General features: G+C 33.2%; 5 protein-coding genes across 15 annotated transcripts; 3 read left to right on the top strand and 2 right to left on the bottom strand.

Moving 5' to 3' along the window:
• Window positions 1-180: 180 nt before the first annotated feature.
• LOC112285064 (uncharacterized) lies at window positions 181-7,385 on the bottom strand. The gene is made up of 14 exons (XM_024525567.3): window positions 6,242-7,385; window positions 5,329-5,438; window positions 4,985-5,156; window positions 4,762-4,865; window positions 4,541-4,613; window positions 4,162-4,300; window positions 3,842-4,002; window positions 3,583-3,707; window positions 3,283-3,474; window positions 2,148-3,134; window positions 1,782-2,045; window positions 1,451-1,579; window positions 1,018-1,311; window positions 181-904 (listed from the first exon to the last, which is right to left on the bottom strand). The coding sequence occupies exons 1-14, from the start codon at window positions 7,239-7,241 to the stop codon at window positions 617-619; spliced, it is 4,038 nt and encodes a 1,345-aa protein (XP_024381335.1). The 5' UTR covers window positions 7,242-7,385; the 3' UTR covers window positions 181-616.
• Window positions 7,386-23,094: 15,709 nt separating this feature from the next.
• LOC112284875 (sodium/hydrogen exchanger 1) lies at window positions 23,095-30,156 on the top strand. 6 transcript variants are annotated; one of them, XM_024525207.3, is made up of 16 exons: window positions 23,108-23,441; window positions 23,882-23,958; window positions 24,080-24,372; window positions 25,273-25,391; window positions 25,600-25,697; window positions 26,017-26,076; window positions 26,191-26,237; window positions 26,433-26,627; window positions 27,223-27,269; window positions 27,426-27,492; window positions 27,671-27,771; window positions 28,001-28,102; window positions 28,246-28,384; window positions 28,589-28,651; window positions 28,860-28,943; window positions 29,302-30,156. In XM_024525207.3, the coding sequence occupies exons 3-16, from the start codon at window positions 24,181-24,183 to the stop codon at window positions 29,644-29,646; spliced, it is 1,659 nt and encodes a 552-aa protein (XP_024380975.2). In that variant the 5' UTR covers window positions 23,108-23,441; window positions 23,882-23,958; window positions 24,080-24,180; the 3' UTR covers window positions 29,647-30,156. The 6 variants fall into 6 exon arrangements, with proteins under 6 accessions (XP_024380974.2, XP_024380978.2, XP_024380975.2 ...); XM_024525208.3 differs by having other exon boundaries at window positions 23,108-23,514; XM_024525206.3 differs by lacking the exon at window positions 23,882-23,958 and having other exon boundaries at window positions 23,095-23,441.
• Window positions 30,157-43,654: 13,498 nt separating this feature from the next.
• LOC112284650 (condensin complex subunit 2) lies at window positions 43,655-48,602 on the top strand. The gene is given in 14 exon segments (XM_090252239.1): window positions 43,655-43,904; window positions 44,145-44,278; window positions 44,364-44,519; window positions 44,744-45,005; window positions 45,046-45,152; window positions 45,353-45,416; window positions 45,586-45,792; window positions 46,620-46,703; window positions 46,770-46,780; window positions 46,892-47,182; window positions 47,184-47,340; window positions 47,437-47,603; window positions 47,743-47,853; window positions 48,097-48,602. Coding segments are annotated over 14 exon segments (2,193 nt in total). The 3' UTR covers window positions 48,289-48,602.
• A 9,406-nt stretch (window positions 48,603-58,008) lies between these two features.
• On the bottom strand, window positions 58,009-60,253 carry LOC112284378 (uncharacterized). The gene is made up of 3 exons (XM_024524126.3): window positions 59,993-60,253; window positions 59,069-59,478; window positions 58,009-58,805 (listed from the first exon to the last, which is right to left on the bottom strand). Exons 1-3 carry the CDS (start codon window positions 60,251-60,253, stop codon window positions 58,109-58,111), a joined length of 1,368 nt encoding a protein of 455 aa, XP_024379894.1. The 3' UTR covers window positions 58,009-58,108.
• Window positions 60,254-67,713: 7,460 nt separating this feature from the next.
• Window positions 67,714-71,863, top strand: LOC149988519 (exocyst complex component SEC3A-like). 6 transcript variants are annotated; one of them, XR_016504061.1, is made up of 8 exons: window positions 67,714-68,083; window positions 68,795-68,910; window positions 69,156-69,228; window positions 69,899-69,956; window positions 70,325-70,453; window positions 70,693-70,967; window positions 71,132-71,308; window positions 71,598-71,863. XR_016504061.1 is itself a non-coding variant. In XM_090251693.1 (6 exons), the coding sequence occupies exons 2-5, from the start codon at window positions 68,894-68,896 to the stop codon at window positions 69,934-69,936; spliced, it is 177 nt and encodes a 58-aa protein (XP_090107819.1). In that variant the 5' UTR covers window positions 67,714-68,083; window positions 68,795-68,893; the 3' UTR covers window positions 69,937-69,956; window positions 70,325-70,684. The 6 variants fall into 6 exon arrangements, 5 of the variants coding, with proteins under 5 accessions (XP_090107819.1, XP_090107817.1, XP_090107818.1 ...); XM_090251693.1 differs by lacking the exons at window positions 70,693-70,967; window positions 71,132-71,308; window positions 71,598-71,863 and adding an exon at window positions 69,627-69,675 and having other exon boundaries at window positions 70,325-70,684; XM_090251691.1 differs by lacking the exons at window positions 70,693-70,967; window positions 71,132-71,308; window positions 71,598-71,863 and having other exon boundaries at window positions 70,325-70,684.
• The last annotated feature ends 226 nt before the right edge of the window (window positions 71,864-72,089 follow it).

Here is a 72,089-nt window from a genome sequence, read left to right as displayed (position 1 = left end):
GACGCTGCAGTAGCGGCAATTGATGTGGCGAGGGAGGAAGGATAAACGAGTATTGAATGCGAGGCGGCGGGACGTCGTAAGCACACACCAGTATTCATTAAGCTCTGGGTGATGCGTGCCTGCCTACTTAGGACAAGTTGTCTGCGCACGTTCCCCTTCGCCGTGAAGTCACAAGCGAAATCCCACTGAAACTGTTTAGATGTCTTTACTAATGCCAATGCATACAAAGAGTGACGAGCACAATCTCGGGGTGAGTACATAGCAAGTCACGACCACATGCCGCTGCTCTTTCTTGTCCTAAAAATTCGATCCAATTCCTTCTCTACAGAAGGCAGACAGCCCTTGTAAATAATTTACAGTTTAATCACCCGATCCACAACCCCATTAAATCTACCGGAACTTTTTGGTTTGTTGCAGCTCTATGAACGGAGCAGCTGCGGACAATCGTATCGTAGCCCCCTGCCCGACGTCTTGCCGTCAGTGTTGTTGCTGTGTTTAGACAAGATTGTAATTTACACCTGAGCACTCGAATCCAATTGATTTTCTGAGCAGTCAAGCCAATCAACCAGCAAGGCCACTAGCTCCGTGCAGAAGAAGCACGCGGACGGTACCGGTGTTATGAGATGGAATTTCTCCATCTTTGAACTGATGCTATCGAGGTCACTGAATGTGACCTCCTGCGCTGATCGGCAGTGGTAACTCTGGGAGTGAAAGAGTGATCGTGTGCGCCGTCGCCAGATTCGGGATTGGTGGGCGCGATGGAAGCGTCGTCCTTGTGATTGTACTCGAAATCTTGTTTTGAAGAGTGAAATAAGCTGGGACGCTTCAAAGTGCTGCTCATCTTCTTCCACCCTGACGTCCATGCTGAAGAGGAGTTCGGTTTCGGTTTTGCTTTCTTTTCAACCTACACACGTTCCAGCAACAGTCAGTAAAGCTCACAGAAGGCATTAGTGCATGACTAGTAAGACAAATGATCGATGTACTCTGCTGATTTGGAGACAGATATATAGTGCACACCTGTTGGGTCATGTAATCATGTTCAAGATCGGCGTATTTGGCCTTCATTCTCTCCATATCTTGTTTAAGGTACTTGATGTCCTGCCGTGCGGCTAGCCAGCTCTCGTGAAGAGAGAGCCCGTCAGTGGCGTCTGAGTCATCTGGTCTAGAAACAATACTTTGGCTTCCGACCTGAGAATCCTGGACAGAAGCATGCGCGCTGCCGTTCTCCACCTGGTGGTTGTCGCGCAATGCCTTCTTGGAAGAGTGCCCTGTGATTGCATTACGAAGCTTAACTTGCTCACTAAACAATACCTGCGAGGCCACATCAAGAAAAAAACCAAAGGGGAGAGAGAGGGAGTCACTTAGCTTTATCTGAACAGTGTTGAAAGGGAGACAATGCAGCAATTTGCAAACAATTTTGACTAGAGCGCAATGCTTAAGGTTTATATACCTGAACGACAACGCGAAGAGGAAGACGCTCGTTCTGTGCAGCGTGCAGACACGCTTCCAGGGAGAGTCGCTGACAATCCATTACACGACACAGTTTCTTGCGCTCGTGCTCTGTCATGGTAGGATGTGCCTGTGCAGCCATGGAATAGGTAGTGATTAATAGACAGCGCACCTGTCTTCTTTTAGACCGTAACTCTAAGCAAGCACCATCTGTTCACAGACGATGCTGTGACGTTAAGGTCACTGTGGTCAGCAAGGTTGGTAACGAAGAAACGGTTTTCCATTAGAGCAGTAGAGATAGTGCAATAGAAATAGGTCGAAATAGGACATGCCTTAAGGTATGTATCGACAGCTCTGTACAATCCATCATCCGTTGCCCGCGAAAACTGAGGCACTGCCTCCGCAAAGTTTTGGAATCTCGCCAGCGGAAGATTCGAGTCCCTGGCGACTTCGGCGAGGTATGCGTCCATGAGCTTAGCGACTTTGCTTTTGCTCATAGTCGGGGTTGTCGGTGGTTTACTGACGCCGTTCTCGAAAACGTGGAGTTGCTTGTCATTCTTCACACTCATTGTAGGACTAGCCATACCAGTTTGATCCTGAAGTACAAGAACATGATAGGATGAAGACGACAACTTGATGGGAAGCCTTTAACCACATGCGTGCAGGTTAGGATTCAAGATGCGAGGAAGACAACTAACCTTGAGCAAGAAGTGCTCGAGAATGCGTTGAATAACATCGAGATCATACATCGTCTGACTTGCAGGATGCGAAGAAGGGATGAGAAGATCGCTAAGTGATGCATGCTCCAGCTGCAAACCCACTCGCCTCTCCAGCTCTTCCCGGCAAGAAGCGCTAGCACCAAACACGCATGCCGCCCGCAGCAGCCTCAACAAGAAGCTACAGGAAACACCGTCCTGCTGTGGCGGCAACATGGCTGCCACACCTTCCACCAACTCTCTATTTTCGTCTTGATTCAGGCTCTGGACATGATTCGGTGCGTCACGAAGAACGATCTCTTTACCGGTCAAGTAAGATCCTGGAATTTCCCTGTTCGGCTCTTGGTGATGCTTCCGAATCTTCTTTTCAACTCCAGGAATCCACCGTGTGCCGTATTGAGCTATGGCCGAGCCCACCAGCGTGTACGCCATGCCTTTGGCTGTCACGGCGGTCATGACCTTCTTGAATGCATCAAAATTCAGCTGGATCACGTCCTCTACCCACCAATCATGAGGAATGTGCTGCGTCGTCGTCGGCACATTCGAAGTACTAGTGAACGACCACTTGATTCCATGCTGATCAGTGTAAGCCTTCCATGCTACACTCTCACTAGTCCTTCTCACAATTTGCGTTTCCTCGGCCCATGGAAGTAGTCTCTGACATGACTGCAATACTGTAATGGAGTCCTTCCACGATGGTAAAATGACGAAGCTCAGATAGTGCTCCGTCTTGGAGACGAGATTTCTATCTTCTAAACTGTCCGTCATCTCCAGGTACTCGGCTGCGCACCGAAGCGTGGCCACATTTTGTGGGGTCAACTCCAACGGCATGCCGTAGCAGAATTTCACACAGAGCTCAAAGGCTTCCGCACCACCTGGCATTTGAGGGAGCTTGATGTGGTCTTTGTTTGTGTCTCTTGACTCGAAGACCAAGCGATTGAGTCGTCCGCTACGAGAAAGAAGGGGAAACTGCCGGAGAGGCAAACAAATAATACAAATTTTAAAGCCCTGGAGCGAAGTAGCTAGATTCAAGCAGTTCAGTAGCATTCTTTCTCAAAGACGACGATATTCATTCAAGGAATCTATATGAGAATAGCTATATCACAATCACAATCACCTTGTGGAGATGAAATCGGGAGTCGGACACCTCCACCAACAGATTGCTCTGAAGCTCTGTGGAAGCAAGCCTGCACACGCAGATCATCGACGCTGGAGCCGCCTGAAGCACCGTAATCAGCTGTTTTCTCGAATCGCGAGACGCACGATCACCTCCTCTTCTCCTAGTGTCCTCAGGACTAGCTGATGCATTCTGCATACAGCACCCACTGAGTCAGCTCTCTTTAAAGATGTAGTAGTGTCCACTGATATACTCGTCTAAATCAGCAACTTCTTCAATAAGGACTGAAGTTCAACTTACCGCAAAAAGTAGTGATGTCAGATTGAACTTCGGATGAACCAGAAGGTCGATAATCCTCGGAAGTGGGTGCAGAGTGCCCCCGCCATTCTGGCTCAGGATTGTGGTAATATCCAAAGGGTCTACTCCTGGATCAAACTCAACCAAGATGTTAATGCATGTAATCAAATCTTAGTGTAAAGCACGCCGACTCTAAAACACTTTAAGATGCACTGCATAAACTGGCGGTCCTGATTCCTCAACCAACATGCATGGAAATTACCTGCAGATTCCAGAAAGTTGGCACGCATATGGGGTTTATTTGGATCAGGGGCTACACGAGTCCGCCAGGCTTGAACTGATCCTTCCTTATTGAGTGTAACGACCATGTTGAGCATTGCGAGCCAGCAGACTGAAACGATCGGACTTGTGCCAGTGGAGATGCTGTCGAATGCCAAGATAACTTAGAGAGTACACGATCCTCAAGCTTCCAAGCATTTCTAAGAGCCAAACATTACTAATTGTGTTCAAAGACAGAATTACAACCCACTAGAACAGAACGGCTCGCAGATTAGGAGGTTTACAACCTCAGGGCTTTCTTACATGCCAATCAGACTTGGTCGACTTGGGACTGAAACATCCCACGCCAAAAGAGTTCCACTTCGGTCACCGACAAACATCCACTCTAAAGTTGGATGGAAGGCAAACGCTCCAGCTCCTAATAACTTCACAGCAGGATCGACTGCATCACCAGCAAAGGAACTCAAGACGATGTCAAAGAACCGCGCATGAATGATAACACAATCCGTATCGAAATATGCCACAACGTGACCACCCAAAGAAAACAAAAGCACAAAACGACTTACGCATGCCCGGATAGAAAAACTTCAAATAAACTACACACAGCAGACGTTTAGGTCTGTTTCAGAGGACAAGCAAATGAGGTAGTTGAAAGACGTGCAGCAGAGTTGTCTAAACTCACTTTGCAAGGTATACAAGACAGCGAAGTTCTGAATGTGGTAAGCTCGTACTATCCCGTCCGAGTATGCCACGTACTGAAATGCAAACAGCCAAAGGATTAGTAGTGCAGAATAATCGCGAGCAACGCGTACTAGGAACATATAAGCACGCCGTTGAGAAGCCTCTGGTTGATTTACAAATTGAACTTGAAAAGTGCCAGGTCGGCAAGAAAAAGAACAGTACCAATACTGGATGCCGAGGGTGGCATGCCAGTTGGGCTATAGGCCTCTTTAAGTCCATCTTTACTTTACTAGCAGACTTCGCGTTCTCAACGTCTGTGCCAACAACTGTTTCAAACAACATAAACGAAGAAATGAGATCGTAGCAAAAAATCCCAACTGCCATTTACATTTCTACAGACACAATGACTGAAAACATGACAGTTGTAGAGCACGGATAACCCTACCATTGACACTCAGTCGGCGATGAGCAACAAAAAAAATCCAAGATTTGAGAGGTGTAAGTGCTATGTGAACTTCAATACTGCCTCCGTTTGCGTTATCAGACTTCCTATCTGCTGGAGAATAGAGTATATGTGTTTGCTCTGTGTCCAGATCCCACGACCTGATAGTCCAATCCTACACCGGGACAAAGCAATTTCGCCAAAGCGTCTTTCAGAAGACAATTCAAGCATTGGATTTGGTAATAAGTTAAATACCGTATAAACTAGATTCTGAAGAAAGCATTACAACAGCCAGTAGCAAGCCTTGAGGAGGGCATGTAAACTTTCCATGAACGCTTTTATCTCACCTCAAGCACAGCAACAATGACATGACCTCCAGCGGGACTGTAAGCCATGCGCACCACCGTTGCTCCAATGTCCATGCTCAAAAGCTTACTCCCTGTCAATGCATCGAACTCTGCATAGCACGAAACATCGTTTTCCAACTTATATTAGCATCTCCAAGGAATAGAAACGACTAATATTCTATTAAAGAAAATGATATGTGTGTGCAAAGAGAATAGATTAATACCGGCTAACCATCTGCACGACAGAAAAACTAAAACTTTTGTAAGTGAAAAACTATCATCTAAAACTTCAAAGAGAGATTTACACTAGGCCTCGCTTCCACGATTCAAACGACGCATGGCTTTCCTGGAGAGCCAAGGAGAGAGAGTGAAGCTCACGGCCCATGCGCATCTCAGCGTGATGCAGCAGACTCACATTCATACGCACACGCGCAGAATGATTTTTAACTACACGAATCGACGGGGATAGCTAACATATGGACCAGTCTGAACGCCGTACTTTCCTAAGTCCCATAATAAATCTAAGGATGAGCGGAGCCACAGCACACTGCAAATCTCCGGTATCAGAAGGTAACTAGAGTAAGTGACATTCTCTGATTGCAATATCATGGGGCTCTCGTCTCACTCGTAAAATTAGTATCCATTCTTTCATCTATCAGATGGTGCTGTTAGCGTACTCGGTTATACCAGAGAATTTGTAAGAACGTGAAGTTCAAGAGTACTAAAAATACGCGTTACGGGCTGAACGTAGTTTCAATACCAGCTGAACAAATGCAACGTGAAAAACTCACATCTCTGTTAAGAGAGCACACAAACTCCAGATCCCCTCCCCTCCCTCAAGTTCATGATGTGACCAGCCGCCTTAGTAAAGTTGCGCCTGGTGTAAAGAGCTTAAAAGAAAAATAAACCTTACCGACGATATTTCTACCCACAGCCACGGCAATCAACGGCAGGGTTGGATGGAACGTCGCGCAATGAGGGTGAGCAGCTGGGGAACCGGACCGCAAAGCCGACTGCAGGTCCAGGTGCTGTGTCGCCGTCCACTTCATCTGCACACCCCCACCGAGACTCAACATCATCGGCGAATTCAGGCTGGGGTGATGCACTCCGTTTTCCCAGGGCCTGTTCGCGGCAGTCGGCATCGAGTCGTCGAGCTCAGGTTTCTCTCCTGCTGAATCCACATCTTTCGAGTTCCGACTGGATTGATGGTGTCCAGAAGGCACATGGCGCCCCTCAAGTCCACCCGCCGCTGAATCGCCAGTTTCTCTAGAGTTGCGACTCTGCGGCTGATGATCAGAAGCAGCATGCCGACCCTCAAATTTACCCCCACCTGAACCGTTAGATTCTCTAGAGTTGCGACTAGGCGGCTGATGATCCGAAGAAGTGTGACGACCCTCAAACTTACTCCCGCCTGAATCCACGGACTCTCTAGAATTCCGGCTAGGCTGCTGATATTCAGAGGCAGTATGCCGACCCTCAAATTTCCCCCCTGTAGAGTTTACGTCTTTTGAGTTCCGACTATGCTGTTGATGGTCCGAAGCGATGTGGCGGCCCTCAAATTTCACGCCTGCTTCTGCATCCCTTGAGCGAGTCAACTGCGGATGTTCCAACGTAGGGTGGCGACACCCATTCACCCCTGTATCCGCATCCCTCGAACGATTCAGCTGCTGATGTTCCAAGGTAATGTGACGGGCTACGCTCCGGATTCTCGGGGTAGGGGTGCTACTCACATTTCCCGAGACTCGCTCTACTTCCCCTCGCTCCGGACTGCGAGCTTTAAGCGAACGCGTCTTCTTCACCGACGACGCTCGGGTGCCGCCGTTGCTAACACTACCGTCCCTGTCCCTGCTGGGCACCACCCGATCTCCATGGCCAACACTCTTCGACAACAGCGACATAGGCTTCGCGACCATGATCCTAGATCATCAGCATCCCCGCAAACTCGATTTCCTCAACCTAATTCATAAACCCTGCCACAAATATCTACCTTCGCTACTTGTCCCCCACCTCCTCTGTGATCTTCCGTCGACTCTACTCAGGTATCCTTCCAAGTCTGATGATCATATAGCCACCCTTCCCGCTGATCCCCCAAAACCCTGAACCCTTCCCGCACGTTCGCAGTTACAACCCCCTTTCAGAGTGCTCCCCAACCATATTCCACTTCAAAACCGCTTCGAATCATATAACAAGCTGCGTTCCAAAAAATCATCTGTGAATGCAATCCCCTATAAACGAGGAATAAACCAAATCCTGACGTCCAGCTCTGCAAGGACCTAACATCTTCTTGATCTTCTTCTTCTTCTCCTTCCCCGTCTCCGATCCGTGTCACCGCTAAACCTGCGCTCCGAAAGACTTCACAAAGAAACCATCATCAACCTGAACATCCCACAACCTCCACGACCCACATGACCGATCTCTCCCCCTGCGGCGCTCGCTCAAGTGCAAGTCGCAAAGCTCCAACCTTTCACAGGGTCCCTGATCCACTTGATCCGATGCAACCTGATCCACCTGATCACATCACGCGCTCTTTGTCTCTTTCGGTGCCCGCGATTGAACCTCTCACGGCGTTCGATCCGACGCATCTAAACAGACTAACCACCAGTCCAGCCCCCCCAGCTCCCGGCCCTCGCATTGCCTCGCTCTCCGTCGCTCGCAACGGCGTTCCGGATGCGACGGAGGGAAAGCGATGGGCCTCGGGTGGGATTCCAGGAAGACAGCACAAATGTATTCGTCTTGCAATTGTCGGGACACTGTTTTTAGGCCGCCAACTGCTTTGCGCTCCTGGCGTCCGCGCAGACCCCGACTTGCCCGGCCGCTTCTCGACTGAGATTTTCTATTACTGCAGTCTCCGATTCAGCAGCCCCTCTCCCGAATTTTAAACGGGTAAAGAATTGTACAAAAATTCAGGGCAATTCGTTGCAGCACCACTGTGCTGGGAGCAGAATCCGCAATCCCCACGCCATCGTTGTCGCTCCATTTCCCTCCATCGCCACAACTCAACCCATCCCAACCCCCGCGTGGGCTCGTTCGCCCGCCCGCCCGCTTGACCACGCTCTTGTTGTTGTTCAGACCACTTCAATTCTCCTCCGAGATTAAAAAGCCGCGGAAAAAACCAAAACGCTAACGCCGCTTCTCCGGAAAGCAAAAGCTTCCAACCTTTTTCATTTTACTTCCTTCATATCCCCATTATCATTATTATTATTGTTGTTGTTGATGTAGTTGTTGTTGTTTTTATTATCACAATTCTTCTCCCCTTGCTTGGCTGCCTCTTGCTTCGGCAGCTCAGGGCTAATCTGACTTGGCCCCTTTTCATTGCCGCTCAACTTCAGAATCCATCAACAATGTTATTTGTTTACTTAATTATTTATTTGTTCTTTAATGAGTCTTTTGAAAAACCACACACCTACCAATTCAAAGCTGTGTGCATTGATTGTCGCTCCATCCAAAGTTGGACCTTTTTAAACAACTTTTGAACCATCGATTTAGTAGCCCACCAAATTTTTGTTTCCACCATCAAAAGGAGAATTGCTCTTTATTAATAAGAGTTATTAAAAAATTGGTATTTAGAAGTGGGAGGATGGTCCTTGTTCCTAGTGGTTTGTTTCGACATTCACAATAGGAAACACATTATGGATTGGAATTGAGGCCTGGGAAAATGGTCCATGTTCTCAGATGAAGCATAATAAAGTGGGTGAGTTTCAATACACAATGTTTCTTTGAAAAGTTAAGGGTTTTGCCACCAATTGTAAGACTGTCAATTTGAAAGTTTTGTTGTGTTTTGAATAAAGTTGTGAGAAGTACTATTTAAGTAAATAACATCATATTTTTTTTATATATATATTTCTTAATGTGAGTGATGTCAAACACCATTGACTATCTTTCAATAAACCAAAATTACTTGATAGTACAAATGAACATGTACACTAATAATAGGAACGAAATATAGACTTTTCTGAGTTTTTAATCAGTAGAAGTGTTTCAAAATAAATTCGGTAAATTTGGCACAAATTGGGGTAAGTATTGGTAGTTTAGCTCTAACACTTATGTGATCAATCCTTCTTTTATCATTTTTTATTTTATTACAATTTCTTCCAATCCAAGGTTCTAACTCTACGTGCATTTGTTTCAAATTTGATTTCAAATGGTAATTAGTGTGCAATAACATGTACTTAATAAATTTATAATTTTTTTTAAAGCTTAAGCTAATAATGGAGTTCATAGATATTAGCACAAATACACTATATTACATAATTTGTTTTAAATTGATTAAGAATTATATACATAAACACTCTAACATCTCATTTTTTTATATATTTCTTAATTTGAGTGAACTACTAAAAATATTGGCATATTACAAAGTAGTTTTATAGATGCAGATTTGATTTTATACATATTTGTAATTGATTGATAGGTTGGAAACTTGGCCAACAACTTGGCCACATGTTGCACATGTTAACAACTTGTCTTGCAAATAAAATACATTTCTTGCAAGTTAGACAAGTCTCAAAGGTCCAAAAGAACATGTTATGGACATACTTAATTACTTAGATAAGAAATGTTAGATAGAAGATAAATGTTAGTAGAGTTGATAATATCTTGTAGTAAAAAAATTTAGAAGTTTTATAGATGCAAATATTAATTTTGTATATATTTGTAGTTGATTAAAAGATTAAGAACTTGGACAATAATTTAGTCACATATTGACCATGTGGTGTACATGTAAGAAACTTATTTTGCAAGTGAGACATGTGTTTGAGATCTCAATATAGAATATTGCTATATAGCTCCTAGTTAGATAATATATATGGATACAAGAATGAAGCATTCTTCATTCTTGCCAATGCCTTTTTTGTTTTTAGTCTTGTTTCAAAAGTTTCTAGTTTTCTTGTCTTTAGCAATAGCCATTCTAGCTTATTAATATACCATCTTTAAGTAACAATTTATTCTTTTTTAGTGATCCAAGAGTGTATTAAAAAGATTATTTTTTGTGATTCATGTCCTTGAGAGTTTGATAAAAGTGTTAATTCATTATTCTTATTTTGTTCTACAAGTGAGTGGATCACTCTATTTTCTTTATTGTACTTTAAAAATTACAAACTATTGATCTTTAAATTTATATTTTTGATTTTATAACCTTGATTCTTTCATTAATGAGAATATACTATCTTTTTTTTTGTAGAAATGTTTAGTTAATATTTGAAGTTATAGATTATCTTCCTCTAATTTGATTTATAAATTTGTGAAATTCATTTTTTATAGAAATGATAAGAAAAATTATAGATGCTAAACTTATAGCAAAGACATGAATCTTACAAAATAAAAATATTAATACAGACTTGTGTCTCTTGAAAAGATTAGAGAATCATTGAAAGTTAATATAATATTAAACTAAAATGGCTATTGCCAAAGACGAGAAGATTAGAAAGTCTTGAAATAAGACTAAGGACTAGAAAGGCATTAACAAGAATAAAGAAGACTTCACTCTTACTTCTATATATGTTATTAAAGTAGGAGCTACATGACAACATGTTGAAAGACGCAATCAGATCAACTTTACAATTGAATCTAAGAAGTCTTACTATTAGTGTGAGAAAAGCCAAAATAAGTATTATAACTTTTTTGATAAAAAAGATCAAAACTTTTTGGATTTTTTACAATAAATAAAGCACTATCTAAGTTTGAATCCTTCTCAATACCTTAATGGATTTATTCAAGTTAGATTTATATGTATATTTCTATCTAAAACTATTCTTTTTGATTTTTATCTTTAATAAAAAAGAATTTATAATTTTTTTATAATTTAAATTTATTCATAGAAGTATTTACAACTACATTTTAAAAAAATAATCAAGAAATAGTAACAAAGATTATACTCCTATTTATTAAATAAGAATCATATTTAGCCACTATATATGTTGATAATTTCCAAAACCTTTCTTGGAACATGGATTAGAATAACAAAGTCTTTATCAATCAATTTTAACATAGATTGAAAGATAATACCAAATATTTATTTTTAATAATATCAAAAGTAAATTTATTAGAATAATTTATTACTTAAGTCATTGCATGCAATAATTGACTTTTTGATAGATGCTAAGAACAAAGATTTGGTTTAAGAAATACAAGTCAAGTCATGGTAACAACTCTTAAGTTTTAAAAAACTCATTTATTAAGGTTAAAAACTACGCTAATTAATATGGTATATTTTAATTTTTTTCTTGAGCAAAAGAAGATTCAATATTGTTAAAAAAGATTATACTTATATTGTAGAGAACCTAAGTATATTACTCAATATTCTCTAAAAGCACAATACAATTACAAAATAAGAATCATAATTACTAAAGAGAAAAATATATCAAAAAATAAGTTTGTTTGGCTATAATAGGGATCGTATAGCTTAAATCTTATGCAATAACTAATAAAGGTCTAATTCTATCCTTAAATCCATTACTTTGCTTAATAAAAGATATTTATTTAGAGTTAAATGATATAAAAGTCTTATAAAATTGATTTTTTTTTTTTTTTTTTTTAAATTAAGATTTTATCAAAAAAAGAAGAAATCACTTTATTTAAAAAATCTAAGCTTATGCAAATAAAAGTCATAGATAGTCTATCATTATTTTTTTAGAGATGTTACTTATAAAATTATTTCTTTAGATTTATCAATTAATGGACATAATATCTTAGTAATAATAAATATTACTAAATTTCCATCTAATTTAGTTATTTTAGATTTATTATAGCTAGACAAGTAGAATTTTTAAATAAAATAGATCTCTTGTAACTTTAATTTAGTTCATAGCATAATCTACAATTCTATTATGCAAGTAAAAAGTCATAAGTTCAAATTTTTATTAATAGGTATTAAAACCTTTATGCATGTTGTAAAAAAAAAGCAATTTTTTTCTATTTTATGCCATATTTATTTCTTATAGTGAAAAGACTTCAAGTAATATTCTAAGTTAATATCAAGTTTATCAAGATGTTTTTGAAAAAATATATATATAAATATTCTTCAAAAGTATTGTCTTTATAATTATTCAATTAATTTTTAAGGAAGAACTCAACTGCCATTTGATCCAATCTATAACTTATCAAGGTATGAATTATTTGAAGTCAAAGAATAAATTAGTAAGAACCTACCTAAAAACTTTATATGCCATTCAAAATCTCTAGCAAAAGCTTTTATCTTATTTGTAAAGATAAAAGATGGATTACTATAGTTGTGTGTAGATTATCAAGAAATCAACAAGATCACTATCAAAAATAAGTATCTTCTATCTTTAATTTTAGAACTTCTTGATCAGTTGAATCAAACTAAGATTTATAAAAAAATGAATCTATAAGGACCATATAATCTAGTATATATCATAGAAAGAGATAAAATAGAAGACTACATTTCAAAGCAGGTATGGACATTTCAAATACAATGGCATGCCTTTTGAAGTCACAAATATACTAGCTTCTTTTTATTATTTTATGAATCGTGTTTTTTGAGAATTTTTAGATTATTTTAATTTCTTTATTTAGAAAATATTTAAATCTACTCTAAAAACATAAAATAACATGAAATTCATAATTTTTATATACTACAAAAAGTTAAAGTTATAATACTATATATAAAGATAAAAAAAAGTCTACATTTTGTATAACTCAAGTTGATTTCTTTAGATACATGATTTCAAAAAACGGTCTTTTGGTGGATCTAAAAAAATTCAAATTATCATGGAATAAAATATTTTAAAAATAAATAAAAATGTCTAATATTTTAGAATTTTTTTTTTAATTATTATTGAATCTTTATTAAGAACTTCTTTAAAGTTGTAGCTTTACTTGTATGTTTGACTTGTAAAGACAAATTTGAGTAGAATAAAGAAATTAAAGGAATATTTGAAGCTTTAAAGATAACTTTTACTTCTACATCAAACTTTTATTGTGTTAACTTTTCCAATGCAATTTGTATAAGAAGAAACATACTGGACTTTACTTTATATGTAATATTTTCACAAATGGGAGTAGATGGTAAATTTCATCTAATAGCTTTTTATTTAATAAAATTTTTAATAGCCAAAGTTAACTATACTATCTATTATAAAGAGTTTATTGCTATTGTGGATACATTTTAAGAATTATGCCATTATTTCGAAGATACTTCTGATCTAATCACTATGTATATAAATTACTAAAATCTTAAGTATTTCAAATCAATATATGCTTCAATTTATTTCTTAGCTTATTGGAGTAAGTTCTTATCAAGATTTGTATTTAAGATCATTTATTGAGTACGAAAACATCAAGATTTGTTAAATGCACTTTCTGCGCGTTCTTATCTTGCATCAAAAGAAAGAAATAGAATGTTTCATCAAAAATTAAAAATCCCTTTGAAGGTTAAGAAATTTTATTTACAAGAAATAAAATTAATTGACTATTGATTCAATTTTTTTTTAAGTAAGTTCAATCAAGTCAATTTAAAAATCTATTTATTCTGGATATTAAAAATAAACTATCTAAATTTTATAATATTATAAAATTAAAATTCAAGAATAAACTATTCTATTCAAAGAATGCTTATATATTCCAAAAAGTGAAGCATAATTATGTGATTTTCAAGCTCATCACAACTTCTTAACTGCAAAATATTTTGGATATAATAAGACCTTAAAACTCAAATCAAAAACAAATTGATAGCTTTAAATATAAAAGGCAATCAAAAAATTTGTAAAATTATATAATATTTTTTCAAAATATAAAAAAAAAATCTTCCTTATTACTCTTATGGACTTTTATATCAATTACTTATATCCAAAAACTATAGTCTTATGTTTCTATAGATTTTATTACAGATCTTTAAATTACAAGTTCTTATGACTTAATATTTATGATAGTAGATTATTTCACCAAAATGATAAATTTTGTACTATTTATATAATCTATTACAAAATAAAAAATATCTAAAATTTTCATTGACAATATTTTTTCCTATTAAAGATAACCAAGAAATATTATATTAGATATAAGAATTTAATTTGTATTAATATTTTGAAAAATTATTTTTAAGATATTGAAAGTAGATTTAAAAATATTTTTCATTTTTGATTTTTAAATTTATAGACAAATAAAAAAAATGAATCAAGTTTTTGAAGAGCATTTAAGATGTATCATCAATTACTATGAAGATGATTGGACAACTCTTTTAACATTGACAAAGTTTTTTTATAACAAAATTTTATATTTTTATACTTAAGAAATACCTTTTAATGATAATTATGATTATTATTTAGAACTTGATACTTTAAAATTCTAAAAAATTAATAATTTGGTGGTAGAAGATTTGGCAAATTGTTTATTAGATTTATATGCACCAATTTCTTAAGGACATGAATCACATGGAATAAAATCCTTAATATACTCTTAAATCATTAAAAAAAAAGTTTTTTACTCATAAATAATAATATATTAGAATTAAAATATTTATCAACGTCAAGAAGATTAGACACTTTTAAAACAAGACTATGAATAAAAGAAATATTGACAAGAGTGAAGAAAGCTTCACTCTTGTCTCCATATATACTATCTAATTAAGAGCTATGTAGTAAAGTTTTATAGGACCTCCAATACGTGTCTAACTTGCAAAGTAATTTTCTTCTATGTGTACCATATAACCAACTTATATCATAAGTTATCAATGTGTGCAACATGTGGCCAACTTATTTGCCCAATTTTGAATCTATCAATCAACTACAAACACATATAAAGTCAAATATGTATCTATAAATCTTTTCTTTAAGATATTATCAAATCTACTTTTATTTATATTTTTATAATATTTCTTATTTAAGTTATTATATATATCCATGACATAAGTAAGATAAAATTAAAGGTATTTTAAGAACAACAAAAGATCAATATAGATGTCTATTATAGGAAAAAAAAAAAAAAAAAAAAAAAAAAAAAAAACTTCAATTCTACATTGACATCATTGTATAATAATTTTGTGGTAATACCAAGATTAGTCAATTTTATGACAAGTTTGATTATTATAAACTTTAATCACATCTTATTTATCAACATACCAATTTAGTTGTACATCATTTATATCTATAAAATTATATGAAGATCCATCTTAGGTCTCTCCTTGAGTCATACAAAATAGTCGATATTTGAGAAAAAAAAATAAATCCATCTCTTCTTATAGAAATTGATAATCATCAAGACTTTAAGATTGAAGAAGTCTTATATTCAAGGTGTTACCAAAATTGGTTGTAATATCTTGTATATAAATATGGATATGATATTAATAAATATATATAATAGCTAATAAAAAAAACTTTCAAATATAGCAAAGATAATTGATGTTTTTTATCAATAGCATCCATTAAAATCAAAATTAAGAATCAAGATGTAATTATTGCTCTTTGTAGAATACATTCCTAAAATGAGGAGTAATTCAAAAATATATATAATTAACTAAATAAAAATGTTAGGTAGAAGATAAATGGAAGTAGATTTGATAATGTCTTGTGGAAAAGCTTCTTTAAATCTTCATAAATGCAAATTTAACTTTACACATATTTGTAGTTGATTGATAGGTTAGAAACTTGGCCAACAAGTTAGTTATATGTGGCACATATTGATAACTTATGATACAAGTTGGCCAAGTAGCACATATGTTAGAAAGTTTTTTTATAAGTTAGACATGAATCTCACAAGTTGGACACATGTTGAAGGTTGTATAGAATGTTGTTATGTAGCTTCTAATTAAATAATGGAAACAAGAGTGAAGCCTTCTTCACTCTTGTGAATATTTTTCTTTTTTTTAGGCTTATTTCAAGAATAATTAACTTTCTAATCTTTAATAGAAATCATTCTAATTTTAATAATATACTATTTTTGAATGAATATCTAGTTGTTTTGACTAATACAAGGGTGAATTGAAACTTCTATGGTTTTGAATTCATGTGCTTGACAACCATTTAAATAACTAAGTTAAATATATTTTTGAATAAATTAAATTTATGATCTTATTTTAATTTTTATTATCTTAATGATAAAAAATATTAATTATATTCAAAGAATTAAATATGAAATTTTTTATAAAACTTATAAAAAGATTTTATACATAATGTTTTAACATAAAATAAATTTTTACTTAAACAAATTAAATAGCTAAATTTATAAAATTTTAGAATAAAATATATTTACTATATTATTTTTGGATTTATTAATTTTTAAAATAAAAATCATGGCTGTATTTAGAAAAATAAATAATATAAAGGAAATATTAAATTTTCATATTATAAAAAATCGAAATTGTTTTTTACTAATAAAAACACTTTATTGTCTCAATCAATTGGCTAATAATTTTTTTTAAATCTCTTTGTCTTTTAACTAAGCTTTTTATTATTATTATTATTATATATATATATATATATATATATATATACTTTTTTAGAATAAATATAATTATTATTATCTACACTTATATAGATTTATATATTCTACTACAAATATTATTTTGTAATATCACATATAATCTTAAATTATTTGTACTTATATTCACTTAATATAAAATTGATTATTTAATAAATTTATAAAATATTTTCATGTCAATATTATAAAATATAATTATTAATTTTCTTTAAATTTTATATAATATATATATATATATATATATATATATATATATATATATATAAATTATTTGAAATATATATTTGATGTGCTCCTAAATTGTATTATTTATAATTTTTTAAAATAAGAAATATTTTTTATTCTAAAAATTCAAAATAAATAATCCTATAATATCCACTTCAAAACAATTTTGGTTTTAAAGACCAAGAAATCTACCATCGTACCAATAAACAACTTAACATAGTATATATGTTCATATTTTTGTTTTGAATTATTTTACTGGATTTGGTAGATTATTTCGAAAATAAATAAATCCAATTATCTACCACAAATGATATAGAAAACTCCAATAAGAACTAGGATATAGAAGTCTACATAAGCTTACAACTTGAATTCTGTAAAATTAAAAAATGAGAAATATAATCTATTTAGTAGCATTTATGCATGTTAACATTTTAATTTGATGTTATTCTTCATGAATACTTAAGAAACCTAGAATCTGATTTTCCTTGTAAAAATATATCAAACTTAGCTTTTTCTATAGAAGAAAAAATCAAATACAGTAGAACCTTTTTAATGAAATTTTAAAAATCAGAAAGTTATAAGAATCTCCAATTTATGCACCAACACATGAATATAACTTTGTATCCTATAACAGTCGCACATGATTACTATGTCTTAGTAAAGAATGTCTAATGGTATTAATCTAATCACATTATGTTATGGACACTATCAAATTTTAAAAGTAGTCAATTTGCCATTGCAATGTTTTTTTGAAATTTTGTTCTTACCAGGTCTTAGATGTCTATTTTTGACGTTATGCAGCTATGAATAAAAATATAACTGTAGAACTACTTGAAAATGTAATAATAATAATAATAATAATAATAACAACAATTTTACATTGTTTATTTATGTTATGTTAATTTGTATGAATCTATGTCTCTTAAATATTGCTATTATTAAAAATATAGGAATATTCTTGATATTTCATCTTATTCAAGGAATACATATAATTTTTATTTTAATATTATAGATTGGTTTATATATATATATATATATTAAATTTGTAATTTTTTATTGGATCATATTCTACATATATAAATAAAATTATTATTAAGATTATTTATTAATTAAAAAATAAGATTTATTACATAGAAGATTTTAAAATATATAATGTATTAAAAATTCGTAGATTTTATTTATACAATCCAATTTTTTATTCTTTGGTAATTTATTTTGTTACATTTTGATATGTTAAAATTTAAAAGTTAAAAAATTTGATATTCTATTGATCTTATCAAATCAAAATATTGTGATTTTTCAACATTTCATGAAATAGTAAAGATAAAAATCAAATTTAAATTTGCATCTGAATATATACCAACTATAATAAAGACAAATCTAAAAATGTTTTTATAAACAATTAGTATGCCAATTTTTATTGAATTGAATAACATGTGATGATTGATGGCAATGTTTGATGTTATGAAAAGTGCAACTTTAAAAATTAAACTTGAGGAAAGACATCTTTGTGTTTTTTAAAATAAGATAAGATGGTTGCTACTTATGGTATAAGTAGCAGAATCTTGAACAATAAAGGAATAATCTATATATATCAACATACGTTTTAACATTATATATTTTTTTAAAAAAAAAAAATGTATTCAAGCTTAAAACATAAGAAATATTTGTAAGAAATTCGAATAATTATTAAAATGATTTCCCCCTATAATGCTGATAATTTATTCATTATAAAGTAAGATAATCTTTCATTACCAGACTTATCATAGATTTTAAATCAAGCTAAATAAATGTCACTTTTAGTCTTTAATTTGATGCAATTCATAAATTTTAATATAATCATATGGTATTTATAGTAATGGTTATATCCAAAAAGATAAAACAAAGATTTAATTTTATTAGACAAATTTATTGTTTAACTTCATAATAGAATATTTTCATAACATAAAAAAATACAATTATATTCAATACATGTGGGAGTAGAGGTTTCTTTTGGATGGAAAAAATTTTACCATGTAGATTTTATGCAAGTTTGATAAAATATACACATTCAATAATATTTCATAAAATATTCTTTGTACATATCATAAGTGTACTTCTAAGGTGTAAAAGTGGAAATTTTCTGGATTGTCTTTTTTGATATATTATGAGACATTATTATTCTTTATATTCAAACGACTACTATTTTAATTTAATTATAATAATTCAATCAATTACAATATTAATATTTAAATTCACGTGTAATTTTTAAAATTTTATCTTAATTTTAATAAGAAGATAAAGTCGAAGTTCTTTTTATTGGGGAGTCTAATCATATGTTAGTGAAATGTAATCCAAGAAACTTTATTAAGGCATAAGAATAAAAATGAGAAACACTACAAATATATGCAGGGGTAGTTGAATAGATGTGGTATATATATATATATATAGGGATATTCACTTTATTTATTTATTTTTTTTATCAATTAATTCTAAAAAATCAATGCATAATTAAAAATTACAGTTTCCATAGAATGTCGGAGAATTCTCAAGACAACGTTTTATAAAACAGTATAAAAATGTATTGCAAATTAAGTAGGCTTTAATTGATCAAATTTAGATAAACTCACCATTTAAAATATCAGTGCTGAGTACCATGTAAAATTATCTTATCTTTTTTGTGATTGGAACTGATAAGATTGAAGCAAATCAAGTCATGAGTTTTAGTATGCATTCACTAGTTGCAAATTGGAAATTAATTCGATAAATAAATTCTATCATTCTGGTTAACATGTTAATTGGATTCACCTAATTTTATTGCTTTTTAGGATATTGATCCAATATTATTCATTTTTCAGACAAAGTCAATTAAATTCAGTCTTGTTTTGAATTATAAATTTTTGTTTTTTGAGTTTTGTTTTGTTCTGTTCTTCTTGAATTTATCATATATTCATAAAAAATTTTAAGACTGTAATGTTGTTGCTAGTTTTTTTTTTTTTTTTTTTTTTTTTTTGTGTGTAGTATAGAATAGACTGGGAATAATTTGATTAAGTTTTATAAGGAAACTTTAGTAGTCATTTTGATTATATGTTTCCATGGGAAATGTTCTTTTGAAGAGTAAATGAAATAAATAAAGTAGTATTTTTTGGTACCACCTTGTACCAAAACTTCTGTAGAAGATTAATAAAAAATATTTTTTTGCAAAATTATCGTCCAGTAGAAGATTCTTGTAGAAAAACAAGTTGTGATGTCAAAAAATAGAACTATTATTTATTTATTTTTATTTTTTAACACTTTTGAGAAATATCTTGTATCAATTTAATTGCACACTTGCAACCATTGCTTCTAGCTCATTGCCAATTAACAAATAAATAATATGGTGCTTGAGAATTTGTTACAGATGTGTGTAAATATATACACATACACACACCATCAATCACAACCAAGTTGACTTAAATACACTCGATTTATCAAACTGAAAGAAAACAAATACATAATAATTGTTTGAAACACATGCCAAAATTAGTATTACAATTCAACACAAATCTTAATTGTGACCTCTGTTTAAAAGTCTAATTAACAATTTACAGCATAAATCATTATTTTCATTTCAAAGTTTGCAACTATAATCCCAAATTCTAAATGTTTATTTTTACTATAATGCAACACATACGCAAAAAGTACAAATTAGAATGAAATAATAAATTTAAAACCCACTTAAATTCATAACTAACTTCCAATGTTAAATTTCAAATCTATATTAACTTTAAACCTTGGAAAATGTATATATTCTTATTATAAATCTTAGAATGTATAAACGCATAAACATGTATATAATAAATTATTATTTTTATAATCTATATTCAAGATATTTGATTATTTTAATATTTTAAAATATTTACCAACTTCAGTTATTTTGTGGTCACCTCATGGCAATATTTGTTTAGACAAACAGATTTATTGATTTGATGTATGTATCTATCTATCGTTGATATATTTTTATTTTGTTTTTTATTTCAAAAAACAGTAGTTTTTAACTTACAAAATCTATACACTATGTCTATGTTGTAATTTTTTCACATGAATTTGCTCTATTTTTTAATCTTTACAAATGCTACTTTGTACTTGGCTTAAGTCTAGTACATTAAAAATTGATGTATTTTTTAAAATCTATTATACTGTCGTTTGATACATTCTGTAGGAATTATTATGTAATATATGTATGAAAGATCCATCAGGCAACTTAGTTCTTTTCACAATTGATATTTTTGTTTTCTTATGCACCATCAAATGTTTTATAAGTTCAAAGAAATGCTTTTATGCTTTGAAATCTTTGCCCATGCACTATTTAGTATCTATTAACAGCATGTCATTACACTGTATCAAATTTATATTGTGATGTATGTATATATACACACACACACACACACACACACAATAATATATATATATATATATATATATATATATCATAGAATAATTGTTCTTAGTTCCATTCAAAGTAGGTTTACACCCCAAATAGTTTTGTTTGTTGTCCAAATGCTTCCTCATAATATTCAGATAAATTGAACAAATTTTACTTTGAACTTAAAATCTTGGCCAAAGTCGTGTTGTCATTTACAAGCAATGGAAACGACTACATTCTCTCTTATTTCAAATTATATTCCAAAATTTTATTTTGTGTTAACCCAAATATTATGTTTGATTTTATTAGAAAATTGTTAAATTGACCCAAGCAATTACTAAATTGACCCACCCATCCTAACCATCACCAAAAAATTCTCCATTGCCAAATCCACATTAGTTAAAAACCAATGATATCATGGTTGGATTGATTTAACAAATACTTGGGTCATTTTAACAATTCCCCTTTATAATGACAACTTCAAAAAAATTAATTGCAGATGAGGAAGTGAGCCCTACGTTTGTGAAGGCAACGAGGATGAAGTTTTGAAATCTCATCCACCGCTACCAGCAGGACAGGCGGGTCATTCATCCTGTCCAATTGATAACCAGGTCGTGCCGCCGAGAGACGTCCAGCGGCAGTTGAGAAGCCGACGTCAGCGGCTCCCCCGTCTAGAAATAACGCTGACGTCATAGCCCGCAACACTCGTCGCGGAGCTTTCCCGCAGTAACGAACACAAAGCTCCTCCTCCTCCGACAAACACACAGAGAGCTCCTTGTTGCAGCGCAAGTGGATTCCGCTACTACTGACCATCGCACCGCATTGCACACACCACACACAGTCCTGCTTTAGCAAACCTCACGAATAGCTTCTCTCTCTCTCTGTCTGTATACTATTCTCTCCCTGTGCGTTTATTCAGAATCGGTATCTGTGGATCGCAGCCCTAGTTGCATTGTCCGGCGAGGTTGAGAATGTTCGGCAGATTCTACGGTCAACCACAAGGCCACACACATGGCCACGCTGGGGAGACCCTGGACAGTCCAGCGAGAGTAGTGCTGTAGGCCAGGACTGCCGAATGGTCCATCGATCTTTGAGGAGATAGATCGTCTGAGGACACATCCTGCTCCGTTCACAGCTTTATCGTTGTCCCGCACTAATATTCCCTGCAGCCAAAGCAGAGTAATAATGAGACATTGACAAGTGGTACTACACTCAATTCTGACCTTCCGCTCCTCATCTTTTGGTCTCCATATCCGTCTGTGACTCGTGCTTCGAGGCAGCATGTACATGAATAAACTGAAGGTGTTCACACTCTCCTTTTGAACAGCAACTTAGTCATGTTTTCAAATAACTCAATCACATCGAGGTCATCGCGTACCAATGCTGAGACTCGACATTTACATTGCAAGGAAGGATGGATTTCATGTAAACAATTTATATAAACATACTCTGGTAGAGGTATACACAAAAATAAGTACAAAAGTAAATTTATGTACATGTAAAGAAGTTGAAGGAAATTCACAAGTAAATTTTCGTGTGAGAAGAATACTTACCGAAATACTTAAGAAGTAACTGATGGTCACAGGAATGATAGATGAGGGCAAAAAGTCATGGCCAAGAAGGGAGGTGTACAGCTTCGCAAGAGCAGTGGCAGTGGCAGCAGCAGGTGTGAACGGGGATTTGATAGGAATGAATAACTTGCGAAAAGGTGGCCAATCTGCTTTAGTGTGCCGGAATAGGAGGCGGGTGAGGTAGCGAGACCGAGGTTGTGGTCCACTGGACGTTTCGAGCAAACCTGAGGCCGAATCGCGTCAAAGCTGTTTTCTTTCGTCCCATGAACACAGTTCGAAAGGGTGTGAAATTAGTTACACTCGTTATAGGCCCACAGTTCGACAGGTTTTGAAATTTGGTACACTCGTCTAGCGCACTTTCGAATTTATTCCGTCCAAATCAAATGGAGTAATTGGATTCTTGTGTGTCCTGAGTGAATGGATTCGAGGTGAACGATCGTGTGAATCAAGGCCGCTGCGCCGAAACGCAACGTAGAGTTGGTTTTGGTGATGAATTGGAGGTGTGTGATGGTAATTTTTGGCATCGATACTGCAATTAGGGCTTGCCTGTTGAGAGGTTGCGTGTCTGTGAAGGTGAGGGTTCAGTTTTTTTGGTCGAGAGTTTGATAGTTTTGGTTGTGGTTTTAGTACCTGCTAGCTCGTTTATCGAGTTTAGCAGGGTTTCATTCGTTACCTTGGGAATTTGACGTGCTAGCTTTAGATTAGACTGTCAGGAGGTTTAAAAAAGGATAGTTTCAGTAATCGGTGAATTCTGTCGCCACAAGCTAGTAGAAGTTGTGTTGTAGTGTTTTCAAATGAGGTCGTTGAAGGTCTGCTCTTGTTCGATCTGGTCATAAGGTGGTTAATAGCGTAGGGAGTTGTTTCTTACATGCCAATGTATCAGACGCTAGTGCCTTTGGTTGATTGAATTACCTGAACCAGTTTTTATTCTGTAACCCAGCCTGGTTTATCAAGAAAACGAGGTTACACTGCATACGTGGAGCTCAGAGTCTTTTGTCGGTTTACACTTCCATCTTTGTAATTCCGAAAACAATCAAGCCTCCTCTATCATTGTGTTTGTATGTCCAGGCGATTCCTCATCTTTTTCAACCCTACTTTCTTGTCGGTGTCAACGACTAATTAGAAATTTTCGACGCAGGAGAATCGGACGTGTTGAATTGAAGGGGCCTTCATTTCGTTTTGGGACGGATCTTCTTTTGATACCGAAATTCGGAAGGCCCTGAAACGCAGCTAAGCAACATGGAGGTGGGGGCGCTCCCTGTGAGATCTCTTAACTACCTTATGACGAAGACGGGGTTAGATGGCTCAGAAGACCATATGGTCGTGGTCGCTATTTCATTGTTCGTGACCTTGCTGTGCGCTTGCATTGTGCTGGGCCACTTGATGGAGGAATTTCAGTATATCAGCGAGTCTGTTACCGCCATCATCCTTGTAAGTTTTTTCGAAACAGCAAGATGTGACTGCAATTTATATTGATATTTGGATCTGCTGTTGTTGCTTGTAGCGGTTTTCGTATCTCGATTGCGAGTTAGATTTGAGAGACGATGGCATAATCGGGTACTGCAATAATACATTGTTTGGTAGCACAATTCAAGCCCGAGCTACAATTGCATCTTCAGCCACATTTTGGCCCTAGTTTAGTGAGTAGCAAAAGATTTAGCGAACGATGATTTGTTTTTCGTGTGGCTCATTATGACCGGATAAGTGACGCGATTTAGTCTCGTCTGTAATATGTTTAGGTTAGTGCCTTAGTGGAGTTCAAATAATCACATTTAAATACTGAAGTATTTATTCAGAAGTGTGTGGTGTGAATCTTAAACCACTATGATTTGGCCGTTTTAGGTGTGCCCTGCATTATGCATGAACATCTTTTCGTTAGTACTCTTCATTAGAATGATAAACCTTCCAGTAAATAGGATTGAAATTCTCAGTCATCTTTCCAGTCTCTGAACCTAATTAATTACGACGGTGTTTCTATTTTGTACTTAAACCCCTGAGAAATGAGTCTTGTCACCGATCATGAAATCAACCACGCTGGACAGAACTTTCTCAGAAGAATTAGATATTCTCTGAGCCCAATTGATTTTGGGTTTTTCTAACCCTTTGCGGTAGTCCCAAACCTCCTCTTATATCAATTCTTATCTTAGTTCAGACGGTAGCATCGTCTTCAGGAAAGAGGTAGCTCCATCATGCGCATTTCAACTGTTCAAACCTAGCATTCGCCAGAAATCGTGGCTTTGTGGTTTGTTGCTTTGTAGGTGTACATAGAAAGTAGGATCGTGCAAGTGGTCTTTTGCTTCTGACTTATATTAGTGTTCGTCTATGCTGCAGGGGTTTTGTACTGGGATCATCGTGCTGGTAGCAAGCAATGGAGCAAGCTCACATGTTTTGCAATTTAATGAAGAACTTTTCTTTATATATCTGCTACCTCCTATTATTTTTAATGCTGGGTAGGTGGCGTCCATTAAAAATACACAAACTCCAATCAATCCAGCGATTGTAGTTGACATTTAATCGTTTTGTCGAACAACGTGAGTTGGTTATGAATGAAACAGAATTTTTCAACTGGGACCTGTTTACCAAGCTAGGTGACTTTATTTAGGAAGGCACCGTATCTCTGTCCAATGATTTCGTAAACCTGCCGTTGCACGTGATCAGTTTTCAGGTCAAGAAGAAGCAGTTCTTCCGGAACTTTATTGCCATCATGCTTTACGGAGTAATTGGAGTCTTTATCTCTTTTGCCATTATCTCAGCAGGTAGGTGCTTAGATTCTTGTACCATAGGCTGAGATAGTTGTATAATTGTGTTTGAGCTTGGTTCCAGTTATTTAACATGCTCTGTTAATGCGCACCTTTGTCATACGTTGTTTCTTAGCTTGACTTGGCGTTGATTTGCAGTGTGTTTAGTTTTATAGTTTGGTTTACGTTTGTTACGACTGCAGCGTACTATATGGATCAAACTGCAAATGCTGTTATGTGTATAGTATATTTGTAAAGCATTGGTATGTTTTGTGGCAATGAAAGAGTGAGTTCTGACTCCTGATTTATTGAAGTTGATATTGATTCTCGTTCGCAGGTTGCAAATTCACGTTTCCTAAGTTTGGACTTGACAAACTGACGATAGGCGATTACCTTGGTATGACTTGGTTGCTTGTTAGTTGAACCGTTTGTCGATTTCTTGTTATACAAGTTGCTTGAGAAGATCGCTTCATCTTCCATTGGACTGATTCGACTGACATCATCATTGCAGCTCTTGGTACTATTTTCTCCGCTACAGACTCAGTTTGTGTTCTGCAGGTGGGCTGCTTTTTTCGTCACTGTCATTGAAGCACTGCTGTCAAGCTCATGTAGAAAGTGTAGAGAAGATTTCAAGCTTTCGTAGATTGGCAGAGTGTCTTTGCTCCATGATTTTATAGAGAAGCTGCATTCTTCTGTTCTTGAAAGTAATTGGGTTTTCCTCTGGCGTGGTTGACGACTTGTTTTTTAATGCAGGTTCTTAATCAGGATGATTCACCTCTACTATACAGTCTTGTGTTTGGAGAAGGAGTTGTCAATGATGCTACCTCTGTAGTCTTATTCCGGGCTGTACAGAAATTATCTTTCAAAGATTTCACGGGTATGGAAGTGATTCGAATTTGTGGAAGCTTCTTGCAGCTATTCTTCTCCAGTACTGTTCTGGGTGTTGCGGTGCGTGCACTTCTCTTGATTTTAAAGTTTTATTTTTTTTTATTTTTTATTTTTTCTCTCTCTCTCTCTCTCTCTCTCTCTCTCTCTCTCTCTCTCTCTCTCTCTCTCTCTCTCTCTCTCTCTCTCTCTCTCTCTCTCTCTCTCTCTCTCTCTCTCTCTCTCTCTCTCTCTCTCTCTCTCTCTCTCTCTCTCTCTCTCTCTCTCTCTCTCTCTCTCTCTCTCTCTCTCTCTCTCTCTCTCTCTCTCTCTCTCTCTCTCTCTCTCTCTCTCTCTCTCTCTCTCTCTCTCTCTCTCTCTCTCTCTCTCTCTCCTTTTGTTTTAGTTTCGCTTTCTGGTGGCGATTGTTGATGGCAAATTACGAGTATGATAAATTAAACGCCTTGTACATTCAGGTTTAGGGTCAGTGACCAGTTCATGGTACTTGATGATTCACCATAACGGTGCAACAATATAGCCAGCCCTTTGCCGAACATGGTTTTGTCACACGTGTTCGCCATGGGTTCAAGTGGCATTTTATACAAAATGCATTGTCGATTCAACTTTTTGCCTGTTGACTTGAAATTGCTGAGAAATATGCTCGTCTTCTTTTCTGTAGATTGGATTACTGAGTGCTTACATTATCAAGACTCTTTACCTAGCAAGGTAAGAACTTTCCTTAGATTGTGTCTTTAGGTTGCACATGATCTTAATATCTGAAACATGTGCTTGAAGGTCCTTGCTTGGGCAGAATTAGAATGTCTTTATTTTTTTGTCTGTTTTCTATTTTTGATCAAAGGCTACCGGTGCATTTTTCTGCAGGCATTCTACTGACCGTGAAATTGCATTAATGACCATTATGGCTTACTTGTCATATATCTTGGCCGAGGTCTACTTTCTCTCTCTCTACTATGTCAATTATGTATTGGGATCATATATTGTATTAGTTACTTGTTCAATCCCAATTCTGTTCTGACTTGCACGCAGCTTCCAGCTTCCTTGGCGAAGTATGTTGATCCTTTTCTGGACTATGAACTCAATGCTTGTTTTTCGTTTATTGCATGCAGCTTTTCTACTTGAGTGGGATTCTTACTGTCTTCTTTTGTGGCATTGTAATGTCCCACTATACCTGGCATAATGTTACTGAAAGCTCCCGAATAACCACCAGGTAAACAACCATCTCTTCTGAATCGGAATGTCCTGTCATTCAATGGAACACCTAAGTTGTTTAAATTATAGTCATATATTAATATCCTTTGTCTTAACACTCTGGATTAGTTGCAATTGATAATAAGGCTCAGTTGGAATATTTTTAGTGTTGCGTTGTTGATAGACGTTTTCTGCTGCTTAAATTTGTCAAAGTTATGGTACTAACCCTGGACTTGATGTACTGGAAGGCATGGCTTTGCGACTATGTCTTTTATTGCGGAGACTTTCATTTTTCTATATGTGGGAATGGATGCATTAGATGTGGACAAATGGAAGATGGTGCAGATATCGTAAGAAACTCTGGCTTCTCTTCATATTATGATTGGTCTACCCTACATATTATTAGCTATTCCTGTGAGTGTTTTTCATGTTTTCTCATTTTCTTGAGTATTGCTACTTGTATCCTGATCCTGATCCTGTTTGGAATATTCAGCTCAGGAGACTACTTCGGTCTCTTTTTTACTATCATTACCTTGGTCTTGGTTGGCCGAGCTGCTTTCGTATTTCCGCTGTCCGCACTTGCTAACTACATGCGCAAGAGCAGCGATACTAAAATCACGTTCCGTCAGCAGGTAGTTTCCTTTAGTTGAACGCTGTTTTTACGATATCCTTTACCCAAGTATCTGGCTTATGCAGGATTTCATCGTGACTCGATGTCTTTGTTTTATGCTTTTGTCAACATTGCGGTTGCTCATATTTAAGTGGGATCATATTCCCGTGTGTACTGCCACTTGACAGTGCTGAGTGTAATCGTTTTGGATTGTGTTATACTGCAGATTGTGATCTGGTGGGCTGGATTGATGAGAGGTGCAGTATCTATTGCCTTAGCATTTAATCAGGTATGGATTTCGTTAAACTTTTGGCAATAAGTAGTGCAGTACATATGAACTATTATTCTCGAATTTCATGCTGTAGTAGATTGGTGACTGAAGGGAGTAATTGTACCTTGACGAGGTCAGTTATTACCCTGAAAAGAGCTCTTTTGATGACTTAATTGCTGGCACTAACATTTTGAGTTTTGTATTACGTTTTGATTGTATTTCCCAGTTCACAAGTTCTGGAGATGCAAAAAGTCCAGAATATGCGGCAGCCATCACTGCCACCATCGGCATTGTTCTATTTACATTGATGGTAGTTTATCCTGTTATCTTTTGGCTTCGTCAGTGCTCTGGAACTGTATGCTGTTTGAATTCACACCATGATGCACACTTTCTTTCAAGTTCAACACCTGTGGCACATTTTTCTTGTATGCGCAACACCAAAATAATTTATTGATTTGGACGTGGATGTTAAAATGGACTTAAATGGACCAACATTGACGAACAGATGGTGCGGTTCTGAAGCATTGTGGTGGCACTACATTGCATGTTAATTTAACTAGGGCAGGGTCTGAAAACAATTTGCTTCATATCATCACAGAACAATTGATGGAGTGTTTTTCTGGCTCCTTCCTGGTGTCGGAGTTGCTTACTAGTGGTTTTTGGTGCAGGTCTTTGGGACGGCCACCAAGCCGTTGATGCGCTGCGTGCTCCCACCGACTTCGAAATCAGAATATCTGGAATCTGAACCACATACTCCCAAGGATTTCAGTTTTTCTGACTTTCATGTCCCTCTGCTATTAGGATCCAACCAGCTAAGTGGAAGCCCCCGTCCTGTTGCACGAAGAAGCTCCTTGGTTATGCTTTTGTCGGCTCCAACCAACGTCATCCATGATGCATGGAGAGCCTTTGATGACGCTTACATGCGGCCTTTGTTTGGTGGCCGAGGTTTTGTTCCCTACAACTCTGACCCCTTGACAAATGCAGAGGATGATGTGGCGTATCCGTGTCACTAATTTACTAACTGTATGTGTAATATACGTAGTCTTTTTTCTTTTCCAATTGCCCTCACTCATCTGATTCTCGACGAGCGCGATAGCAGCACATATTTAATGGTGTTGTGGGTGATTGGGTTACATTGAAGTTTTTTTGGAGCTAGTTATATGGAAATACATGGGAGTAATAGGCATTTTAGTGATTCAATATCACTGTGAGAATTGGTACTTCGTATTGGAACATGTCCGATTTGTGTTTCTGGAATTTTTTCACCTGTAACAACTATGTCAAAATAAGTCGACATTTATATTTTTGACAATTTCTGAAATGACAGTGAAGAAATATTAGTAATCTGGAGCCACATGATGTAGATTATTGAGATCGGTTTACTTCAAACAGAAGCAGGTCTCGAGTTCTCACCATAATACCTGGTTTTATTACCCTTGATAGTGTGGTGGCTGTAATTTTTCTGTCGCGTTCGTTCATTTAATAAATTCTTCCCAGGTGCATTGCCCACACCTTGGCACTTAGATTTTTTTTCTCTTCCCGCTTACTAAATGTTTTTTGGGTGTATGCTTCTGTAATTACCAGTGCTGGTATTTGAGAGATATTTTTCTGTATTATCCTGATGCTTTTCAGGAGCGAGGCAAAAAAGCACCTACCTCCTAATTCTTCATGGTACTAGAGCAATGAACAGCTTAGTCTTGTGATGTAATTCCATTGCAAGCTATAGAGTGCAACTAGGTCTAGAGATGGCAAGTCTTGATGATGTCATGATGGAGATTGGTGACATGACATGAAAGTTAAGGATTAAGAATATGTTATAAATAATAGATTTGATAAAGATAATTAAGATAGTTTTTATTATTGATTTGGTTTGGTTTTTTGTTTATTTGTTTGTTAATTTTTTTTTATAGTAAGTGTTTGTTTTTATGACTACAATTAAAAGTGTTGTAACAATGGTCTTAATAATAAGAATTTGATGGATTGGTAGTGTGTCAGAAGATACAAAGACGTAAGAGTTTAAGTAATAACATGTTTTTTTAGAAAATATATAAATTGTGATTTCATTAATAAGATTAATGATTCTACTAGGTGCAAAAAATTGAAGCAGTAAAATCTAAATTTTTTTAAAGAAGAATGTACAACATGAATTTAAGTAAGATAAATTATATTAAAAATTAAACCTATTTTTAGTCTATAAACAATAATTGATCAATAATAATTAATTGCTGGCTAATACTTAATAGATGCTCTTTGTATTATCAAACATTTTTGAAGATAAGAGTTATTATTGTAGTGTATTGATTAAAAATTTCAATGCTTGATATGATATTATTTTTGTATTTTATTCCTATTAAAATATGAATAAAATAATAATATAATAAAAATTAAATTATTAATCTATTTTTAGTATAGATATAATTAATATAGTTATTTTAATTACATATTTAATTTTTATTAATTTTTTAATTAATAAATTATACTTTAGGTGTGATGAAAGTATGAAATAATTAATTTTTGTATAAAATAATAATATATCTATTGTATTACATTTTTAAAATATCAAAATGGCTCAAGCTACAAGCACACCCGAAATTGCTATACACACATCCATTATGTCTATATATACATTCAAGTTCTCTAATTGGCTGATTTAGGTCCTTTTTCCTTGTCCCAATGCAAATCACGGTCCTCTTCTCCTTTTCTTCTTTGCCTTGGTGTGGGTCTCTCTGCTAAGAAAAAGAAAAAAAGGATTGGAACTTGCTTTGGAATAAGGAAGAAGAGGAGGAAGTCCATGACAGCATTCAGACAGAAAAAAGGATTTGGATCAGCAAATTAGAGACCTTGGGTATGTGGCTTAATCCTATTAAAATATAGTTACAAATTTTACACCAATTTTTGATTTAATAAAAAAATGTTTTAAGTTTTATAAAATAAATGCAAGATAACATCTAAGTTTTTTTTTAAATAATAAATAATATGTTGGGTGTTAAATCCAATAAAATTAGTATATTTTGTAATATTTTTATGATTTTATAGTATACAAAAATAATTTATTTAAAAACAAATTCAAAGATTTAAAGAATCAAAGAACTAAAAATATTAATACTATGAGATATTTTTTTGGTACATTAAAAGATCATATTATTTTTTATAGACTTCAAATTCAAATAAAAATATATGAATAAAACAATAAGAAACTTTTGTCAAGAAAAAGAAACTAAACAAAAATATTCAAGATACAACAAAATTATACCAACATTTAATAATAACATTTATATTAAATTTATATATACATATACATATACATATGTGTATGTATTTTTTATTTTTTTTAAATTTTAATATGTAATATTTTAAAAATAAATATTTATTTAAGTTGGTTTTAAAAGAATGTTATATCTTATTAGATGATATCTATTTAATTCAATGTCTTCAAATATCTTCAAATTTTAATGAATTTCATGATAATTGAACAAATTTGGTAAATATTGTTATAATTTTTTTTTAATGAAATATTATATTATTTTAAAATTAAAAAACTACTTTTCCATATTTTCAAAGAGGATTCATATAAAATATGTGATACAAAATGATTTTATTATTTTTATATACATATAAAATATATGTCACCAAAGGTTTTGTTACTACCATCACTACTTCAAAATAATTCCAATCAAAAATTTTAGTCAATTTTTATTTTTCTACTTCTACTACAATCATTACATCATGATTTAATATATATGTTAAATGAGTTTTTCATTGGAGTTAAAAAAAAAACTTTATTGAGATGATGACTTCTTGCAGTGGCAATGGCAAAAAATTTGATTCCTAAAATTCCTTCAACTACTTTATTAACTTATTATTATCTATATTTAATAGTAAGTTTAATTTAATAATTTCTATTTTATTTTTTAAAAAAAACACAAAAAATATCATGTTTGTAATAATAGTCTTGCCTTTTGTAGTATATTTAAGATCTATATTAATTATAATAATATTTTTCTTTATTTCAATTATATCATTTATTTATTTTATATTTTTAATTAAAAAACAAAGACACATCAACACAATTTAGGAGTATGTAGTTATAGACTTGCTTAAGTTTGTAAAATCTTTAAATTTGATTTATTTCAATTATATGAAAAGAACTATTTAATCTTAAAATTAAATTTTTACTTATAAGAATATTATAAATTATTACATCTAAGTTATTTATTTTATTATTTCTCAATATCTAATTTTGTATAATATTTTAAAGTATTCTTTTCAAAATATATTTTTGTTTATTCCAAATAATATTTTTTATAATTATATTCTATTTAAAATAATTATTATTTAATTTTTTATTTTATTTAACTAATCTATGTTTTAATTTAATAAATGAAGTAATTGATATTTTATCTTTTTATAATTATAAAGTTTTATAATTTTTTAAAGTACTATCTTTAAATATTTTTAGTCATCTTTTAATAGTAAAATTTGAAGAATAGCATTAATATTATATCTTAGTATTTTTCCATTGTTGGTATTATTAACTATAAGTTATATATATATATATATATATATATATATATATTTTAGTATTAAAATATCTCATTAAACATTAATGTTCAACTAATATTCAAATTTTACATAATATAAAATCAAATGTAAAACTTTTTCTAAATTTATAAGTTTTATATATATAACATTGAAGATATATCAAATAAATTGAATCAATTTTAGTGTTTTGTAATTATTTAAATAATATATATATATATATATATATATATATACACAAATTGAAAGGTTTTTATAAAATATGCATAATACAGTTTGTTTAGTAATCTAATTCACTTAATTAATACAAGTTAAATTATAAAACTTCATAATGAAAATGTATTATATATACAATTTTGACAACTTTTCTTTATCCAATTAAAAAGTTTTTAAAAAATCATATTAAATTTTTTATTTTCATGTAATTAAATAATCTTTGAAACATGACTAAAAGTTGTTTACTGGGTTTGAATTCTAATACATATAATTATTAATTACCTAATCAAAGAACTCTATAATGTTTCTATATATTAAAACACTTAACAAAGACTTAAATTATATTAAATTATTATTTAAAATAAAAGTAAAAATTCAACATTCTACCTATAAATAATTTTTATAAAATTATATATATATATATATATATATATAAGATATTGCTAATGTCACCGCAATTGTCACTATTGTTTCTATAATCCACTTAAGATATATATTTTATTTATTTATTTATTTTAATGAAATAATTAATTGAAAATTTTTATTTTTATTTTTTGAAATCATATAGAATTTTAATTTAATTTTAATAATAGAAAAAAAATAAATTAATAAGAATAAGCTTGTGGTGGTAAAAGCAAAAAGTATGGTAACAAAGAAAGGTTGACAAATTGTGGTGGCAAACTTTGGTGACAAGAGTAGTATTCTAATTGATGGTAGAAAAAATTATATATATATCATGCATTTTTTTGAAATTAAAGCAGTTTCATGAAATTTTACCGTCATTCAAGCGTAAGCATGTTTTTTTGTTTTACAGAAGTTGTTTATCGAAATTACACTTATGACATTTTACTAACGATTTCACTTATAGAATTGCACCACTAGGAATTTATTAATAAGGTGACGGATTTTGAAAGGGGGACATGAGGGCGACAATGCTTCCTCCGTCGACTTTAGAAATGGTGTCCCCGCAGAGATCTATGATCAAGGCGGAAACCATCGTTGAAGCTGTTGAGAATGTTTAGAAAGACACAAGAGTAATAGTAAGTCATACATACACATAAGAGTAGTAGTAATTCATATACACAAGAGGGTTTCTAAGGAGAGAGAGCTTCACACACACTTCTATTGATCTGGTTGTGTCTCATATACAAGAAGAGAGAAGATAAGAGGATGAATAGTACTTCTCTTCTAGACTCTAAATACTGTAGCTATGGTAATTATTGTAGTCTACAGTAAATATTGTGGAGAGCGTCAGCTACATTTAATGATCTCAACACTCTTCTTTGCTCATCATAATATTTATATAATATAAAATTTATATAGATTTATGATCTATACTTTTGTGTGATCTTATAAGATCAAGAATTGTTGCCTTATTAAAATCTTATCTAGGAAAACCTTATTTTATTTAAGGACAAAACCATAGATGAAGGAAAAAGAATACAACATCATTTTCTTTAATTATTTAAAGAGCTCATTAATTTTCTTATTCAAGAAAAGCAAGTCGCTGCATATCAATGCCATAAGTAAGTTGACGATGATTGCTTAATAGGAGAGCTTTCGTGAAGAGATCAGCAAGGTTATTTGTAGATTCAATTTTCTTAATTATAAGTGCTTGATCAATAATCAAGTCATGAGTATAACTAAAATACTTTGGATCAATATGCTTTGTCATGTCGCCTTTAATGAAACCAACTTGTATTTGTGCAATACAAGCACTATTATCTTTATGCAAGATAGTTGGAGAATCATCATATGAAAATCCACAGGTTGTTTGAATGAATTTATCAATTGATCGCAACCAAATACATTCTCGAGATGCTTCATGTAAGGCAATAATTTCTGCATGGTTGGATGAATTGCAGTTTTTGTTTGTTTCACTGATTTCCATGATATTGCAACTCCATGTCTTAAAAATACATATCCTGTTTGAGATTTAGCTGTTGCAATATCAGATTTATATCTTGCATCACAATATCCAACCAATTTTGGATCTGCAGATTTTATGTAATATAATTCCAAGTCTTCAGTACCTTTTAAATAACGTAATAAATGTTTGATGCCATTCCAATGTTGTAGTGTTGGACGTGCACTATGTCTTGCAAGAATACTAACTGCAAATGTAATATCTGATCTTGTAGATGTAGCTAAATATAAAAGTGCTCCAACCGCTACGAGGTATGGATATTGGTCTCCCAATATTTCTTCTTCCTCCTCGCATGGATGGTATGGATCATGACCATCACGACCACGTCCAACCATTGGTGAGGACAATGGATAAGCATCATTCATATTAAATCTTTACAAAATTCGTCTAATATATATTAGTTGGTAGAAAAAAATGTTACCATCTGTAAGATGCATAATTTGAAGACCAATGCAGAAAGTTATTTTTCCTAGCATTTTCATCTCAAATTCACGTATAAGTAGGTTTGTAGCTGTAACACATGCAGCTATAGTACCCACTAGGTTAAGATCATCAACATATACAACGATGATTACAAAACCAGTTTTATCTTGTTTGATAAACAAACAAGGGATTAGTGGATCACTTATAAAATTATTTGTAATTAAATAATCTCAAAGACGTTGATATCACATTCGTCCCAATTGTTTTAAATCATACAAGGCCTTACATAATTTAATACTATGATATTTTTTTAGAGCGGGTTGATTTGGAGTTCCTCTTTCTAAGCCAAGTGGAACTTTCATACAAATATTTGCATCAAGAGAACCATATAGATATGCAATAAGTACATCCACCAGATGTATTTCAAGGGTGGCATGAACTGTTATTCCAATAATATATCAAAATATAATTGAATCCATGATTGGAGAATATGTGGATTCATAATCAATGCCAAATCGTTGAGTAAATCCTAGAGCAATAAGACAAGCTTTATAGCGGGTTATTTGGCCTTGAGCATCTCGCTTGCATATTAATACCATTTTATATGCCACAAGGTGAGATGTAAGAGTGTCTATAATTGGACCAAAGACTTTCTTCTTATGCAAAGAGGCATACTCCTCCTCAATAGCAGTTTTCCATTTTGACCAATCAGAGCGATGCATTGCTTCTTCGATGGTTTGAGGTTCAAGATCATCTTCTTCGCAAGAAAGGGCTTCTATAATCATATATGCAAATGATTCATCTACCGTAATAGATGGTCTGTCCCAAATATCATCTGTAGCACAATACAGAATAGATAATTCTTTACTCAACTTATTTTTATTCCTTCTAATTCCAAGATTGTTTTTCATAGGAATTGAAGGTACATTATGCATGGATATATCATCATGAATTGGTGGTCGTGCAAGATGAGTGGCAATTTCTCGAGAAATAATACCAAGATTAGTTAATTTTATAGCTTTCTTCTTACGTGGTTGCTTATCTGGTCTACGAGTTCTTTTAGTTGTTGTTGTTATAACTTGAGGTATTGTAGTCAATGGCACTGCAATCTGAGCAGGTGCATTCTGAGCCTCATTAATAGGAACTCTTGTAGTTCTAGGTGCATCATTGAAGCCATCAGGTGTTTCATCCGCGATCCATTTTAAATGCAAAATCTTAGCAAATTCAATTTCTGCCAAAGATGTCCTACGATCGGGATTCATTGTAAACATTTCTGATGCTTCAAATATGACTACTTTATTTCTTTGTTGATTGGATACTCCTCTTTGAAGAGATGGAAATACAGTTTCTTCAAAACGGCAAATGTGCACGTAATAATGTGCTAGTTGATGGATCAATAATACGAATAATGCTTGGTGAATCAAAACCAACATATATGCCTTCTTGTCGATGAACTCCAATTATACGCCGTTGAGGTTCTGGTACTGGATTCCAAGCATGGCAATCAAATACTGGTAAGTGAGATACATTTGGAACACGACCCGAAATGAGCTCATGTGGTGAAACAATTTCAAGAAAAGAAGGGCGGAGGCATATTAATACTGCAGCATGTAAAATTGCATGACCCCACATAAATGCAAGTAGAATTGCGTGAAGGAGGAGTGGCCGCATAATGAGTTGTATACGCTTTATAAATGACTCTGTAAGTCCATTTTGAGCATGTTCATATGGAACACAATATGTCAACTCGATTCTTGTTGCAGTATAATAGTCTTCAAAAGACTTTGATGCAAATTCTTTTGTATTATCCATACGCAATGTTTTTATAGGATAATCAGGAAAATATGCCCGAAAGCAAATAAGCATAGATATAAGATTGGCAAATACCATGTTTCGAGTTGATAATAATGAAACATGTGATTGTTTATCTGATGCATCAACAAGGACCAAAAAATAACGAAATGGTCTTGATATTGGATTTATAGGACCACAAATATCACCATGCAATCTTTCAAGCATTGGTGATAATTCTTGTGGAAGTTTCCAAATTGAAGGCCGAGTAATCATTTTACCTTGCACACATGCACAACATAATTCCATAGAGTCTACATTAGCAGGCTTTAAATTATACCCAGTTATATATGGAATGATCTTTCTAAATAATGTGGATCCTAGATGTCCCAATTGTCCATGCCAGAGAGAAACACGACTCTCTGAGATAGATGATGCAAAATTAAATATAATGGGAGGTCGAATCACAATTCTGTATAAACCATTTTCTGTAGCAAAAGCTTTTTCAACAACTTTATGGTTCTTTGCAAGAACCAAAACTTCTTTTCTATTTAAAGTGGCGGTCGAGAGGTGATAACCATTAATACGTACATCTCGGTAGCTGTTCAGACTCCAAGGTGCTGAAGGTGCAAACATCGCATGTTTACATTTTATGATGGAATCCATAGGTTATTTTACCATCACTGTGCCCTCTTGGAAACAAAACGCATTTGCTCCAGCCATGGTCATCATATTTTTAATTTGTCAAGTTGAAGATTTTTCAATAAAAAATCATCTATCTCGCAAGATAGTATGTGTTGTTGCAGAATCAATGAGCGCATCATTTGATTCATCATTAGAGGTTCTATCATTCATATAAGCCTCTAAATCATCAACACCAATTGAATCCATGGACGCATCCATGGTATGAATTTCAAGAGCCTTAGCCTATAATTTCTTATTTTTTTAGAATATTTTAATAAAATATTTTGAAGTATGGCACACATGTACTAAATGTCCAATTATTCCACACTTATGGCAAGAACGCATCTCTGATTTTTATTTTTTACTATAATTAATAGTAGAATGTTTATTCTTTTCATATGGGTAGAAATGGTCTTGATTATGACTACCCTGATACTTATGAGCACGTTTCCCATGTTTATATAATTTCTTCTTAGACTTTGAAATATTAAGTGCTTGAGATTCTGGAACTGTAGTTTCAATAGGACGAGCTTTCGCATTGCGCAAGAGTAGCTCATTTTGCTTCTTCGCAAGAAGTAGATAGGACATGAGATCAGAATGACTCTGAAATTTCATGTTCCTGTATTGTTGTGCAAGCACAGCAGATGCAGGAGGAAATGTAGAGAGAGTTTTTTCAATCATTTCTTCTTCAGAAATGCTTTGTCGACATAATCGTAATTGTGAGACAATACTATACATTTCACTATTGAAAGCATTTAAATTTAGAAAATCCAAGACACGTAAATGTGTCCAATTATGATGTGCACGTGGAAGAAAAATGGTCTTTTGATGATCAAACTTAGATTTAAGATTCTTCCAAAGTTCTGCATGGTCTTTCATTTCTAAATATTGATGTTGTAATGCGGCTACAAGTTGATGACAAAGGAAAAGAAGTACTTTCCAAAAATAGTAAGAGATATAGAAATACTTGTTATAGGAGATTCTTCAAAAATAATGGCATCCGAGAGTTGTTCTGCAAATAAATTTGCTTTTGCCATTTTTGCCCATAATAGATAATTATTTCCATCTATAATCAATGGTGGAAATAAAAGAGCTTGAAAATGTTGGGATGCACTGGTAATAGTTGGAACCATAGTAGAAGCAATTGAAGATGTTGAAGCACTCATTATAAATAAATTTGTAAAAAAAATACAAAATCAAGTAGAAAAGTTGAGTAAAACATACCTTAAAATATAAAGTCAAATAAAATGATAAACTTAAACTTAAAAAAACAAATATATATATATATATATATATTTGAAGGAGAAAGAGTTGTAGATTAAGGTAGTAGAATAGCAATAAGATGGTAGCAGCAGGCAGCCGCAGGGTGGCAGCAACGGGTAGCGGCGAACAACAGCGGCGGGCATCAGCAGATAGCGGGGACGACGGCGGCAACGGGGGCAGTAGTAATGTTAGGGCGGCGACGACGGTGGGCAGTAGCGGCAACGGCGACAAGGTGGCAGTGGCGGATTCGGTAGCAGTTCGGCATCTGTTCGATGTCTCTTTGGCGGCAGTTCAGGGCGCAGCACGGAGCAGGAAGCAAGCAGAGGGTGGAGTTGGGTTGGGTCAAGTATTGAGAGTAAGCAAGGCAGAGAGTGGAACAAGTGCTCTAAGCAAGCAACTAATATGTGAAGGGCCAGTAAGAAGAATAAGATCATGACCCAGACACTAAGCAAGGGTAGCAACAGGTTTAAAGAGTCAAAGACTAGAGCAAAAAATTGTGATAGTGTGTAGAAGAGAATAGTGCTGATAACGTGTTGAGAATGTTTAGAAAGACACAAGAGTAATAGTAAGTCATACACACACATAAGAGTAGTAGAAAGTCATACACACACACAAGAGTAGTAGTAAGTCATATACACAAGAGGGTTTCTAAGGAGAAAGAGCTTCACACACACTTCTATTGATCTGGTTGTGTCTCGTATACAAGAAGAGAGAAGATAAGAGAATGAATAGTACTTCTCCACTAGACTCTAAATACTGTAGCTACAGTAATTACACAGAGCTAAAGCTTTCTACTGTTGAGCTTTAGCTCTGTGTAATTACTGTAGAATACGCTCATTAGTACAACAGTAGAATACACAGAGCTAAAGCTTTCTACAAGAAAATTCTCCCGCTTTAATCAATCCGCTTCTCTTTTGATGACTGAGACTCAGTTCTTCTAGTCGATGCTCTTGCATGATCTTGCGTTTGTGTCGAAGGAACAGCAAGCAAAGTTACAATTGGTGCAACTTTCCAGATTTCTGAGCATGAATCCGATGAGTAACCTTCCGTCATTCCCTAGCCATCTTGCAGAACCAGACATATTTCCTTCCACTTGTCCTTTTCTTCACTGAAATGTTCTTGAAATCTCTATTATTCAATGCCTGAAATGTAGGAGTAAAGCATTTGTAAAAGTAAACATAATGATTGTTGCAGTCACACAGTGGACTTAGTGTATTAATGGTTGAATGGAAAAGCGAGCGCTGCTGGTGCAACCTGGAAAAGCTTCGCGTATCTCAGAACACCATTCGGCACCTAGATTCCTAGTTGCCGAGATTCAGAGAATTTTAGAGCAACCTAAACAGGTGATACAGTGTCTGCTCCATCTAGAGGTGCATTACTATTCTGTCACAGGTTTGGTTGTTGTTTCTAAGCTTCTAAGTTCTTATTTCATGCATATGATAATCTTTGCAGTGCTCATTGACTTCCACATCCCTCCAAGCATCCCATGTCCTGATTTTGGCGTTTATCAACGCTGTTTTCTTGATCAGATGATGAGGCTCTTGCGCTCTAGAAACGAGATTGACATCTCGATCAAATGAGATTGCAGATCAGTAAGGTTTATTCTTCTTTGTGTCAGTCTTCTACTTTTTACTTACTCGACCCTTTCTTTTTGGTTTTTTTGTCTTTAATAAAAAAAAAGTTGGTGTTAATCAAGAAAAATTGTGTTACAAAAAGAGATGAGCAAAGAAAGAAAAATAAGAATTTAAATATCCTCAAAGGTTGCTCCAACCCTAGAAGATGGAAAGAGGAGAAAATCTTAATGGATGATAAAGTATAATATTTTATTCTCAAAGTCAATCTTGTGTCTTTCCTAAGCATTAACACATCAACTATATATGTTTTAGAGATTTAAGTCAAGTATCTAAATAAAGAAATAATATCACCAATTTTTAATTATGTAAATCATAGAATTTAAAATGATAGATATTTAAGTTTAATATAATTTATTTTGATTGTATGTATAACTATCAAACATTAGTTAGGTAAAATAATAGTACTTTTTTTTTATTTTTTTTATTTTTTTACTATTTAAATATCTTTTGATTATTATTTATTATAATTTAATTTTTTTTAGTATACATCATCACAATGAAAAATCATATAATTTTTTTGTTTCAAGTTTTATTTTATAAATAGAATTTTTATCAAAGTTTGGAAGATCTTATGAATATTGGTTAATTAATCAACATTTTACAAATTCTACATCAACAACAAAAGAATAAAATAATATTATCTTATTTAAATTTTATTTGTTAAAATATTGGCTTTTTGCAAGTATGAATTTATTACTTCAATTTGGTTTCAAAAAATAAGTATTCATTGTATTGTCTAAGTTGAAAAAATTTCACTACACATTTTTATTTTTTTGGATAAATATGATAGAACAAATTGCAATTTATTTGGTTGGTTTTAAAAACCAAATGTTATTCTAAATTTAATTACTATTGAAATCTATTGCAAGCTTTGGCCTTTCATCTATTTTGTAGTGATATTTCATTGCCATTGATGCCCTAATATTATCTAGTAACATTAATATTCTTGCTCAATAATATACTTACTTTGTATTAATGTAAATACATCAAATTTATATAAATTAATATCTTATATACTGCACAAATATTACATATGATTATTAAATTATCTCTTTGATTTATCTATATAATATGTATCATAAACTAATTTGAATTAGATAAATGGCACAAAAAAAGGTTTATGTATATTAATTTATGTTTTTTTTAATATTTTTGTTTGATTTTGATTAAATTGTCTAAGAATATCTTCAAATTTTTAAAAGTAATTGTTATTCACTTTCAACTCAAGTTGTTGAGGTGATTTAGAGCAAGTAAATATGTTATTCTATTGCTAATTTATGATTTTTTAATTAACAACTTCTTTCTAAAAAAATAACATAATAAGCATGTGTATCAATGATGAATAACAACAATACTTTCAAATGCTAATTTTATAATTTTGAAATAAAATTATTTGTATTATTTAAATAATTCTAATTATTTATTTATTAAACTCATCTAACTTAATAACTAATTATTTATTTATTAAAAATCATCTAACATAAATATTTTTATTTTTTAAGGTTAAAAGTATAAATTTTTAATTGCACAAAAAATAAAAAGACGTAGTTAAAGAAATATGTTTATTAAAAAATAAATTCTACAATTGATATAGATTATCTTAAATATCATTTTTAGTAATATTTTTATTATATTACATAGTAGAAAAAATAATTTTAGGTACTTTAAAAAAATTAATTATAAGTTAAAAATATTTTACTTCTAATCTTATATTTAATAATTGACTTTCAAGGCCCAAATTTTGATGGTATCTAAGATTGACAATAGACAATAGTTGCAAAAGATGTAATGGTGTATTCAATGTGGTACAAACTCTAATTGTCTATAGTTGCACAAGGACTCCTTGCTAACTTATTATAAATTCTATGATAATATTTATAATTACATTATTTTATTTTATTATTTTACTAAAGATCTTTATTTTTTGTTTCTTCTTTCTTCTTATCTGAGTGCATAAAAATGATCTAATTCTCTTACTTCTCTTTGGTTTTATATTAAGTTTTAAAGTATTTTGAAATATTAAAAAATATATTTAAAATAACCAAAATATATTTTTAATATTTTTAAATAAATTAAAATAATGGTAAGGAGATATATGCTTGTGTGTTCATACATCCATCCAAATTGTATTGCTCTATATTACAACTTGATAACTATTTTTTACATACTACCTCCATTACAAGGGGCCCAATGGATATATATATATATATATATATATATACACACAAAAAAAAATACACTTGCACAAAAAAAATACACACATTGGAATACTTGTTGCGTGTGTAGATGCCACTTAGGGCAAATATCGCACTTACAATTGGCCACATCAGATGTATAGTAACCACGTCGGACATGACGCCCGTCGTTTTCCCCACACTGGCAAGAATATTTAAATACTGAAGTTTACCCGCCTTCGGAACTTGCTGGAGGGAGTGACGATCGCTGCCCTGCATTCGCAATCGACACACTCGTCACCACCTCCGTCGAGCTTGCATTTGAAGTCCCTCCACTTCATACAAACCAGCGCAGCGGCGCGAAGCGACAATGAGGACACCATTGAAGGATCGGGCAGTGTCCCCCGGTCAAGGCTTGCTGCTCATGCCGCATGACGACGAGGAGCAGGCGCAGGTGCGCAGGGCTAGAGCAGCTGCGCTGGGTCGCAAGTCTGGCATCGGCGCTGGCGTGTTCTTCACATATGCCTCTGCGTCTGCATCTCAGGAATCGAATCTTCTCTGCTGGGAGCATATCTTGGAGCTACACAAAAATTGTATCAAGCTCGCCGCGGAGAATGTCGGTTGCCTTGTGTAGAAGTGGATTTTCGTTCAATTATTCTACTGAATTAGTGTACTATATGTGTGGTTAGACCTGAGTATGTCTTAGACTTCAAAAGTAGTTGCATCAAGATTGCCAGGGAGAATGCGTCTGAACATCGGGAGGGAGTAACAATGAAATTCAGCTTAGTTACTCAACAAGATTTTGATCATGATACCTTTTTAGAATTGCTTTCGTGTCTTCTCATGAGATTAACGCATAGGAAAGCGTGTCATGTGGCTTAGGACCATGAACAGACAATTTGAGGGGGTTCTTCCTGCGTTTAAAGGGGTCACGTATCACTGCATGATGGTGTTGCATTTGTGCATGCTGGCATTTTCCATAGACTTTGGATTGGTAAATTCGGCATGTTAGTTCGGCGGGAGCCAGGTTCTACTTGTACTGCACGTTGTTTTCAGAGTTAAGTTGTTTGAATTAAGAGAATGAGTTTTTCGGCAATATATCGAGTGATGACGATTACTTTGTGTTACTTGTAGAAATCACGCAAAGCAATACATGGGACCTCAAGTTGATTGATCATCTTAGTGCTCTTGTCCAAGGAGATGATGAACAAGATGACCAAGACAGCTTTCAGAAGGCAACACTTGCTATTGTGTTTCATGTTTTGCACAGTTTTTGAGATTCTACTCACGAAAAGTATGCTTAATGTTTTTCTCTGGGTATAATGCAATATTGGTAACATATAGACGAGAGTATCACCTGAGCAAATTCTAGTCTGATCAATTAACGATTAATCGTTGAACTTGACGCTACTGATGTTAAAACGAGGTCGTGATACATATTTTCTGGATAATGTGGCAGGCTAGCTGTACGTTGGAAGCAGGTGTCAAAATATACTCCACGAGAGTAGATTCCGTGCATTTCGAGACTTACAAAGTGCTCAGCAGCCTTAATCGTACAGCTGGAGTTAACAACGGTAGTTATGAATATATTTCATGTAGTACATGTCAATATACTCTGATCACAATGCGATGTCGTTCATGCTCTAGTGTACTCTTCAGAGTGCATCACTTGCCTATTGATATTGACTGTGTTTGCTTTTGCTGTGAGATTCAGGACCATCTAATTTAGGCACCTACGTATACATGTGGTTTAATCTCTAGGATCCCATTCTGAAACGTCTTCCATGGTTCTGGTTGTGGACGGCCATGTAGATTGTCAACAAGCTGCAAGTAACCAAGAAGAGCACAGAAATTGTTCCAGCAAGAGAGTAAGCGGAAACTATAACTATGCTCGGACATTGTATTTAGGGTGTGTAGCAACATGTTATCTGAATTTTGACGGTGATGGTTAGAGTTGTGGAACTTGTTCCCAACTTGACTCCTGCTAGGCTGCCACAGATTTAGATTTTTCAACGTAACTAATGCATCAGATTCCTCTTACTCTTGTTGAGGGATGTGTGATTTGTAGAGTAGTAGAACCTCCAGCACATTGGAAGCATCGTTCGACTCTCTGAATGTCAAACAAATTGATTGTAAGTAGTTCTTATAACTCTGTTCTAGGATGACTGTGTCTTGATGGAATGTTTCCTGAAACATGGAGAGTGAGGTAGAGGTCGTTGTGACCATCCAAATTTTCCCCTGGATAATCCAGCTTGGTCAAAAAATTCCGCCTTAAGTTCTTCGACAAATTGGAGGGTGCAGTGGCTTTCGCTGTGGATCCACTTTTCCAGCAAACATCAGCGCTATTTGATGAAGGTGGAGCTAAAGGTCTTCTTCTCAATTCCCTTTCCATTTTTCAAGGATGTGAGATTGTGTTTGACTCTTGGGAAGTACCTGAGAGGAGTATGTTGGTCCAAGCTAATAACGATGCTGAGCAGAACGCTGCTATCAAGCTGTGCTTCATCAAAGGTAAACCATCCCGTGCTTTTGGACCCTTCTCTGAACAAGCCGGTTTGTGTAATGGTTCACCATGGTGACTATTGATGTAAACACATGTATAAGCTTAATGCGTACTATATTATATTCCTACTGATAGTATTGAAGCGATGCTGGAGCATTTAAGAAAAGATAGTGAAATATCACCTTCTTCAAGCGAAATCGTAAAAATGTTAGACGATCCTTATCGGACGACAACCTTAGCAGAAGATGCAGCTAAACAATCCTGTAACTTATTTGTCGACGGAGATGTGTTCTCATCTTGGCAAATTGGAGATACCAGTGACAATTCTGTCAATGACGCCGATGAAGCTTTTGATTGTACGGAAAGTGATGAACACCAAGAAGTCAATTATCTGGATGAAGGGCTTGAAGCAATAGATGACGACATTGATGCGAATCTGTTGCATGGTTCAAATCCCGAATTGGGAGACGAAGAGGCTAGTACAATTCTATCTTGCTGTACTTGGCTGGAATCGTTCCTCATCATCATCAACACCATATAAATAATCAGCGTTTGTGTAACTGGGAGTTGGTACTCTTCATTTGTGGTCTGCGAATGGTTCAGGAAGCCAAAAATAGCTTTCTACCTCACAGACTTGGTTTATTTGTGATGTATGATCTAACAATTATCCTCCTGTATCATTATGCTTATTTGTAAAAGCTGTAATCGGTCTGGCGACCAGTAGTGCTCTTTTTAGACCTATACCATAATCTCTTCTTGAGACAAATGCTGAAAAAATTAGCTTCGGCTATAGGGTTTGAATAGTGACCAAAGTTGTCCTAAACTGTTTATTTAGGTTGTTTTACTATTTTAAGGGGGTCGGTGGGGGAGAAGTGGAGTATACTGAAGATGGAAGTGTTGTCAACCATACAACCGTTCAGTGGATGAACCCTCGCTTAATATACCAGTCCAATGCATGGGCTGGACCTGATCATTGTAAATATAGAAACCCTCAAGGTACAATATACCCCTCGCATATGATTTAGTGTCATGTGGTATGATATATCCAAGAGTGAGAATAGGGTTAACGTTTTGGTAATCTGCAATACTTTCTGGTGCGTGAGTTAGCAAGTCATTATTAAGTATGACCTATTTTTTAGATTTGCAGATGGCATACGTGGACAATGCAAAGAAGAAATTTCAGGACCTTTTAAAGTCAAAAGAAAGAAACGGCAACCTTTAGTGATTGATTTCGAGAATCCTTCAGAGATAGATTTGTCACTTTTCAATCCAGCTCAGGTCGTTCGGTCGACAGTTCTTTCGCAACGGCGTGCATCTTTTAATGGTCTTCTTCCAGATGACGTGCATTATGAAGCTCTGGACCTCGTGCACCTATTTCTTCGCCCATCTGTTCTGGTAAGTGATACTGTTTGCGATGTCTTGTAAAGCACGCTACTGTTTATGTAATTGGAAAATTTATATCAAGTGCAGCTGGATTGCAAGTGGTTGTGAAATGTACACTAACGACTTCACCTTGCTCACGCTGTGTATCTTGAAGAGGGAAAATCTAATTGCAGGTGGGTGTCTTCTTTATCTGCATTCGATGTCTTGAATGTTTTTGTATCTGATGTTTTGTCTCAATGCAGTACAAATAATTAGAAGCTGCTGTGCAGATCGTCAAATACAGAGGAATATCCCTGGGCCTTCCGTACAGGACTACGGATACAATTCAGGAGACGACTCGGGAATGGATTGCTCTCATGGTGACTGGACTGGTATCGATGGTGACGGTGAAATTGGGGATCCATTAGGCACTAACTTGGTTGCTGTTCGTCGCAAGGTGACATTTCTGCATTTATTTATATATATATATATATATATATATATATATATAAATATATATTTAATGAGAGTTAAATTTTTGTTTCAAATTATGAGAGTCGAATTCTTGTATGTAATGACGTCAGACCGTGACACAGATCCAGAAAGTCAAGGTTAACGACGATGAAACATCAAAGCAAGTTGACGTGCGTAACTTGAAAGAATCTCTTTGGTCCCACCTCCAGAATATCCAGGCCACTATTGACGAGGTAAGTATTTTCCAACTCATTGCAAAAGGGCTATCCAAACAGAATTTGTTTTTTCATGGTGAATTGTTGCACGCATCCAATTGGTTTAGATGATTGTGGTGCTTTAAGTTCTGAAGTACATAGCATTGGAAGAAGCACGTGGGCTTCACGTGAAAAGTTCCCATCGATCATCGAGGTGAAAAGCTACTCAAATTCGAAAATGATGCTGACGCTAACGCTTTATATGCTCATTCAACACATCAGGGTGAGTCTGAGAAGGATGCCAGACCTTTCCAAAATCTACTGAATGTTCTGCCGGAGGACTACGCTGCCACTGAGAGTGACGATGTGTCTGTGCAGTTGTGTTTCATTTGCCTGCTTCACTTAGCAAATGAGCACAATCTGCGCATCGTAGATTGCCCAACGATGGACGATCTGCAGATTTTTCAAGTTTAGTAAGTCACCGCCATGTAATTAGGAACCGATTATGTTTTTAAAAATCCCAACCTTCGTATGAAACTCGAAATAATCTCAGCTGTACAGCAAGTATCCTAAACATAATCTCCTGCAATTACCCAATTCCTGTAAATATTCAATGTGGCACAGACTTCTCAGGGTTGGGTCCCGTCTACCATCCAATTAAGTATGTAAATATTTGTGAACAATTTCTTACTTAGTTGTTTCGAATGACAAGGATAAAGGATATCCTCTTCCTGAAACTACGTTTCCTCATTAAATGTTGTCTTAGAATGTGGTCTATTTTTCAATTAGTACCATTGCAGTTTGATTGCAGACACCATCCAACACCAAGGTATTCAGACATGATCAGTGCTTGGACTTTTGTTTGGATTCAACGTACACCTAATAACTTTCTTCTTGGATTTTGGATAGAATTTCTTATTTTACCATGGTTTATTTTGTTTTGCATTTGAACTTTTCCTTAACTTAAATATATAAGTGTATTTAAAGTCATTTTAAAGTCTCTCTCTCTCTCTCTCTCTCTCTCTCTCTCTCTATATATATATATATATATATATCTCAATAAGATATCTGAAAGCAATTAAATCCACAATATGTGACATATATCTCAAAAATTGGAATTCAAAAAGAATAATTGAATACATAAACATTTCATTTAGAAAAATAAAAATAAAAATAATCTTATTAATACATTTCAAAGCAACATAAATACATAAACTTTAATTTTTTGGAGGATAAATCAGTTATCTAAGTTTAGGTTTTTTTTAAAATTAATAAGGCATTGAAATAATATTTTATAATATATAAAAAATTTAATATTTTTTAATATTATTCACTTCTAAAAAGATAGAATCATTTTTAATATCAATACTTACATCTAAAATTTTAAAAATAATATCATATTTTACAAATTATAATATTCTTATAATCAAATAAAAGATAAAAAGTATCCAAAAAGTTAATTAGTTATTATGCATTTCAAACATTTATGTATTTTGATGCATTAGCATCTTTAATATCACTCAATTTCACATGTAATTTGCATGTATTAGCTAGCAATTTATATTTTTACATTCTGAAGTCACTAACGTAACCAAGAAATTCTTTAACCATATATCAATTCTTTTGCTTAAAATAGGCATAATACTAAAAAACTTTGGAAAATATAATGCTAGCAGAAAACCTTATTATTTCATAATAAATTTTAAAACCATTTTATTTAATGATAGGCATGTAAACCAACCTTATTTTTAAAATTAAATTCAAAGCTAAAAAAAGATAATTAGTTTCAATATTATTGTTATTTTCTAATAAAAATCTAATATACTTGATTTTTTAAGCTTATGTCTAGTAACTTTTATTCTATTATATAATTTTTGATTCTTCGAGTTTTTGGTTTTTTAATAGTTTATAAATAGAATTTTTTTTTCCAGATTTTTTTTCTTTTTTCTTTTTGTATAATTGTGGTAATATAAGTATTTTTTGAATGCAATATAATTTGACATTTTACATATTATAAATAATATATTTTTTAAACAATGTACTTAATATTTTAAAATGTATTGGTCAACATGATAATGTTGACCGAATACATTTTAAGTAATCGGAATTCAATGTTGACCTATATTTACTATTCTTATTAACCGAAACCTTGAAATTATCATATATGCTACAGCATACATCAAAACTTCTACTATCAAATTGTGCAAAATGCAATTATTTTTTCTTATGAATTCTTAAATTTGTTATTTAAAACCTCAATGAACTCAGTATCTACAACATAACATATCAATAAATATTCTTACATCTTTTATATGTATCATACAATGGTCTAATTAAATTAATTTTTAATCTGAGAAAGTCAAAAATATTGGTAATGTACACAATGAATATTAAATATACCAAAAAAGTTAGATCAAATAGTTCATAAAAAATAATACACACACACACACACACACACACACATATATATATATATATATATATATACATATTGTGTAATATTAATTTTTATAATCTTCTCTAATAAGTTATCTAAACTAAAATTTAAAAGTTAATCTTTTTTTTAAATAAAAATATCTGGAAGTTTTTCTGCTATGTATTTTAACAAGAAATCTGTAATGCATTTTTATATAAATTTGATTGTTTCATTAGTTAATTATATAAAATACGTCATTTTTAGAAATTTAATACTTATAATTTTTAAATCCTAAAAAATTGGTTTTAAAAGTACATATATATAAACATATTTTTTTTAGATATATTTAATAAAAATAATTATTTTTTCATAATTACATTTGTTTGATTCTTCAATGAGTCTCTTAATTGTAAAAGAACAATTTCTTTTTTAAAAGTTTAAATCAAAGTCAAAAAATATTGGATTCTTTAATAAAATTGTAATAAATAATATATATATATATATATATATATATATATATATATATATATATATATATATATCCATATTAAATTTCCATAGTAAAATAAATTAAGTGCGGTCTTAAAAATTAAAATATTTGTCAAAAATTACAATTGAGAAGTAATTCATATATTTTTTTCTTAGAATATATATATAATTACTATTTTTCCTAGAATATATGTAATTTCAAAACAGTGCATATATATTTCTAGATAGTACAAAAAATTACAAAATTATACTTTAAATATTTTAATATAAATATTTTTAAAAATTATAATTAGAAAGGCTTATATATCAATATATTCCTGTAAATTTAGATAAAGGTTTTTTGTGCAATGATTATATTATTTATAAGAATATAAATTTTACGATAAAATGTAATAAAATGATTTAAAAAAATAAAAAAAATAAAAATTAATTTTTGATAGCATAATAATAGATTAATTAATTTTTAAATACTTACATAAACAAATGATTTTTAATATTAATTACTCTTATAAGAATATATTCTTTAGGAAGTAATATATACTCATATAATATCAACTTCTTTTTATTCAAATCTTAAAAAGGACCTGTGATTCAATATAATTATTTCAAAACATACCATGTCTTCATATATAAATTTATATTTAAATTTTATAACTTTATTTATAAATTAAAAATCCTATAGTATGTATATATATATATATATATATATATATATATATTCTCATATGTTTTATAACTCAATTTTTTAAATTTATATCTACAATATATTTTTAAATAGAAGTAATAAAAGTAAATAAAAAAATTGTACGTAGTATATTATTTTAAAATATTACAAAAAAAATGTGAATACAAATTTGAATCCCACCAACGGATTTAATTGGTGGATTGGTTAAAAATATTTTCTTAAGTTATTTAGACATAAATATATTAATATTGGAAATTTTATTTGATAATAAAATTATTTTATAGAATTTAGAATTTTTTACACTTTACAAGAGTCTTATTAGAAAAAAAATTTAAAATAATATCTTAATAAGTCTTATAAGAAATTATCTTAATTTGTTTAATATTTTTGCTTATTGTTAAGTATTATTGTCTAGTTATCGAGGTTAATATCTACATTGGCCTTCTAGCTATATGTATTATTTATAATTTAAATTAAAAAAAAACTTTAAATATGAGTTAGTAGTTTAAAAAAGTATAAAAAAAGATCCTCGTATCTTTTTAGTTTTTTATATAAGAAATAATATTTTTAGTTTATTTAAGTTAATTAAACTACTATAAAAAATCTCAAAGATAGGAAAAAATAGCCTTAATTTAATTTTATTATTATTATATTATTTTATAAATTTTAATTTTTTATAAAGATTTTTTTTAGATTTATTAAGTAAGTTGTAGTGCAATTTTTAAGTCTTTGGTAAAAATCATTTTTATTAGTTTGGGAGGTCATATTGAAGAAATAGAAAAACATTTGAAGGCCTTATACTCTTCCTAATTCAATTAAGTGTTTTTAAAAACCATGATGAAGTGAAATATGCAAGAATATTAATTCTACTAGTAGAAAATATGAAGGTTAGTTGTTAGTGTTGTCTTTGTAGGCAAGGAAGTACATAAATTAAACCTTTTCAAATACATTTTTTGAGATAATAAGTGACTAAAATTAGAAATATTGATTAAAAAAAATTAAAAATAAAGAATAAATAATAAAAATAAAAATAAAAAAATTTAAAAATATAATAAAATAAAAAACTTAGAAAAATATATTGTGATAATATCATTTAACTTAAATTAAAAATTTGATAGATCATAATTTATGTAAATAAATTTCAATTATATACCAGTAATGTCTAATAATTTTATTATAATATTTTATAAATATTTTTTGATTTTTAATTTTAAAACATTTTGAAATTGAATATATTTTACTAAATACAAATATTAATATATTTATAATAGACCTAATAACATGCTAATTTTATATTATAAAAAATATAAAAAATTATCATTTTAGATTTAATGTAAATTTTATTTTATTAACATACTTGATGTAATGACAATCAACAATTTTTGTATTTAGCATATTAACAAGAATATTCTTTCAGATTGCAAGCAAGAGTTTTCTGCATATCAGTGCACAACCTTTATGCAGTGCTAGAATCAAGTCGTAAGTAGTTCTATAATTGATCTTTTTGAATCTAATTGGCATTTTTTTCTCTAGATTAAAGAAGTTATAAACTGTAGATAATTTAAGATTTTTTAATGTATAGCTTATCCTAACTCAATTCTTATTAGTGCCAAACAAATTCTTCTTAAATTTTTGTGGTTTGTAGAGATTGTTTACAAAGGTCACCTTATTTGTCATTACTTCTTGACATGTAGTTGCAAGAAGTTTACTAAAGACAAGAGCATTATAGCCAGGTTGCAATAAATGCTCACAAACAGCTCTCACATCTTGAACAACACAAATCCATCATATTTTTATTAAAAAAATCAACATAAGTGTTTGCATGCTGTTGCATATATTAACTATATAACTACAATAGACATTCATTGAGCCATCAAACTCCATTTCTTGTATCTTTTTATGGCTCAAGCAATAATACCAAATGCTCTAAATTTGCAACATGCACATACAACAACACAAGGAATTAGAAGACATATTTTTTATGATTATACCATGCATTTTGAGATGCTATTTGCAATAAAAAATCTTTAAAAATAATGTATATCTTTTTAATAAAAATTATTAGTTACAATTAAACTAAATAAGTATAAAATGATTTTTATTTCAAACATATTTTGAATATTTTAAATTATATGTATAAAGAGAAAAAATAGATATTAAATTATATACATTAAGGTTTTTATTGAAATTATTTGATGTTTTATCTATTTTTAGGTATTTTTGATTTTTTATGAGAATTTTTTCTTTTTAATAATTATTATTTTAAAATAATTATGAGATCATCAACCATTAAAAAATAATAATATTATTTATATATCTTTTCTTTTATTTGATATAGCTTAAGAAATTAAAATAAATGTGTAAATACATATTTTAAAATACATAAAAATTTGCAATTTCTAATATTCATTATACAATATGATAATTTATAAAACTAAAATACTTCACATTTTAATTTTTAGTTTTATTAGGTTATTTTTTAAACTAATATCTCAAAGAAATTTATTAGACTTCTTCAAGTTAAAAAATATTTATATATTTAAAATTCAATTTCTAACTTTTAAATTATTTGAAATGACACATGTGAATCATTATAAATTTATAAAATTAATGATAATTATTTGATATATATAATCTATTGTTCTGAAAATACATGTGTAAATTATATGGGACTTCAATCATTCTTAAATATTAATAGGAACTTTTTTTATAAAGTATATATCTTTAAAATTACTTTTATCTATGAATTAATACTTTATATGATAATATTAAAAATATGAAATACTTTATAAATATATAATATAATAATATATTTCATCTTTCCGAATTATATAGTCTCCCCAAATTTAAAAATAAGAACTTAGAATATGATAGTCTACAATATAAGTGTATAGAGTTTTTCTTATATTTATATTAATAGTAAAATCTTATTTAATAGGAAGAATTTGTATTGGCTTTCTAGTATTAAAGGTCTTTTAAATTATGTACTAAATCATTTATAATGATTATTATTTTATTTAGAATTAACAATTTCTTATAAACACTTAAATTTGATTCTTCTCCCTATTATTAGTGTAATTATTTTAAGTTTATTACGGTTTTATTTATTTTCAAACAATGTGAGCTGCACTTGATATTAGAACATATTCTCAAATATTTCAAGTAGCTGCACATAAAATTAAAAACAAAAAACTACTACAATACATTTTATACAATTTAAAAGATAATTAAGTCAATATTATTTGTATATATGTATATATATATACAAGTCTATATTTATTATTCTTGTGAACAATAAATTTTTTTTAATAAATTAAACTATTTCTACTGATTTTATTGATTTTTTAATTTCTATTCTATGTACTTTAGAATTATTTTAAATCTAGAATTGATTTCTAATAAAGATTTAAACAAAGTATATAGTACATGAAATTTCTTAAAGGCTATTTGTTTTTTAGAATTATGAAAGAATAGTCTTCTAGAATATTGTATGCTAATATGTATATTTTTTAAAATTAAGATATTAATCTACAAAATATACGATGATTGAAAAGTATTGTTAAAGAATTGAATTTAAATTTTATATCATTTACTTATTTAATAATTTATATATTTAATTAAAAAATATAATATAGTTGATATTTTAATACTTACTTAAATTTTATTCTATTAGAACTTAGAATACAACAAGATTCATCTTAGAACTTTGGCATATTTTTACACATTAAAAACAATTATAATAAAATTGTAGATAAATTCTAATTAAAATTTTAATAAATTAAATAAATAAAGAAATATAATAAATACTTACTTTTAGAATATATAATTGATTTAATTTTAAAATTAAAATTGATATCATTATTTATTTAACTTCTGTATAGACTCTTTTATAAATATACATTAACATATATATAGTTGTGGATTATATATAGATATATAGATATATAATCCACAACTGCTTGAGACTAAAAATTAATGTACTAACTAATAACTCGATTCTTGATTAAATTTTTGATTCTACATGAATTACTTGCAATGGACTATTCTAACTAATCAAAAAATTATGGTTTTTAATAATGTAATACATCATAACCATTAGAGATTCATTTTAATGGAAATATCTTTTATCACTTGGTTTGGTCCCTAAACAAAGAAAACTGTTTTACACAACTTACTACCATTGAATATACTAAAATATAAATAACCAAGTCTTAGTTAATTTTTATATCATAAACTGGAATAATCACAAATACTTGTGATTATTTTATATCATAAACTGGAATTTTCTTTTTAAAACCGAATATGAATCTTTTTTGTAATTCAATTACAAGAAACTACAATACACAAATATACATGTAAATTTATCTAAAAATTAATTTTTAAATATTTTATATGATTTTAATTATAATTTTTAAAATATAATATAATATTTTTTTAATTAATATTTTTAAATAATATTAATTATTAGTAAATAAAAAATTAAACCTACACAATAATAAAATTTAATGTCTCTAGTTTTTAACTAATGTTTAGATGTTAAAAAATCATTTTGGCATTCATTTTTTTTTTTTAAAATTTCTAATAGTTTTTTTGATATGTGTTAACTAATTAATAATTATCTTTAAGCTTATTTGAAGAATTCTTTATTATTTAAAATTGATGTCTTATTATTAATATTTCTAAATAAAATAATAAAAGAAAGTAAATTTTATAGTTTTTAATTTTTCAAATAATTTTTAATAGCATTAAGCTCCTTCTTAATATACTAATATTTTCCATAGCTAAAAACCTACTAAAAATACATTATTAAAGTAATAACATATTTATTTATTTAAATAAAAGTTGGATATACTAAAAAAATGATCTTTTTACAATAAATGATATACTTCAGAAAAACTAAACAAAGAATGTTTTTATGTTGTATTATTCTATGTATGTCACTCACAATAATATGATAAAAAGTAATTATTTTATTTAATGATTTCATTTATTTTTGCTGTAAGTTACTTTTTGAAAAATTGAAAACTCAAATTATATATATATATATATATATATATATATATTTTTTATTTCTTATAAAAATTGTTTTATAAAACGGATACAAAAAAAGTACCTTTATTTATATTTGATTTTATTAAAACTCATGATGTTATTGGAATTCCAAAGTAAAATGTGAGATTTAAATAAAATTACATTACAAGTAATCTTAAATATTTTTTGTCTAAGAATTATCATATCATTAAAATTTTCAAAGACAAAAAATATTTAAGATTACCTATAATGTTAATGGTACATTGTTTCTACTATTAAGGTTTGGCATTAATTTCCATATCTAAGTATTACTATTCCATGTGTACTAGTCTATCCAATTACCCAATTTGTTGGATCTTATCATTGATTCAAAAAAGTAAAACTATATTAGAAACATTTAAACATTCTAAGAATTATCATATCATTCATTTATCATGATTTTTATTAGTAGGAATGTTATAATATAAAATTATGAAATTATAATATTAAATTAAATATGACTCATGGTTTTTATAATATTTTGATAAAATAGTCCTTTGTATTTATACTTGAAATTAGTTTAGAATTGAGATTTTTAAAATTATCAAATAATAACAATGTATTATTATTTGAAAGAATAATGTGTTTTAAATCAAAATAGAGGTTCTTTTGGTTTTTTAAACATTCAAACATTTATAAACCAAACAAAAATATACTATGTTATATAATTTATTTTTATATTATGACTTTAATAAAATTATTTAATATTTATTCTAATATAGAACTATTTTGATTGTCACATATTCATTTATAAATATCTAAATATAAATATTAAAGAGATATTTGATTTGAATTATTGTGTACTTTAATAGAAATTATGTCTTATTGCAGTTAAGATATGTTTTTCATTGAACTCTAGAATGATCATGTAAGAATGTCCACAAACTCCACAGTAAAAACTCGCACATATAAAGTGATTTAAGACTTCATAAATGCCAATTAAAACTTGTTCATTGAACACAAAAATTGCTTCTAAGACATCTTCTCCTTTCAAAATGTTGGTTGTGAATTTCACATAACCTTCCATCAAAAATCTCTCTTAATTTATGTCCATATTTTGTAATCAAAATTCAAACATGATTTTTGACATCAAGAACTCTTCTTCATGCTTCATGTTCATCTCTTCATTGTTTGTATCCCATCTCTAATAACCATCATTTGTCATATATTACATGTAAATGTGTATTATACATATTCATGTTAAGGATATATATTAAAGAGAAATGTTAAATAGACCCAGCTTTTTACTAAATTGACCTATCCATGATAAAAATAAAAATAATATGATAATCATGATGAATGTGTTTGGTTTTCATTGATTTTGGATTGATAGTGGAAAAATAAATGTAAAGGTAATTATTTTTTTGCATGATGGTTAGGATGGGTGGATCAATTTTTTAAAAGCATGAGTCTATTTAACATTCCCCTATATATATATATATATATATATAATCATGTAAATAATACAAATGAACATGTGCATATTTGGTAAGTAACCTCCAGGAACCAATCACTCATCAATGAGGCATGTAAAGGGACACCAAATTCCTTTCTTTAAAAAAAATAGATATACATACAAAAATCAGCTTCTTTTTCATCATCTTCTTCGTCTACTTCTTCCTTCCTCCTCCTACTCACATGAAGCCTCGCTCAGCAGCTGCGCAAGTAGCACTAATGCGGAGCTCTAACCCTAATTCCACCTTCATGCACTTCGCCGGAGCACCGCTCGAGGCAGCGATGGCGACGCCAGCCCCTGCTGCTGTTGTTGACACTGGACCTCCTCCTCCGCCTGCTCCATTCCCTACGCCTCCACCTCCTCGTTGCAAGGTCGCCGGTGCAGACTCTTCGCTACGCCGAACATGCGACATTATTTTCTTGGACGGGGGGATGGTGGCGTGATCATCTACAAAACCTGGAGTAGTAGTACAGCTCCATGGCCTTTTGTGGCAGGAGCTAGAAGCGTCGACAGGACTGCCGTTAAGGGAGACACCGAATAGCTTGGGTGCTGCCTGTGGTGGCTTGGCTTGATCGTCGCCGAGGGGAGAGGCAATGATCTGGGCGGAGGTGTTTGACGCCATCTCACGGAGCTTGCCATCCAGGAAGGAGAGCGTGGAAGCCTTCGGTGTGACGGAATTGTCAGCGCGGTGGAGCTGTATTTGTGGTCGGTTCAGGAGGTGGCCGATGCACGAAGCAGAGGTCGAGTCCACTGTCGGCGGCCGAAGATGGCTACTTGAGTTGGTGTTAAAGCGGAGAGCGTTGAGTTCGCGTATCTCCGATCGCCGGGCTGCAGCTTCAATTTGTTCAGAGATGGAGACGGCGAGTTTTTGGTCCCTGAAACGCACAGAATTTATACGTATGAGAGACTCGAGGTCGACATACATACGGAGACCGTCTCGGGAATTGGGAAAGACTTCGGACTTCGTGCCTTGAAGCATCTCCTTAAATATTTCAGCGTGCAAGGGGCACCCGTGGGGGTGAGAATGAACACTAAAGCTGGTACACGAATCCCTAAATCCAACTCTGCGCAGAATCTGAGTGGGGACAGCTTTGAGGAATGTAACATGCCAAGGGTTATGAGCACGAGGATCACTGACCTACTCAAGCTGGGACTGGGAAGCTCTTGCAATGAGACCTTGGACTGTTGCTGAAGGATAACAACGAGATCATCGTAGAGCCTTCTCAGACGTGACAATTCCAGCAACAGCATGCGGTTGTCATGACGCAGGCGCTCATTTTCGTCCGACATGAGCGTGGAAGCACCTTGTGGCATTAGAATGGTGCTCGGAGACGACAACGGGGATGGAAAAGGGGACCAAGCCTGATCTTCCCCTGAATTGGTGGGAGATGTAGACTGGCTGCCGGGGGCGTCGCATGACAGACTGAAGGGTCCAGAGGCATGTGTTGACGATTTTCTCCTATGGATCTCGCAGAGCAGGTGCTTCTCCCCGCGTCGGAAAAACTTGTTGGCGAATTCCCAGTGATCTGGCACTATCTTTCTGAAACCCTGAAATGACAAGCCCCAACCATATTATTCACCAAGACTTTCAAGTTGGAGAATCGAACCAACATACATTACAACGGATGCAATCTCAACCACGTCATTCGAATGTGATCCGATTCAGTTGTAATCGATTTTCAGCCAAAGGCAGCTTCAACCTGTGCAACGACGAAGTAAACGAATCAGGCTAACTCTGGTCATTCTTCAATGAGACGTTAGCACTATACGATGTTACTATCAACAGCCAGTCTATGCACGTGCACAGATCTTACAACAGAACCCTTCCATTCTGACATAAGGAAGTGTATGTCTTTCTCTTGTTTGCTCTTGCACATGTGCACCACTGTCGGCAACATTCAGTCTTTGAGGACAATCTCAAATAGCGGTGGATTCTAAGTTTAACCCCGACATAATGCCCTCCCAACCCTGGTGTCTTCTCGAGCCTAGTTTTCAAATTTCACCTTTCTCAAATCTCGATCATCCTGATATTTTACAACGTCCCTTAAGTGGATCGACTTACGTAGGTGTTGAGCTGCCTAACAAAGCTGGAGAAATTATTGTGCTTGAAGTAATTAGGAAGCAAGTCCCGTGCAAACTCTGGCGGTCGCCAGACCACGAAGGTCGTCTCGTCCTCTCCCCACGACACAATGTCATCAGTGGCAGGGTCATCAACAAGGTGATATGTCTTCGTCAAGAAGGGCGCTGGTACCGTTCGATGGCAATCGTAAGTCAGCAGACTGGCGCCCTCTGTGCAGCTTGTATCTAAAGACAGCGACGTCATACCTTCTCTGAGGATGGCCTTTTCTTCAAGCCTCCCAAACTTCACTTTCGCCGGCTTCAATTCCTTCCTACCCGCAAAACCTTCACAACCTTGAACCGAGCTGCCTTCAAATTTTATCTTTACAGCTGTGCGTGTCAGAACAGTATGCTGCACGGAGTGCCTCTAAATTCCTAATCTTCTTCGACGTCGTCATAGGGATATGGTTAAAATGCAGCTATATCCCTTGTCTGAAGCGCTGGAAGCAGAATCAGGACGGAGATGCCTTTCGAGCAAGGTTGGAAGGAACACTGTCAGAGTCGTCCAAGCTTGCGATTGGTGGAGTTCAAAAGAAGCCTACTTGAGAGCTTCCAACCTTGCAGAAAGCCAATGTCCGCAGTACAACTCCACCACGCGCTTCTCCAAGGAATACCAAGAACTTGAAGCAGTTAAATGGCGCAGGACGAAGGAATGAGACCAAATTGAGAATCTGCAGGACAATGTGCTAAGCCACATCACACAAATTCGCTTCGCTGCTTGTTCGCAGATAGACTCACTGTCAAAAGCCTCTCAAAGATTGCAGTGTCTCGATTTATTTTCTCAGTTACAACCTCTACCGCAGACCACTGTACGTAATAACCGCTATCCTCACCCAAGTAGAACCCAGTAACTCGCAACTCGAACAACCAGCTGCTGCTGCGAGTTGCCAACGATACCAAAGGGAGGAAATTCCTTCAACCTCGAACCTTGAGACTTATTTCGCATCCTCAGCTGCACGAGAAAATCGGAAAGAGCTACAGCATCACAACCGATTGAAACATACTCGTGAGTCCCTCTTGCAGCTCTGTACCAACCGTAACAAGCAGCACGCAGTACGATAAGCTTCCCTCCACGTCAAGCTACTCTACACCGTCAACCACGCACCACCGACATGCATGTCACTCATTCACAACGTCGACGGCTTGGAAGAATGCACGCTGCAACTCATGCGGCTGCTGCTGCTGCTGGTTCTGCTGCGGCGGTGGCGAAGCATTGACAAGGTCTTCATGGTGAGAGATAATGTTGGTATGCTTGGCCCTTCTTCTTGACCGGCTTGATGGTGTGTCTCCTGGCTCCTCAAGGCACAGTGCACAAGGCAAAGAGTGAAGAGACTGGGCTCTCTCGCTCTCTCTCTCTCTCCTTCTCTTTGCAGTTGACCAACAACCACCAAGCAGGGGCCTGGCATTGTCTGGGGTTGGAGTGCAGGCTCATGAGTGGGCGGGCACAGACACCATAAATGCGGCGCTACAGGGCATTCACTGGCAAAAGGTTCCCCACCCAGCAACCATTTGTACCCAACTCTCCTCTTCCGGTACTCTCTCCCCCCCTTACTCCTCCACCAATGTACCCCACCACCGTAGAGTATTAGTATGATAGTAATTCTAGGGACTCACGGAGGAGTGGACAATCTTGCCATCATGGATTCACACTGTCTCACTCTGCCCCTCGCCGCAAGCTTCGGTACACACACACCCACTGCAGCTTTCGCGACCCTTCTCTCTAAGGCATACTATCAATACTGGTTGCAATTTTGCAAATTAGGGTTTGGGGATTTGCTTTCCTTCCTTGTCAAAAACCTTAGGCTTCCACGATTCCTCGTCAACGACACCTCTTTCCACTTCGATGAGTGTGGGTTGTACTCTGTGTGTTGCAAACAAGTACTTCTGTGGCATGAATACAAGTTTGTTTAAAGAATGAGAGAATGTTGTGGAGTTGTATTGTGATATTTGTATTAGAGGGTTGTTTCACTATTTGCATATTGAAATAATTGAATGATGATGGTGGGGGCAGTGAGGGCCTGGATTTCTCTGTTTTCTGTAAGATTTCTTTTTCTGGGACTATAACTAAGCTGGATCTTTTTTAACTGCAAATACAGCAGACAACTTTTCAAACAACAAACACCTCAATTTCTTCATTATATGTATTTATTATTCATTGGGAACGATAGCTGGATGTGGTGCATCGTTTTGACTTCCATTAAAAATTAACTTGAGATCTTCAGATACGCAAGAATGAAGCTACTATCTCCCAGTAATGCTATTCAATGCGTGTGTTGGAACTTGCCAGATAGACTATTTATATATTTATCCTAAAAGATTTCATTTGCAAAAGCACAATTACTTTCTGTTGTTTTAACAATAACCCACATGCAATTATCTTTTATAAGTTTTCTTTCGACTGTGCAAACAAAAAAAATACTGTCAATGTACAATCAGGTTTTTACAATCCTCTTCCACAAGAAACAAAAACATTTGTTTCAACCAAAAATTTGATTCAAAGAGTAATGGCCATCAACCTGATATTATGTGTGTGTGTATAAATACATGAGTATTTACAGTCTCATAAAGAGCATGAGCCAAAAAGGAGAGAAGGGTGAGAGCTGGAGGAGAAGCAAAGGAGGAATACAGGCACATCATGGCCATGAAGGCCACATAAGCTACACCATCAATGCCTGCCATGACTGAACAAGAAAGAAACAATGGCCAGGAGAGAGATACAGGGAGACATAGCTATATACAAACACAATGGCAATGCCAGGGACACACACACAAATACCCTAATAGACCACTTGTGCATGATCCATCAAGCAAAAGAATGGAGTTGTCACTATAGCTTGGAAAGAAGGAAGCAAAAAGAACAGCATGATGAACTGGGCAAAAATATTAATACCATTGAAGTAGGAAGGGAACAGAAGTGGACAAGGACAGAAGCCTCTCTTCCTTTGCTCTCTTCAATTCAATTTGACACCTCTCAAAAGAATGCCCCTGTAGATAAAAATAAACCATGGCCCCACCTTATACATTTTAGAAACAGATGTATGTTTTGTTCCTTTGTTGTGTACTGCAGAAAAGAGTCAATATTCAATTATTTTTTTGAACAAATTTCAAGTTTGTAATTTGAACTTAGGGGAGATCTCAAGGAAGAATGTACATGAGCATGGTTTTTAATGCAGTAATATCATCATGCTAAGTATTCTTTCATGTTTTGTCCATTTACCAATCAAAGTATTATTGACACGCAGAAAGAAATGTGATTTTTTCTATGTTTCTGCAGTTATGCATTCATTTTTAAAATTCTGACACAATCTAAAATATTGAACAAAGTGAATGATCCACATAAACACTCCTTCAAGGGACTAGCTGTTGAGTATTAAAAATTGTGTATTTATTTTAAATTTTTACTATCATGAACCATAAAACTGAAAGTTTGATCTTTGTTCATGGGTACTGATCTCCACAACATCAAGATACTGGAGAAAGAAAAAGAAAAAGGAAGGTGGGCAGTAAACATGATTTTACAAACATTGATATGTATAAATATATGCATGTAAGTAAAGGAAAATATAATCATTTTGAAAAACATCTGTAATTACGTATGCTTATGTATTATACATGGGTCTAAATTTGATGTACACTTCACCAAACCAAAACAGAGGTTCAATCACCAACTTACTACGACAATATGTGGATTTCATACAGTCGTATTAAACCAGACCCTAATTTATTTATTTATATATATTTTTTCTTGTGATAAATTATTTATTTCAAAGAAGAACATCATTAAAGAACTTCATGCCCAGAACAAGAAATAAAAAATCTTCCATAAAGCCTGCTTTCAGAAGTTAATCATCAAGTTGGCTCTGAAGCTGAACAAAAAGAAGCCCCGCTCAGTTTCAGACAACAAGATGAAGAGTGGATGAACAGATTAACGAATGGATAGGTGGGCGGTGGATGAAGAAACATGAGGATGAAAACGGAGGCGGATGAACGAGGAGTAGCGATAGAGGAGAAGTTGTAGTAGAGGAAGAAGAAGTAGTAGACGGAGATGAAGCAGAAGAAGAAGGAGTAGAAGGAGTAGCGGTAGAAGAGAAGTTGTGTTAGACGAAGTAGTGGTGATGGTGAGGAAGACGAGGGAGAAGGAAAGGAAGAAGAAGGAGAAGAGGTGATGGTGAGGAAGGGAGGGAGGGGATGAGAGACTTGAGGGAATGATTGATGGCGCAGGCTTCACTCTGACCTGCCATTCATTCTTCCCTTCCAATCGTGATTAAGCTCCCCTTAGCTATGACAACCCCCCTACGAGATATCATTGCCCAGGCTGTGTTGCCATTCAATGCCTCGAAGCCGGTAGCTTTTGGAACATTGTCCTGGGCTCCATTGTCTCTGACGCCGGCAGAACCTCCCTGCCGGATTATGTATATATTTAGCTTCTGCCGAGAGTATTGGCTTGTGTCAGGTGGCAGCACCATTAACTCGCAACATTCATGTGGGATTTTCCAGATAACTCCCTCTCTCCATCTCTCCCTCTCTCACCTGGTCTCGCGCTTTCTCTCTCTCTCTCTCTCTCTCTCTTTCTTTTTAGGGTTTTGTTTTTATTTTTGTGTCGTTTCTCGCCTGTCAGACACTCACTGCGAGTGGCGGAGATTGTAAGACTGGCATGATTGCTTCCATGCTGTTTACTCCACTGATTGCTCAATGAATCCAAAACCCACTCCGCGTATGTTGCTAATCTCATTTATCCTCCCCCACGGCCCCTCACGTTTGAACTCCATGAGCTGCTTTGTTTGTGTGTTTGTGTGTGTGCGTGTGTGAGAGTGTGTTTGCAGCTTTTAGAACTATCCGAAGCAACCCCCGCTATCGATTCCATCGTAGAATGAGGTAAGCAATTTAATGAGCACTTTTTTCCCGATGATGTGTGATTCCACGCATCGTTTCCTCACCGACAGTTTGCTTCGCAATGGATGTCGTAACAAAAACTTGGATTGTAATGTTTGGTTTGTTTGCAGCAACTCTTTGTTGTTGTTGTTACCTTTTCATAGACTTTGTGCTTCGTATCCCTTTAATAGCAATGTATCATCTTAGTACTAGCTTTTTGTGAACTGTAGCTTTTCTCGTTTACAGTGTCACTGATCATTTGCCAAAACACTGCATTAGAAGATGAATGATGAATAATGTTATTTATTTATTATTTTTATTTAATACTCGTGGGTACACCAAAACAGCTTTTAAGTTATTCAGATTCCTTTTCTGGGGACTGTATTGAGTTCTAATAATACAATTCTCCAGAACCCATAAATGTGTAATTACGGTAGAAAAACAAAAGCATCTGTTGGGTTTGACATGATGTGCCTACAGTTTATTTGGTGATGTAATGAATCTTTCGAAGAAATGACAAACCGTGTAAGTTTTAGTTTGGTATGAAAGAAATAAAAATAGAAATGGTATTGCTAAAGAAAACTAAATTTTAAATTTTAAATTTTAACGTAATAAATGATTGTCTAATTATTACACTACATAATAGAATTTATTGTTATTACTTGTCCTGTAGCGATAAATCTTACTTATGCTTAAATTCAATATTTTTATAATACATATATATTTTTGACTTTTGTATTTTAAATTATCTAAATAAATTAAGAATGAAAAATTATGTTATAAAATACTGGATGGTAATTGATATCTATTTTTATTATAACAAAAATAATTATGAACAGCAATTAATTTTCTATAAGAACAGTATAAATTTTCTTTTATAAACAATGTGTAAGCATTGCTCTTTTTTGTACATAACTCTTGTGCATGTGTACATTTATATATATATATATATATATAAATGTTTTATGCAAAATCTCTTTATTTTATTCATGAATATTAATTTAAACCATTAAAATTAAAATTTTAATTAGATATGGTAATATTCCATTCACAGTGACTCCATTGTATTTATTTTGGACATGTGGTGGTTAAATCGTGTATGGTGGTGGCAAGAAAAGAATACCAAAAAATTTAAAGTGATTTTATTAAATGTACATCAAACTTGCATTACTTATGATTTATTATTTATAACCCACATTTTAGAATGCTTTGCAAATACTTTACAATGTAAGCATTGGAATTTATTATGATTATTACTTTCATAGGAAACGGTTGTTCATATATTTCTTCACAATACTTATTTTAAATTAAAATATGATTATTGTATTTTTATTCAAATATTAAAATTTAATTACGTAACAAGTAAATTACAAATAATGAACTCTCAATGCCCATTACACTACTTGATTTTTTTTTCCAACATTGTATGGTCACATATGGAACTGTTACTTAATCTCTTAGAGTAATATGCAAGCATGAGATAAAACTATATAAACTGTCTAGAACTAGTAGCACAAACACCAATCCAATAATGAACTTTGATTACTGCACACATTTCAAAAATACACGGCCTCTTACCCAGCATTACTCTACCTCAAGTTTGACTGTCTGCTACCATTATATTCTGTATACTAGTTCATGATTGTCTAATGCTGTGACTACCCAATCTTTAAGTAATCTACCTTCTTGTGCCTCCAAGTTCAATGGTAGCATTGTGAATGTCTCTCTTATCTACTCCCAACTGTTGCCTTCAAATCTTCAATTGACCTTGTGCCATTGGACTTGTTTAAATCTAAAACTATATTCAAGATGATTATATTTTTTGTATATTTATTTCAAAATCTATTTATATCATATATTCTTTTTAGTCATTTAATATTTATAAAATGAAAGTAAATTATATATATATATATGTTTCAAAATTCAAACTTTCTTCAACTCAAAGCAAATTAAGATTCTTTAAATTATTTGGTAATCAGTCAGATATGTATACTTGAAAAATGAGTTAAAATATGAACTCAAAAAAAAAAAAGTTGTTGGGTTACCGTACAGTAAATAGACATATAAGATTGTTGCAAACTTAAAACTGATAATTTTGTTCAAATATATCAATAGATCAGAGATTACATTTTGAAAATATTTTAAACCATATTAAAAATTGGACTGATGTTATTTGATTTCATGTGGGATATAAATAATATATTAGCCATAATATAAAATAGTTAGAGGAATGGTTGGTAAATCTAAAAAGTTATGATGTTTTACACAAAAAACTACCCTTGACATAAGTATTTTATTTTATGAACATGTTTGTATATATATATATATATATATATATAATTCAATATCACAAACTCATAGTTAAATATTTATTTTAAAATGGAATAAAATAAATCCCCTCATGTAATCAACCACCTGTGTGTAGAAGGAAACACATTTCTAAAATGACACAATGACCAATTCAAATTTGGAAGCAACAATACTAGATCACAAATACATTGTCTCATTTTAGGACCCTTTAAATTATTTGAAAACCGGTTAATACATCACATCGGAATTTAACAAAAGAAAGAGGATTGCATTAAAACAAACAACAACAAGAACAATTCGAAGAACAAGACAAGAATTCTGCGTTGGGCTTGCGATGGGATCGGGCCACGTTCATCCAAGGAGAGGTTCGGACGAACGCTCTCATTCATCCAAAACGTAACAGAGAGAGCACGGCGATGGCCCATCACCGAACGCCGGAAGGGACCTAAAAGCGAGACGCAGTGAGAGTGAGAGTTCATGGCAGCGGGAGACTTGGTTTGCTGCTGCTTGCCCTGCTGCATGCACTCACTGACTGCATTACAAGCTCAAATCTCATGGCCAGAGATTGCTTGTTGGTTTTAGGGTTTCGTTTTAGGAGAGGAGCAGTGTGTTGCGGTGCGAGATCCTTAGTTTGCGACAGTCAGGACAAATATGAAGCGATTGCAGCGAGTGGTGGTGTTGGAGGAGGGGAGGATGGTGGAAGACTTGTAGCCGGCTGTTGCCGAGGTGTAGTTCGCCATTGCGGAGGACGCTGTGGTTGTGGCGTTACGTGTGGCTTAGAGGTGAGCTTCCTGGAGCGTGGCGGGACGACGGACGCGATACGGTGACAAGTCTCGTGTTGTTGCACTTGCAGGTATATAATGTAATCGATTTCTTAGTGTGGCTGGAGCTGATGTATTTGTTTTTCTCACTCAGAGCTTGTTACCGTTTCATGATTTTTTTTGTTTCAAATTGTCATGAATTTGTTGCTGTAAAATATCCGTGTGGCCATAGATAGGTTGGTGTCAAATCGCAGAGAATAATTTGGCTGTTGATGATCCCTCGGTTTGTACCTTCAGATAAGTGACAATTTAGAGAGGAGTTCTGATGTAAGGCCATCTGTACGTTACCACTTTGAGCATCATCCCTCTGCGGGGATGCAATGCAGGGTGAAGCATGTATTGGATTGAATCCATTCATGCAGAGACTTGTAACTCTCATAGCAGTCTCCAATAAAGTACTCTTGTAGGGGTAGGAAATGCTGTTTGTACCAAGAGTATCTTGACGAAGATGATCTATGTCGGCCAGTGATATGTCATAATTTCACTTTGATAGTATTCAGCAGTGAGTTTAATCAAATTATGTTACTTAGGGTCTCGACTGATTATACTTATCCCGGTAAGTTAGAATTTTCAATCCTCTTCTTTTTCTCACTTGTCAAGAAGTGATAGTATCTTCTCATACAATCTCTGAATAATAATGCAAGGAAATCAAGGATGTGATCTACTCATCTTTTCGCTTATCTTTTTCCCCGTGAAACTTTAACTGATGGTCTCTGATGTGACGTCCACTGAACCTTGTGCAGTAGTGCGATCAGCGACAACATAAATTTTTTAAATAATATTGCATGGTTTGAAGCAGACTCCTGCTTGTCTGCAAGAACGAAAATCTGTCCTCTGCAACGATGGTTTCCGAGACGATGTGAGGCCTTTCATGAATATAGTTTTTCCCCTGCACATTACTTGTGTTCGCTCTTGAATGACAACTTATATTCTCAGTTGAGCTGTTGGTTGTATTGGTGCCCTGATATAATGGTTGCAGAAGAGTGATTTGAATAAAGCGACTAGCTTTGTAAGGTCATGTAGCACGCTGATTGAACTAGGGCAAAAATACATCTTTGCAATACGAAGGTCGAATTCTGACTTGACGCTACTTTATGAATTCAGGTCAAACGATTTAGAGCTTTCCTTTGAGAATGTGAAGCTTGCAAAAGCATATAAACTGAAGCACTTGAGCAAGGTGGAAGCGGTGTCCACTGACCTTAGCGGCTGCACATTTATTCTAGTTTGAACTTGTCCGCTCACACTCATAAAGATATTGAAGTTTATATTTAGCTTCTCAAGTTCTTGAATTTTATTACGCAATCTGCGGGTCTCTATCCTGGAATGTACGATTGTTTCTTCTTACAAGACTTTCCAATGTAAAGTTCTTTGAGCAAGGCTTCCGTGTTGAAGTGTACCGTCTTGAAAAATCTAAACGTCAGTCATAGTCTGAGATATTAAAAACCAGTGTACTGTTGGGGATGCAGAAGTGCAAGGTCTCTGTAATATTAAACCAATTCCATTATCCACTGATTTAATTTTTAGAGTGGTTTTGAGATAGTGGATCTGATGAGTTTCGCTGGGTGGTGGGGTTAGGAGTTTGACTGTTTATCTTATCCAAGTTCCGTGAGCCTCCTTGGTTCGGGTAACATGCGTGCCTGCTCATGAGAGAGAGTTCCTCCACCACAATCGTCGAATCTTCCTAAAAAAGTAAAAAATTCATCAAAGTAATTGGTTTAAGCAATTAAAAATCAAGTAGCATAGATTAGAAAGCTGAAGAAGTTTATTTTACAGCATAGATATAAGCGTCAGATCTGAATTGGCGATCTCAGCACTTTAATGCATGCCAAGAATTTGTGTGTATCCAGGATCTTCAACAGCTGGATGCTGCTCAAGAAATCGTTGAAGATATGTACGAGTGGCTTGGTATCTTCAATTTGAAATTGCGATACTTGGAAGATATTGAGTCGTTATGTACAGAAATAGAATCATAAATCTCTTTTCCTTCAAGTGATGAAGTAGGTCCACAGGATGTCTTATCGTTATGAGGCAATTTGATACTAGTCTGAACTATTATTATTATTATTATTATTATTTTTGATTTTCTCCTTTTTTATGGCTCATATTTGGTGAAATTTCATACTGGTTACCTTAAAGTAAAATTCAACAATGAAGTTGCATCTATGATGCTTGGTTTGAATTATATGTCCTATTCTCGACATAGTCATTCATCTGCTACCTTGATATGCCCAGTTCATTTGAGAAGTCAATACTTGGTTTTTTGACCTTGACAGATCAAAGCAAGCAACAGCAACTTAAGTTGCAGGTCCAGAACAATGCGTCTCTGTGGAAGAATTGAACACGTTGCCCGAGGAGTTGTCCTACCCTCCTGGGATCTGGGAGTAGTTCAAAATGTGCATAGAGTTAAGTATTATGTGAGCGTTGTAATAAGGCTACTCCTTGTAACGTAGTATTTGAAGTTATTCACCACTGATCTAAGCACATATTCATTTGTTTATTTATCATCCTTTATTGGATATGGTGATTACTTCTGATTAATATCAGTAGCTTGTAGGATGTCTCATCTCCTGATGGTATCGTTGGGGACATCATTGCTTTTCTGCAAAATACTAACGGAAAATGTCGGTGATGGGTGATGCAGGGGGGTCAGTTAAAATGGCCGGATCATGCCTATACAAGATTCAAATGTCCTACTTATGCACGAATGCTGCAGCACTTGATGTAAACCAAAGCAGTATCCGATGTGTGTCGCTGGCCGCAGAGATAGAATCGCTTCGCTGGTCATGAACCACTCCCGTGATCATGTTCCTTTGATGTCGTGTCGCCTGAACGTATGTGCAGAATCTAGATAAGAGCTCGCTTGGTTCTCTGCGGAAAGCATATATCAATTCGCTCAACCTTTTGTTACGTCTTGAGGTATGTGATGAGTCGGTGATCTTCATCTTCAACTTCTTCCAAAAGAAACCCTGTGCCAACTTAAATTTCGATCTTTCTTTTTACCATGAATTCTTTCTGGTTGCTTTGCTATCCTTTGTCCTAAGAGCTCACACTCGATATCTTTTCTAAATCTTCACGCACAGGCGCTAGAGTTTTGAAATGAGCTTTGAGTCGTCACGAAAGTGTCTCGAAGCACAAGAGCATGGTTGGACAGTTCACAAGGCGGTACCCCTCAAGGTGCTGGAGGTGCAGACACCTCCACAACGTCTGAAGCTTATGCTAACATGATCCAAATTTTGATTCTACCTCTGGTCGACGAGGTGAGGGAACCCTGTTTCAAGATAATTGTACTTCCTTTTTATTTTGTACGCAGTTGTCTAACTTTATCAAGTATCTCGGTGATCCTATTAAATTTTTATACCATTCACCCTATGTTCACCCTCACCATGGACTGTTGCTTACAATGAAGCTGGGTTAAACAACGGTTCACTTTCTCTTTATCTGACTTGGCAAATCTAGTGAGCAACCGTGGTTCTCTGGTATATTTTCACGGTCTTGGCGTTTATTTATCGGTATAACAGTTCCGAAGAATATGATTTTTGCATGCAGATGTGCGAAATCCCTCAATCAATCTCTTTCAGAACTCTGGAATGGTATCCAAGAAGACTTGTAAAGTTGTAAACTTCGTATGAACTAAAAAAGTGATTTTAGTAATGTTCTGTTGCATTTAAAAAAAATTAATATACCATATCAATATATATTTAGCAATGTACTTATTTTTTTTGGACAATGCATCAAATTTCTTTTTGTAATTAGTTTGAAAGATCCAACCATTATACCATCATACTTCAACAATTTAATAGAAACTACAAAAATTATTCTAAGATACAATCAATACTACATGTAATGTAATTCAAATTAATTATAAATATTTTAAAATAATAAATAATAATATACTATTTAAAAATTAATGTTTTATTTCAAATTATTTTAAAGTCAAATTTTTTTACAAGGCACAAAACATAACTATCTAGTATAATAATCTATTTAATTTATAGTTTTATAAAGAAAAATTTTATGTATTTATTTTAAATAATTTTA

This window comes from Physcomitrium patens, chromosome 7 (assembly GCF_059467195.1).
Source record: "Physcomitrium patens ecotype Gransden chromosome 7, ASM5946719v1, whole genome shotgun sequence".
Classification (NCBI taxonomy): domain Eukaryota; kingdom Viridiplantae; phylum Streptophyta; class Bryopsida; order Funariales; family Funariaceae; genus Physcomitrium; species Physcomitrium patens.
The sequence above is the reverse complement of the archived record's forward strand: the minus strand, read 5'-3'. Positions and strand labels throughout refer to the sequence as shown.

Excerpts from the sequence above, each read along its gene's own strand:
- LOC112284875 (XM_024525206.3), top strand. The coding sequence starts at position 24,181 with ATGGAGGTGGGGGCGCTCCCTGTGAGATCTCTTAACTACCTTATGACG. Across the intron at positions 28,103-28,245 it reads TGGAAGATGGTGCAGATATC|CTCAGGAGACTACTTCGGTC; the intron begins GTAAGAAACTCT and ends TGGAATATTCAG. Across the intron at positions 28,944-29,301 it reads TTGTTCTATTTACATTGATG|GTCTTTGGGACGGCCACCAA; the intron begins GTAGTTTATCCT and ends TTTTTGGTGCAG.
- LOC112284378 (XM_024524126.3), bottom strand. The coding sequence starts at position 60,253 with ATGACGTCGCTGTCTTTAGATACAAGCTGCACAGAGGGCGCCAGTCTG. Across the intron at positions 59,479-59,992 it reads TTAGGCAGCTCAACACCTAC|GGTTTCAGAAAGATAGTGCC; the intron begins GTAAGTCGATCC and ends TTGTCATTTCAG. Across the intron at positions 58,806-59,068 it reads CCCAGTCCCAGCTTGAGTAG|GGACCAAAAACTCGCCGTCT; the intron begins GTCAGTGATCCT and ends TGTGCGTTTCAG.
- LOC112285064 (XM_024525567.3), bottom strand. The coding sequence starts at position 7,241 with ATGGTCGCGAAGCCTATGTCGCTGTTGTCGAAGAGTGTTGGCCATGGA. Across the intron at positions 4,003-4,161 it reads CGACCAAGTCTGATTGGCAT|CATCTCCACTGGCACAAGTC; the intron begins GTAAGAAAGCCC and ends GGCATTCGACAG. Across the intron at positions 3,708-3,841 it reads CAACTTTCTGGAATCTGCAG|GAGTAGACCCTTTGGATATT; the intron begins GTAATTTCCATG and ends AGTTTGATCCAG.
- LOC149988519 (XM_090251690.1), top strand. Across the intron at positions 69,229-69,898 it reads AACTGAAGCACTTGAGCAAG|GATCTTCAACAGCTGGATGC; the intron begins GTGGAAGCGGTG and ends GTGTGTATCCAG.